Source organism: Helianthus annuus, chromosome 14 (genome assembly GCF_002127325.2).
Source record: "Helianthus annuus cultivar XRQ/B chromosome 14, HanXRQr2.0-SUNRISE, whole genome shotgun sequence".
In the NCBI taxonomy this organism is placed as follows: domain Eukaryota; kingdom Viridiplantae; phylum Streptophyta; class Magnoliopsida; order Asterales; family Asteraceae; genus Helianthus; species Helianthus annuus.
In genome coordinates, this window is record NC_035446.2 from 20,543,841 (window position 1) to 20,615,929 (window position 72,089).

General features: G+C 38.6%; 2 protein-coding genes across 2 annotated transcripts; one reads left to right on the forward strand and one right to left on the reverse strand.

Moving 5' to 3' along the window:
• The first annotated feature begins 16,364 nt into the window (after positions 1–16,364).
• On the forward strand, positions 16,365–19,017 carry LOC110908183 (WEB family protein At1g75720). The gene is made up of 2 exons (XM_022153082.2): positions 16,365–16,714; positions 18,451–19,017. Exons 1-2 carry the CDS (start codon positions 16,601–16,603, stop codon positions 18,865–18,867), a joined length of 531 nt encoding a protein of 176 aa, XP_022008774.1. The 5' UTR covers positions 16,365–16,600; the 3' UTR covers positions 18,868–19,017.
• A 26,738-nt stretch (positions 19,018–45,755) lies between these two features.
• On the reverse strand, positions 45,756–55,608 carry LOC110908182. The gene is made up of 3 exons (XM_022153081.2): positions 55,469–55,608; positions 54,655–54,987; positions 45,756–46,065 (listed from the first exon to the last, which is right to left on the reverse strand). The coding sequence occupies exons 1-3, from the start codon at positions 55,583–55,585 to the stop codon at positions 45,997–45,999; spliced, it is 519 nt and encodes a 172-aa protein (XP_022008773.1). The 5' UTR covers positions 55,586–55,608; the 3' UTR covers positions 45,756–45,996.
• Positions 55,609–72,089: the final 16,481 nt, after the last annotated feature.

Here is a 72,089-nt window from a genome sequence, read left to right on the forward strand (position 1 = left end):
AAACTGTTTAAGTCATTTAACAGTTTAACATTCTCAGATTTCAACTTCTCACAATTTCCCTGTAAATTTAGAATATGTTTTTCATCAATTTGTTTCTCATTGTTCAACTTCCTGACTTCAGATGTCAAACTTTCTGCATCTTTCAAGAGTTTGTCAAACTTTCTGCATCTTTCAAGAGTTTGTCATTCTTCACAGATTCTTCAGCCTTTAAAGCTCCTTCTTCCGATGAATGATCAAAGATAGGTGCGTTTTCTGCAATCTCTTTCTTTAACTCTGATTCAGGATTCACAGATACAGGTTTTTCAGATTCTACTTTCTCAATCTTGACCGATGGAACTTGTTCAATCTTCTCAGCTCTGATTTTTTCTTTAACAATGACTGCCTTTTGAATCTTTCTTTTTGCATCTTGTTTTTCTTTCAATTTTTCAATTTTATCGGCATAAAATAGCTTTCCACTACGTTGATCAGATGGAAGTTGTTGTTTAAGATATTCAAGCTTCCGGATTTTCTCTTCATAATTGTCACTTTCTTCATCAGACGAATGATCAAAAATCGGAACTTTTTCAACAACTTCTTTTGCTGAGACTGTTTCTTCTTCTTGCTTTATCGGAAAATACTGTTGAGATTCATGATACACATATGCCAACAATTCCTCAAACTCCATGTTTTGATCTTCAAAGTTTCTCAAATTCACTTGCACTCTAATATTTGACCAAATTGATCACCCCTCAACAACACATGCACCACTAAGTCGACAAAACACTTTCTTGGGCCGACAAACTATTTGTCTTTTGGGCCGCCCACCTTCACTAATAAACGACAAACTGAATCCGACAAATTCACTTAAAATGACAAAAGATTAGGCCGTTTAAAACAACCAATCACATGACTGCACTATGATTTCTTTTTATTGGGCCTCTCTTCATACTTATGACAATCACATGTAATGTCTAAAAATAGCCGACATTACTTATCACAGTTACATGCTCATTTGACCTTACAATCCACTTTTCAAAACGGTTCACACACTTCAAATAACAAAAGCAACTCATACACTTCTATTAAAGTATCACACAATTCGATGTAATTTTCAGGTGTTGAACTTTTCAAACGATGTTTTAAACGGATCAGATTTCAAGCGGTGAACTTTTCAAGCAGTCAGGATCAGATTTCAAACGGTGAACTTTTCAAGCGGTCAGGATCAAATTTCAAACGATGTTTCAAACGGATGTCACATTTTCAAACGATAGGACACATTTTCAAACGATAAACATCAAATTCAAATGGTCAGTCATTGTGCTCGTTCAAACGGACATCAATTTTCAGACCATTTTGACCAGTTTTACGTTGAGTTTTAAGCTGAAACTTCCAAGGGTTTGTCAAATGTCAAATCCGAACACTGTGTAAAATTTTGAGCCAATTTTAACCGTGAAAACTATCAATTTTAAGAAAGAAGGTGTAGAAAATCAGATTTTCAAGCTGAATATGGCAAGAACTCCTCGTCCTGAGCTCTGATACCACTTGTAGGATCGGTTTCGACCTGAATGAGTCGTTCGGAAGAGCTCTAGTCCGTTTCAGAGGCGGAAACTAAGAAACGAACTTGTAAACAGCTAGAAAATCACTTTAATCCTCTTTTATATTCAATTGACAATGTTTACAGTGAGAGGAAATACCGGCAGCACTTCGGTATCAACTGACCTTTTTGTTACAAATGACAACAATATGAATCCTATTTATAGTACAAGACCCATCGTTTGAAACCTCTCAAACGGACAACTAATCTCAAACGGTGACTCTCAAACGGTCAGCCTTTTTCAAACGGTTACATGCACAAACAATCGTATATTACATTCAAACGGTTATGCATGCTTTCAAACGGTCAACATGCATTCTCATTGGACCTCCTCATGACAACCTCCTATTGGACCTTTATCATTTTGTCTTCATGTGATGACACAAGGATGATGTCATCAATATGATGTCACATGATGATGTCATATTGATGATGTCACACACGTTCAGTTCCGCATCGTAACTGAGACTCGACATAAGACGAAGACGACAGATGACTGCACCAACAAATAGTTCAAAAGTATTTTTCCAAAAGTTGGCAGTTTGTCCTTGTCCCTCCTTGGGACGCATGCTTTTAGTGTGTGAACTCACCTTGGGTTGCTCGGCAGATTGGGTTACTTGTCAAACTCGTTGGTCACCACGTCCGGTTGATGAAAAGGCACCGAGTCAAGGAAGAAGGTGAGAAAATGAAGTATCCGAGTGATGATGATGAGCTTGACCGAGTTCCTTGTTGTTGCCGATTGAATCCGAGGGAGGGAGAGGGAGGTGATGCTTGATTGTTAGGGTTTAAGGTTTTCTAGAGAGAGAGGGAGTGAGGATGAAGTGAGAGAGAGTGTAGAGGAGAGTGTGAGGGTTTTCGGGTTTATATATAATGTGGTGTACCCTAAGTGGGTTTCCGAGTGGGCTAAGGGAGGTTGCGGCCCAACCGGCCCAACCGTTTACTGTTTACTCGAGACCGAGAGTGGTCTCGAGTCGGGTTCGTGGTCTAGGTTCACTATTATACACATACATATATATATATATATATATAATTCACATACTTAATACAAGAATCACATAACTCATCAAGGTAATTCACGAACTTTCATATAATATTATATATACACCAAAGGCTAATACAAGAAGGTTGCTTGGGAAAACCTAGAGTGTCACATTATCCCCAAGTTTTAAGAACTTTCGTCCCGAAAGTTAAGGCATCCACTGACAAGCTAGTACGAGTGCGAACGTTTCAACGGGGTGTCACATCATCCCCCCGTTAGTTTGGAATTTCGTCCCGAAATTCGGTTGTAGCTTCAGTGCTGGGGGTTTCGTTTGGGAACAACTGGGGATATTTGCACTTCATCTGGTCTTCCCGCTCCCAGGTAAACTCTGGGCCACGTCGCGAGTTCCAACGAACTCGCACGAGAGGTATCTGGCTACGTTTGAGGGTTTTGATTTCTTGATCCATGATCTCAATCGGTTCCTCAGTAAAGTGTAGCTGTTCGTCGATAGTGAGTTCCTTGAAGGGGATTATGAGTGTTTCATCCGACAGACACTTCTTCAGGTTAGACACGTGAAAAACATTGTGCACCGCACTCAGCTCTTCAGGCAGATTCAATCTATAAGCAACCTTACCGATTTTCTCGGTAATTTCGAATGGTCCAACATATCGCGGATTCAGCTTGCCTCGTTTACCAAAACGAACCACACCCTTCCAGGGTGAGACCTTAAGTAGAACCCGGTCCCCGACCTGGAATTCTAGCGGTTTCCTACGCTTATCAGCGTAGCTTTTCTGACGGTCACGAGCTGCCGCCATGCGTTGTCTGATCTGGGCAATCTTCTCCGTCGTGTCTACCACCAGTTCCGGGCCTGTGACCTGGCTGTCACCAACTTCCGCCCAGCAAAGAGGTGATCGCATTTACGACCGTACAATGCCTCGAAGGGTGCTGCCTGAATGCTGGTGTGGTAGCTGTTATTATAGGAGAACTCCACTAGCGGTAGATGCTTCTCCCAATTCTTGCCAAAATCGATCACACATGCTCTAAGCATGTCTTCCAGGGTTTGGATGGTGCGTTCAGACTGCCCATCCGTTTGTGGGTGATAAGCGGTGCTCATGTCCAAACGTGAGCCAAAGGATTTGTGCATAGCTTGCCACAACTCCGAAGTAAAACGAGCGTCTCGGTCGGAAATAATGGAGGTTGGCACCCCGTGCCTCGAAACTACTTTCTTTAAATAAACCTCCACCAAAGTAGAAAACTTGTCTGTTTCCTTAATGGCCAAAAAGTGTGCGGACTTGGTCAATCGATCTACTATCACCCAAATAGTATTATTCCCGCGTTGGGATCTAGGTAGGCCAGTGACGAAATCCATGGAAATTTGCTCCCATTTCCATTTCGGGATTTCGGGTTGTTGGAGTAGGCCCGCTGGTTTCTGATACTCAGTCTTGACTCTCGCGCAGGTCAAACATTTGCTGACATATGTTGCTGTGTGGGCTTTCATGCCAGGCCACCAATAGGTGGTCCTTAAGTCGTGGTACATCTTATCCGAACCAGGATGTACTGAATAACGGGACTTATGGGCTTCGTCCATCACAAGTTCACGTAGCTCTCCGTAGAGTGGAACCCAAATGCGCCCTGTCACGTAGTACGCGCCATCTTCTTTTTGTTCTAATCGTTGCCTCGATCCTCGCAGGGACTCAGCCCTGATGTTCTCCGGTTTCAGGGCTTTGACCTGAGCATTTCGAATCAGAGTAGGGAGGTTAGACTGGATGGTAAGTTGTAGCGCTCGCACGCGCTTGGGCGCAGTGTCTTTCCGGCTGAGGGCGTCTGCCACGACATTGGCCTTGCCCGGATGATACTTGATTGCGCATTCATAATCATTCAAGAGTTCGACCCATCGACGTTGTCGCATGTTTAATTCCTTTTGCTTGAAGATATGCTCGAGACTCATGTGGTCAGTGTAAATGGTGCACTTGGTACCGTACAGGTAATGTCTCCATATCTTAAGCGCAAAAACCATTGCTCCCAGTTCCAAGTCGTGCGTAGTGTAGTTCCTTTCATGAGTCTTAAGTTGTTGAGAGGCGTAGGAAATAACTTTCTCGCGTTGCATCAGCACGCAACCAAGCCCATGAATGGACGCATCGCAGTAAACCACAAAGTCGTCGGTACCTTCAGGTAACGATAGAATAGGAGCACTACAGAGGTTATCCTTTAGCTTCTGAAATGCGAATTCCTGAGCTCCATTCCATTTATAAGCCATACCCTTCTGAGTGAGAGCCGTGAGAGGCTGAGCGATCTTTGAGAACCCCTTGATAAATCTACGATAGTATCCTGCCAATCCTAAGAATTGACGAACTTCGGTCGGAGTCTTAGGGGTAGGCCAATTCTTTATAGAGTCGATCTTAGCTGGGTCGACGTGAATCCCGTCCTTATTGACCACGTGCCCAAGGAAATGGACTTCTCGAAGCCAGAAGTCGCATTTCGAGAACTTGGCGTACAGTTGCTCATTGCGAAGGAGTTCGAGGATAAGGCGTAGGTGCTGTTCATGCTCTTCTTGGCCTTTCGAGTAGATCAGGATGTCGTCGATAAACACAATCACGAATTTGTCGAGGTAAGGCTTGCACACTCGGTTCATGAGGTCCATGAAAACCGCAGGCGCGTTAGTCATTCCAAAGGGCATGACAAGGAATTCGTAATGACCATAACGGGTTCTGAATGCAGTTTTGGAGATGTCTTCATTACGGACTCTTAGCTGATGATAGCCTGATCGCAGATCAATCTTAGAGTAGTAGCTCGATCCCTGCAACTGATCGAATAGGTCGTCGATACGCGGGAGAGGGTAGCGATTCTTGATGGTAACTTTGTTCAGCTCGCGATAGTCGATGCACATTCAGAAAGTGCCATCCTTCTTCTTAACAAAGAGCACTGGTGCTCCCCAGGGTGACGAACTAGGACGGATAAATCCTTTATCCAATAGTTCTTGCAGTTGCGTAGAGAGTTCCTTCCGTTCTGCGGGGGCTAGTCGATAAGGCGCACGAGCTATAGGCGCTGCTCCGGGAGCTAGCTCGATTTGGAATTCGACCTGACGGTGGGGAGGGAGTCCAGGTAGTTCTTCAGGGAACACCTTGGGGTAGTCGCGTACTACTGGAAAATCTTCAATCCTCTTTTCCTTTTCCTGTGTGTTAGTGACAAGTGCTAAGATAGCGGTGTGCCCCTTTCGTAAACACTTCTGGGCCTTCAAGAACGAGATGATGCCTGTGACTTCTCCGCCTTTGTCACCTTGCACGATGAGGGGTTTGCCAGAACGGCGGGGAATGCGGACCATTTTCTCTTGACAGAGGATTTCCGCGCGATGTTTGGACAACCAATCCATACCGATGACGACGTCGAAGCTTCCAAGAACGATAGGGAAAAGATCGATGCTGTAGGTCTGACCAAACAGTACTAGTTTGCAGCCTTTGATAACATGTGAGGCCTCGATGTTTCTACCATTAGCTAATTCGACGATATGATTAGAACTTAGTAACGAAGGTGAGCGCTTAAGCTTCTTACTAATACGTAGGGACACATAACTAGCATCGGCTCCAGAATCAAATAATACAGAAACATAACGATCATCGAGTAGGAACTTACCCGCCACGACGTTGGGGTCATTCCTCGCTTCTCCGGCTCCAATCACAAAAGCCCTTCCCCTTGCACCATTCCCAGCATTGTTGTTCTGATCGTTGTTTCCAGCTCCCTGATTGTTGTTGTGGTTCTGGTTCAGTTCAGGGCAATTCTTCTTAAAGTGTCCCTCAGCTCCACATTGGAAACAACCCTTGACGTTCCCATGATGTTGCTGCTGCTGCTGCTGGTTCTGCCCGACGGGACGTGGACTCCTACAGTCCTTGGCCTCATGCCCCATCTTGTTACATCGTTGACACTGACTTTTCCCACAAGGCCCACTGTGATGTCGATTGCACTTGTTGCACTTGGGGTGGTTCCCGCGATAGCCACCCTGTTGTTGAGGGCCCTTGTTGTTGTCAGTTTTCCTTTGCTGGGTTGGGGCCTGAGTGGGGTTAGCATCCTTGCTTTGATTTCCTTCCCACTTACGCTTGTTGTCACCAGAAGTTCCAGCAGTAGCACTGATCCTTTTGGGCAGCTTGCCCTGTTCCACGGCCTGATCAGTGAGTTTGTGAGCAAGACGAACGACTGGCTGAATGGTATTGAGGTTGGCTGCGGTCACATGGCTTCGGATTTCTGGAGCCAAACCCTTGATGTACAATTCGATTCTTCGATACATAGGTCGAGACATGTTTGGGCAAAGAGCAGCATAGTCGTTGGACTGTTTGGTGTATGCCTCGATCTCCGATCCAACCATCTTGAGCTCATAGTACTCGTTTTCGAGCTTGTGGATGTCATCCGATGACAGTACTCCTCCTTAATCATGTCCTTGAAATCCTCCCACGCAGTAGCATTAGCAGTTTCCAAACCAAACATCTGAATTTGCGCCTTCCACCAGGAAAGCGCGTTTCCTTCGAGCGTACCAGTAGCAAACTTTACCCAATTCGCAGGGGGACAGTCACAGACAGCAAAGACGGCTTCGACTTTCTCAATCCAGTGCAGAAGACCTATGGCACCCTCAGTGCCGTTGAAAGGGAGAGGCTTGCAGTCCATGAAAGTTTTGAAAGTACACACATGTGGTTGCGCAGGTGCATGCTGACCTGTTGTGAGAAGCGAAGCGTATAGGTTTAGGGGTAAAAAGACGATGCGGCGGTAGGATCTAAACATCCCAAGATAACGAGTTTACCTCCAGGGTGAGCAGCGAAAGCTGCAGCCACCGTGTTAAGCAGGTTAGTAAATTGAGCCTGAGTCATGTTAATGTTTCCTCTTCCGCGTCCACTCATTGTCTTCATAATCAGAAAACATAGTATGAGTGTGGTGTCGTAATGTAGCGAGAATGAGATAGAAGAGGGAGGTGTATCTATCTAACTAGGCACACTAGTACGTATAGCAAAACAGAAAACATAAAGCAAGCAAGCAAGTAAACACTAGTCCGAGCTATGAGGTCTATGTGTTGAGTCTTGCACTTGGAGTGTAGTGTCGTCACGAGTCACGGGTTATAGTCTAGTTTTTCTAAAAAATATTTCCCCTTTTTAAAACCAAGTTCACTATAACCAATGGCTCTGATACCAATCTGTCACACCCCCAAAATCCACATGCAGAACACCACCGCTTGGAGGCGTGACTGACCAGGATCCAGCCACCAATTATACTGAGCAATTTAATTAATAACATAAGTAATACTCACCAACCACAAGCTTAGCAAATATCATAATCAAAGTTCAAAAGTATTCAAGTTTAAGTAATAGTTCAGGTAAGTAGCGGAAGCATAGACAAAATAGTTTAAAACAAGATTCTTAGTTCAAGTTTGTTAAAAACCCAACACACGGGTTAGACGACCACTACACATCCGCAAGCTGCAAGATCCTGAATCACTGGGTACCTGCAAAGCATGCAGTAGGGTATCAACATAATGTTGGCGAGTCCACGAGGTGTCAAGTTTTAGTTTTCGAAAACGTAAGTTGTTTAGATAAAGCATTTATAATCACGTGGTGGGGAGCTACCCCATCTATAAGCTCACTAAACTGTAGATACCGAAACTGTTGACGGAAATTTGTTGTGCCCCGAGTCAATGTCTATCGTTATTGACCAAGATGCAAGGTCTACTAGTTCACGCTCGATCTCCCCCGGTCACGGTGTGAGGTTGTCAAACCTAATAGCGCTATCAACTAATAACCCGTTCGCCCCCGGCGATTAATCGGTACTGTAAGCAGGGACTTAAGGTGATAGAGTTTCGTTTAGCTTGGCTAGTTGTGATTTATAAATAATATCCAAACGTATCTCCCCCGGAGATAGTAAATACCCATTCAGATTTCCCCCGGAAATAATAGTTCAAAAGTATTTTTCCAAAAGTTGGCAGTTTGTCCGTGTCCCTCCTTGGGACGCATGCTTTTAGTGTGTGAACTCACCTTGGGTTGCTCGGCAGATTGGGTTACTTGTCAAACACGCTGGTCACCACGTCCGGTTGATGAAAAGGCACTGAGTCAAGGAAGAAGGTGAGAAAATGAAGTATCCGAGTGATGATGATGAGCTTGACCGAGTTCCTTGTTGTTGCAGATTGAATCCGAGGGAGGGAGAGGGAGGTGATGCTTGATTGTTAGGGTTTAAGGTTTTCTAGAGAGAGAGGGAGTGAGGATGAAGTGAGAGAGAGTGTAGAGGAGAGTGTGAGGGTTTTCGGGTTTATATATAAGGTGGTGTACCCTAAGTGGGTTTTCGAGTGGGCTAAGGGAGGTTGCGGCCCAACCGTTTACTGTTTACTCGAGACCGAGAGTGGTCTCGAGTCGGGTTCGTGGTCTCGGTTCACTATTATACACATACATATATATATATATATATATATATATATATATATATATATATATATATAATTCACATACTTAATACAAGAATCACATAACTCGTCAAGGTAATTCACGAACTTTCATATAATATTATATGTACACCAAAGGCTAATACAAGAAGGTTGCTCGGGAAAACCTAGAGTGTCACAAAACTACTGCTTATGATAAATCCACTGTTGTGAACCAGTTTTTGCTTTAATTATCTGTTCCTCTAATAGGGTTCAATCCCAATACTCTTTAGATTATTTTTCAGTACTATAAAACTTATCAAAGTTTGAATTTTCTTCATTCATTCAATAATAAACCATAGTATTACAAAATTATGATTTTGAAAAATAATAAAAATTAAAAATTAAACATTACAATTAACACTTCCTAGAATATCTCGTTCTCTCGCCTTCTTCCATCCAATTTCATTTTTTGTTTTAATTTGCAGACCAGCTAGCATATCACAGGTCTTCTGATCCTGTTTCAGCAAATTTGTGATAAACTCTTCCGCTTTTTCTTTAAATTATGTTGGAGTAGAAGAGGCAACTTCATCCAGCAGTGCAATGCTACTCCAGGTTTGCTTATAATATTTATCACTAACCATACCAACTTTTTTGTTGAGTTCTTCAGCGTTTCTCTGTTCTTGGAGTGACCATGTTGAAAATTCGATTTTAAGATCAGTAGTATCCGACCAGTGGTAGAAGGTTTTCCTTGCCATTTACGAAGAATGTGAGTGTTTTTGGACGGTTTGCTTTAGGATGAACATTTTTTTTTTAAATTGAAGTGTTGATGTTTTCAAATAAACTAATAATGATCCTTTATAGTGTTTAAAATGTTTGATAGGATAACTGAAGAGACGTCTCCTAATTATGATAACCTTTTTTTTTGAAGGTTTCAATTTTGTTCTTTGGTTTTCTAGATATTTAATTTTACTTGTTTTCCCATGAAAACTCATTTTTCAAAGGTTTTGCATTAAAATGTTTGATAGGGTGACTGAACAAGCATCCCCCATATACACGTTTTTTACTGTTAAATCATTAAATGTACATGGTTTTTAAGTATAAATGTTTATTTAATGATGGCATTTAAATCTGACCTTTGGCCTGTTTACATATATTCTATATAATAGCATTGCTAATAAAAAGTTTTTTCATCAAAACAGATTCATTCAGTGAAACAGAAGAACAACTATTATTATTTTGCCTTAATTCTTATAAATATACTAAAATGGAGTCATATACTTCTGCAAAATATGACGATTTCAAGCAACGTTTTATTAAACAAATCGAAGACCAAGTTTTGGCTGATAGGTATACTCTTCAAGAGTTGAAGAGGTGTTTTAACGATCTGGAAGTTGGTCTGCTGACAAGAGACCAGGTTTCGAGGGACTTGAGGGCGATGCCGACTACTTCCGTTCGTGACCTGTGTGTTGTGAGTAATATAGAATGTGGAGAAAGAGACCTGGAGTTCATGAGAAAGATCAATGAGATACATCGAGAGGTTCAGCGCTCCATGGAGTTGAAGTTAAAGTTTCTTGATTCTTGTTATTAGAGTTAAACGTGTCTAATTAGTTTTATTTTTTTGTATGTAATTGCTACTTTCTTAATACTTCATATTTTAATCGTATTAATTTGTCAGCAGTTTTTACATTCCACTGCTTCATTCCAAGCAGGGCTTGCTCTTTAGCAGCACTTGAGTTAGGACAATAGATTAAGTAGCAGCACCTTGTCTTCAGCAGTTGTTGTACACAAGCAGTACTTAATGGACAGTAGTTGTAGTATACAAACAATGGATGAGGGCCATCAGATGTTATAATCACTTTCAAGGGGATAGTCTAATGCAAACAACTGCTTATGATGAATCCACTGATGTGAACCAGTTTTGGCTCTTATTATCTGTTCCTCTGATAGGGTTCAATCCAAACAAAAGAGGCGTGTACAAAAGAGGCGCATCAAATTCAGATTATAATATATCATTTAAATTGTGGTCTTTAGTTCTATATCTTTATAAAACAATGTTAAATACAGTATGTATTAGTATTATAATAACCATAATGATAAAATGTTTTGTCTATGTAAACTATCATGTGAACAAATATTTGATGAATTGACATTCGCACAAACTTTCATTAAAAGCAGACTTATTTGGCCCAAACAAAACTTATTCTTAGTTAAGTGTAACAAACGGATTTCCTTTAATGGATAAGATTAAAATACATCTAACATTCTATAAAAAAAACACATTAACAACACTATCTCGATGGTTAATAAAAATATTATGATATTGAAAAATAAGATGGTGGTACCTCTTCTTCTAATTTGAAAACTTTAATATTGAAATGCTGATGAAATTGTTCTTTTGCATAATTAATATAAAACTGCTATATTAGCCATAACATAAGAGCAAATACACCCCAAATAGAACAAAAGCAACAAACAAACTACACAGAAGCCTATACAAAATCCAAGTTTTACAAAATTGTTCCAGCTATCTAAGGTGAGCTCCGCAATTTTTCTCCTTTTAACCATCCACCTGTATGATTTCATTCTGCCTTTATACTTTCCAGGAGATGTGTTGATGTATCCATATACTTTAGTTCAAAAACCCTCTCGTCTTAGTTCTTCCAAATATTAACACCATGATGATGATAGCATACGCATGATTTTTCTTTGCGTTGTGGCATTTATCAAATATTCACACCTTGATAATATCCAACGTTAAGAATCTATGCCTCAATGCATTCCTTAAAATGTCAGGGGTCATGACCAATAGCTGTAAGAATGATGTATAACATATACGTGTGTTCAGTTTAAATTGAAAAATAAAAACTACATGATACAACAAAGGTAAAGAGTAACACAATAAAAGTTTATTACTCAAGACTGCATTTGTCTGCCTCAGAGGTACTTTACGTATTTGATCATTTGTCAAATTCTGATGAGATTGTATGCGGTCCACAAAAAAGTCAAATGTTGACTTGTCATACCTGATTCTGATATCGTTGTTTCTTCCAATCAGCAGCATTCCAAAAATCAACACCTATTTCACCCCAATACTCCTCCACTTTCAAATCAAGGTGCTTTCTCACATACTCCGCTTGCTAATAAGACAGACAAAGCTTCCATTAGTATGCTTTAACCACATGTTGAAAATATGTTCAAGAAACAACTAAGTCAACCGACATACCTGTTTGACCAATACAACAGTGGGTACCAACTACCAAGAACACATCAATACACATGGAGGGTTTTTTCAGCAGATAAGCGTAGTGACATAAAAGCATAATCGCGATCAACGTCTTGCCTGATCCCGTCTCCAAGAACACTATAGTGTTCTCCTTAATTGCCTGAGCTAATGTTTCTATCTGATAACTGCTATATTAGCCATAACATAAAAACAAATACACCCCAAATAGAACAAAAACAACAAACAAACTACAGAGAAGCCTATACAAAATCCAAGTTTTACAAAATTGTTCCAGCTCTCTAAGGTGAGATCCGCAATTTTTCTCCTTTTAACCATCCACCGGTATGATTTCATTCTGGCTTTATACTTTGCATGAGATGTGTTGATGTATCCATATACTTTAGTTCAAAAACCCTCTCGTCTCGGTTCTTCCAAAAAAGCTCTAAAAACATTTCATAAATTCAGCCAATTTCACTACATACAAATAGAAAAAAACGTAAATGGAAAGAACTACATTGATATGAAACCACCAAATCACAAAACCACTTTATTACCCTTCGCTTCCACACTTTCAACACATCCAAACACTTTCAACACACATCCAAACAGTGGTTCCAACCACTGTTTTAACCCAACAATGGTTTCAAACCTCCGTTTTAATCGAGCAGTATTTCAAGCAGGGGTTGGAACAAAATAGTGGTTTGAACCACCGTTTTAACCCCAACAGTGGTTTCAACCACTGTTTTAACCCAACAGTGGTTTCAACCACTATTTTCTACACAAAACACTGTTTAACTCAACAGTCGTTTGAAACATCTGTTTTATATTCTAACATCTGTTTTATATTCTAACATCTGTTCACAACAAACAGAGGTTTCAAACATAAAACAGACCTTTGCCAAATACATGTTTCACAACAAACTTAATTTATACTATCTATTACCTAAACCGCTTTTCTGAACCACAAGTGATGATTGCATAAGGATCCAACATTCCATTCAGATTAGCACCAATAAGATTCTTCGCTGCTAACAGTTCCATTGAGATTAGCATAAGGATCAGTCTTAAATTAACTGAACCTCACAAATTCAATCTTCATTTAATTTACCTAAACCGCTTTTCTCAACAACTGCTGCTGCTGAACCTCACAAATTCAATCTTCATATTCCTGAACCTCACAAATTCAATCATTTTGGTTTAACAATGGTGAATACAATAAATAATATAATTTCAATCAGTCGATTATTAACTGAACCTCACAAATTCAATCTTCATATTCATGCATCAACAACTACTGCTGCTGAATTTGCCGTTGATTCGGCTGCAACACAACTGGAGGTAGAAACCCAACTGTCTCTTTCTTCTCTATTCATGGTGAAGTTGCAAAACATTTATATTTTCAGAGGGTCACGCTCAGATTAGGAGGTCGGTGACATTGTCGAGGGTTGTCAGGAAATGCTATCACTCTGCATTTCCTGACAACCTCGACAACGTCACCGACCCCTCCAAGTTTTCCACCAAAACACTCTCACTGGTTGCTTCTTCAACAAAGTTACATACAGCCTCAAAAACTTGGATTTCTTACAGTTACATCGCTTGCAAGCCTCCACCTCTCCAGCAGTTTCCGCTCTACGCCTATAAAATTCAAACAAAACGTTAATAACCACTACGTTCTACGCCTATACACCGACACTATAATGATCTATATATCTATATATAAAACTGAAACTCATACCTGAAAGTCTTTCTTCTTGCCACCAGACCTTTCTCCGATAACGTTGTCATCAATTCTAACTTCACCTTTATAAGCAAGAACATATCTTCCTTTATAATAACTAATAACTAATAACTCTTAAGTTGGTTCTCATACCTGAAACTCTTTCTTCTTCTGCCACAGATACATACTGATGACACGGAAATCCCCATAACCTAAATTAACAATCAACTTGTTACTCACAACCATAGTAATTAGTAATTTCAATAAAAAACTCGTTCACCAAAGAGATGGAATTGTACCTTTGTGATGAAGATTTCGTAAGGCTGAAGGACGGCAGACAGAATTAGGGCAGAAGATTTCGATATGAAGAAGAAATTGAAATAATTCCAGATTCTTGCCAAAGAAGAAAGATTTATCTTTCAAAAGAGGGGCCTGCTACTGTAAACCGAATGATTTATCTTTCAAAAGACTGTGAATTTTAGAGAGAGAGAGTTGAGAGAGAAATTGATTAGAGAGGGTAATTGATTGAAGAAGATGATAAGTTATATATCTGGAGCCATAATTTTGAATTTTGAATTTGAAGCCATAATTTTGATTTTGAATCATTAGTGGTTGATTTTGAATAATCATTCGTGACTTTTGGAAAGATTTATACATACATATCTAAATATTGAAAAAGGAATTATGACATCAGCGATTACATGTGGCGTACTTTAGAAATTGACACATAAGCATTATTACATCAGCTCAAAATCTCTTATTATAGATAGTATAGATTTATTATAGTATCTATTTCATTTATTCCAAATATTATTAGCCTATGGCAAATCTAGCCTTGTTATTTTAATATTTTCTAGCTCAAAGTAACACACAATTCATTTACTTTATTTCCCTCTATTTTCCTTTTTAGTAACGATTCTTAGCTACATGAGATCTGAGTTGAATTGAGTAGTTAAGCTGTTAAGGTTCGTAAGAATGACAAACTAGAGAAGTTGATGGAAATGATTAGATTTCAAAGCTTTCCTTCGACTTTTCGAACTCCTTTCGCGTTCGATTTCTTTGGAGGAGTATTAGTCCTCATATAGATTTTGCGTTAATGTTGAAGTTTTTTCTTAATCATATTACAATAGGTGTAGCCAGGGCCGGCTCTGAGAATTCATGTACCCTGTTCGAGCTCGAAAAAACGTGTCCTTAGGGCCGCCCAAAATTCTTTTTTTTTATTAGTTTTTAGAAAATATTTGGGTATTGGGCTCAATAACCTAATGGGCTAAATAGTTTAAACAATATGATTTTTTTAAATGGGCCTATGTTAATATTTTTTTGGTTATACCCTATTAATTTTTTTTTACATGTATAATATTGGATTTTTTTTTAAATTACGTACCCTACGAAATCACGGGCCCTATTCGGTTGTCCTCCCCGCCCTCCTTCAGGGCCGGCTCTGGGTGTGTGTAAATAGTACTTCGGCGACAGATTCATCAAACCAAATTGTACAGCTTCTTCACTGGCTTTCTGGATTCATTGACGATAACAATGACCACGCAAGCTGTGAGAATAGCGGCCAAGAACATGAAAGAGGAATTAGAGTAAATACGTGTTTCACTTAAAGCCATTTTAGTTGTTTTAGTTACACAAATAGTCACTAAAAGGTTTTAGAACTAAGTGCGACATCCCTTATGTGTGTGCATGCACATGACTTGATTAAACATATATGTTTAACGATTATCTATTTAAACGACAAAAGTTTGACAAGTCAACAAACATAAAAAATGTGTAGCATAATTTTTAATAGAATAAGAGTAATTACCTATAGCTTAGAATTGTAATATACTTTATGTAGTTATTTCGAGCGAAAAATGGAAAAGTAAATGAGAGTTGGTCATGGCATTTTTTTAATCATGGATATGTTGTTTAATTATAATTATGAAGTAGGAAAGTATACAAATTTTAAAAGAATGTCTATTAATATTTAACACCAAAGGAATTAGAAAATATTGTTGATTTTTGAGTAAAACATAATTTGCATCTTTGTGATTGATATGAAATGGCATCTTGAGCTCCTGACTTGTTTTTTATATCATCTCATCTGAGTTCCCATTGTTTCAATTTCTGAATTCTTTGTTTACCGTTACAAAACTGATGAAATATTGAAATGTCTAAATTGTCTTTGGAGACTAAATGTGTAAATTGCTTACTTCTTCTTCCTTATATCTCTTACTTCTAGGTTTGCCTCAACCAAATAGTCATAGTAGATATTATTATTTTTACAATTATTATTATTATTATTATTATTATTTACTCTCGATTAATACATAATTTATTATTATCATTATTTAGTCTCGATTTTTTTAATACATAGGTTAGGTCGTCAAATGGGCCAAAAAATAAAATAAATAAAAAGCGAGGCCCATCCATGAACACAACTCAACACCGGAATAGCTTCTCCTTCACCTTCAAAAAAAATAATATTAAATAAACAAAAAGCGAGGCCCATTCATGTACACCAACTCAACACCTACACCAACTCAACACCGGTAGCTTCACCAAAACAACAAGCATAATAAACATAAATAATAACAAATAAAGAAGTGTCCTCCTCCAGCCACATGTAACTGTAGCAGAAGAAGTGGCCTCGAAGAAACGAAGCTGCTTCTCTTCACCATATCATATCTTCCATTCCAACTCTCTTCCCCGCACATTCCACTTAGTCATCAGTCATGAGCCGATCCGAGATCGACACCAGCGCCCCATTCAAGTCCGTGAAAGAGGCGGTTGCCCTCTTCGGTGAGAAGGTTCTCGCTGGCGAACTTTCTGCCAACAAACGCAAAGAGGTAAGTCGATACAAATCAAAGTCTTAATATGTTTTGGATGAAGATGATTATGTTGATGATAGCAGGAGTGAATTAATATGTTTTAATGGCATACATCATATGGTTTAGAAAGCAAATTTGAATCTTCTTTTACTCGTGAGAAATCAAAGTCTTAATAAGTTTTTATGATAAAGATGATGACAGGAGGAAGGAGTTACTTTGTTTTTGCAGTAACTAGAAAAATTAAAAATATAAACTGTTTGGAAATTTTTTTTGAATATTTTAAGAGGATTTGGCTATTCTTTTACTCATGGTTATATTTGAAACTGACATGGAATTTAGTAAGTTATTTTGATGGTAAGTTGATCAAAATAATATACAAGTTACGGTTATATATAAACAAATGTACTTTTTTTCTTATTTTTCAGTTAATAAGGGTCATCTTATTCACACACTTTTATATGTTATATTCACACCTTTTTTACTCTAAATCTATATATATCCATGTATATCTTGAGAGTAAAGAAAAGAGAGGTGTGTAAATATTAAAAAAGTTAATAGGGACTTTCATTATTTCCACACAAAAGTAGTTATTTTATGGAGTTTAATGACCTTATTTCTTTATTGTATGGACTATAATAAACATGGATAACTTTTAAATTTTTTTGAAGTAAATGCATCATAACTTATGGAATGAAAATGTTTAAAAAGCAGGATCTAACCCTATTATACCTTTTTCGACATCTTCATGTCACTTACTAGGTTGCGTAATTTTAAAACAAATTCTTACAGGTCATGTAATACCAATAGCTATTACATTGAATAATATCCGATAAGCTGCACTCTTTCTATTTTTTTTTTTTTTCACGAAAAAAATCACTCAACATAATTTTCACATATAAATCTGTCTAAATGTAAAAAAAAAAAAAAAAAAAAAAAAAAATACACGAAAAGTCTGTCAATATAATTTTCAACATACTAAAGTCTTTACACTGTCTAGATTACATTACTTGTAAAAAAATCTTCAAAATAAAAACTCATTACGTCTTATATTCATCAAAACAAAGTTGACAGCAAAAAAGGCTAAATGTCATATTCATCAGAATTTGATAAATTTGAATTATTATTTAAGATATTTTTTAACAGATACATAGAATTTGGAAAATAATGTATGAACTTTAGCATAAAAATATATTGGGTTGAGAGAAATTAATTAGATAAAATTATCTTGAGAGGCTTCTTCGATAAAATGAGTAACTAATGTTGGTTTTATATAATATTATCCCATTAAACATTATTATTTTTCATCTTTATATTGGTACATAGAGGGGTCCTTTACGAATATAAAGTTATAATATGTGTCATTGCTAAAAAAAAAAGTCAATTATTTGACGAAGGATTAACTAAAAGTTAAGTAACGCATCCATTCTGACCGATCCATCACGCACTTGCCCCACTCACGGGAAAGGAATTGTGCTCTAAAATATTATAATTTATAAATTTCTTGTTTTTAACATCAACCAATATAAAAATTTATGATCTGCGTCATTTACATTATACTTCAGACTTTTGTTTAGCAAACATAATTAATAATCACTTTTTTGCACCTTATTCATCAATTTAATAGTCGATATTCTTTTATATATGTCTATAACTAAGGGCAACTATAACTTATACATTGTATATATGCCCAAAGTTAACTTTTAATGATATTTTTGTCGTAACATAGCTTTGTGCATTTGATTTATCTAATTCAGAAAAATGAAGAGAAAGTTCCTGGCCCGGTCATCATAGAATTAGAGGAAACCAAGCAAAGACTCGAGCAGGCTCAAGAAGATCGAATGCTAATGGCAACATGTCTCTCTTCTCTACAACAAGAGCTCGAACGCACCAAATGTGAGTTGCAACAACTTAAAGAGAGCTCAAATATCGTTGAGGAGGATGTTAAGTTCATACAAGACGTTGAAGTGAATACAAGTCATTCTGGGGTCGAGTTTCAGAAGAAGAGGTACGTGACATTTGCAAAGCCGCCTTCAGTTGAACAAGTTATGATCCAGTCTTGTGATGCAACGGTGTTGGAAAGGCAACCCTCTTTGAAGAAGAAGAAAAAGAAGCCATTGATCCCGATGATAGGTGGGATTTTTACCCGAAAGAAAAATATAATCCAAGTTTAAGACTTAAGTTCAATGATAAACGAAAAATATAGTAGAGCAATTTTACTGTGAGGTGAGATTTTCTTAAATTTGAGTGGACGCACCTTGAGAAAGTTTTCTTGTAATAAAGCACAGTACGAACAAAATAATAACAAACTTCTTTTTTCTAAAGTTTTCATTGTAACTAGTAACTAGACCCGCGCGCGTTGTTGCGCAGGTACATTGTAAACATCGAACGAATTAGTCCAGTCGTTATGTGACGCGTTAAGCATATGAAAACACACGTTTTTAAGTATCCTATTTAGATCAATAGCATTGCATTTCAATTAAAATGCAAAGTAATAGAATTTATATTGTACAATCATAACGTGTTTACATGTGACCAGACATATACATAGGAAACGTATAAAAAAAAGCATAATCAAGTTTTGAAACTTTACCCCTAGCGCGTTGTGGTGGGGTTGAAACATTAAGTAACTCGAATTTATACAAAATGTATTATATCTGATCCCATTCGATTCAGAGCTAAAATTATGGCGACACGTTGACGAATCTGAAAGGTACATAAAATAAGCACGAAAATGTATTACGTTGATGCATAGACCAAAATTTGAAAGAGCTGTAAAATGGAGTAATAATGTAGAGGTTAAAACTGCATTTCTTAAAAGTTAAGGGTGTATAACTAGTGAAAAAAGAAAGGACTATTTGTGTAACATCTACAAAAAGAAAGGAACACTTATGTAAGGGACAATTTATGTGAAAGTTATAAAAAAGGGACACTTAAGCAAAAAGCACCGACATTGTCCTTTAAGTTATATAATAATAATATGGGAAATGATACAGGGTGTAGAAGTAAGGTACTTGATCCGGCTTAAACGGTTAGACATTACTTATCGTCTTTTATGTTAATATTTATTATTATTGAGTACTAACCCGCGAAGCTCAGCGCATTGTAGTTTACACTACACTAGGTTATGGGCTTGTAGAAACATCCCCTAACTGGGCCTGACCCATTGAGATTAGGGTTGCCCATGTATCCTATATAAGGAGGTCTTAACCTCATTATTAGGGCAAGAGACATGTGACAAACCATGGGCGCAGGATTTAAGGTGCGAGGGGGGGCGCCCGACCCCCCGAACTTTTCGGTCAGTAGTGTTATATATGTACGTTTCGTATAGGATTTTGTAGGTATATACGTTTTCGACCCCCCCCCCCCCCAGTTTTATAAATAAATTACGTACATACATTTCCGACCCCCCAGTTTTAATTTTTTTATTTATATAGCCCAAATAAAATTTTTAATTAGCCCACATCATTATATTTGGTAGAATACAAGAATGTATATTATATAACCCAAATCAAATCATTATATAACCCAACTTAAAAGCCCAACCTATCCAAAAAAACCCAAATTCGTTTACATTGGGACATCGACCAGAAGAACAGAAGCCACAATTCAGAACTGCAGAATGGGGGAAAACGCAGGTTCCAGTCTTCCAGAACTGTTCGACTTAATCATATTTTGATTTGATTTAGATAGAAATTAGAGTTTGAAATTTAGGGTGATTTGTTAATTTGTTTTGTTATCAGATTATGCTATGGGGAAGAAAAAAAATGATAACTTATTTTATCAAAAGAAAGAATGAAGAACAAGTAGAGGGAATTGTTGATGGAGACAATGAGATTAAACGTCAAAAAGTTTCAACAAGCGAACCGGTTAATGAAGCGAATAATGAACCGGTTATATCACAACCCAACCGATAGCGGAAACATTGGGGCGCGGCACTAGGCGAACCAGATTGCTCAAGAGAATCGATAACAACTACTAAATGGCAATATTTAAAAGGTTCATTGTCCCATACCAATAAACAAACATTCCACAAACAGTTATCACAGAGTCACATCTCTTAAACAAAACAAGTCCGACAACCTAGATTTCTATCAGATGAGTTTCTAGACTACCTATCTTGATTTCAGCATAACATTCCATCAACCTGCCACATACGTAAAAATAAAAGTCAGTACATAAAGTAAAGGTGAGTACACAAGTTTGCATAAATAATAGTATGAAAAACGTTTACGCATAACCAGCATGTAACACGTAACGGGCGAAGCATGTAACTACCAACAATGATACAACCTAACCACGAGACTGCGTTGTAGAGTATGCGCGACGCATGTTCACCGAAGCGAACACGTGAAGTAAGTAATGTGATCCCTAGCAACCCCTGTCGCACAGGTGCTGAGTCCAAACTATAGTACTATCGTTGCTAGAGGCGGTCTAGTGTAACACTGTATAAGCATAGTAACAAGCATTCTACAAATCATGTATAGCATGCGTGGGGCGATTAGCATTTATAAAGTGTTTGCGTTGTGTGTTGTGTTTTGATATAGAACGTAAGTAACTCCCAAAAGTGCATTAAACGAAAATGGGTTCGAGTATACTCACTGTGTGTTTAACAAGTAAACACAAGCTAGATTGGATTGAAGGGAGCACGTCGGGTTAGCCTGTACACAGGAACAAAAGCATAAGTCTTCCACAGGGCTGAATGGTTGTAAACAAAATGTCGAACGGGTTAAGTGTTCGACAGGTGATCTGAACGGATGGGTTCCATCCGGGCGGATGGCCATTCGAACAGTGTGTGGGTGTTTGTGAATCGTTACAATTTGAAGTTTAGTTAAAAGCGTTTAAACAACGGATGTTTATAAAGGTCAGGTCATCCGAGCGGATGGTCATCCGGACGGATCGCCATTCGGGCGAATATTCTGCATTTGAAGTTTTTGTAAAATTTTCTAAGTAAAAGTTTTAAGTTAACGGAGACGGCATGACAACGTGTCAAACAACGGAATATACCAAATCCATTTCATTCTGACGGATGGGACCCGCCTATTCGGACGAACACGTTGTTCTTGATGATGATTCATGTTTGACCTGTTAATCGGTCCATCTCTTTGGTGGAAATCCGTTTTCAAGCCGGCTTTCGACTAAGGAACGAGTCGAGAGTCTGATTGAGTTCAGATTCCATCGATATCGTGTAAGAACCGAAAGAAAGTTCAAAATGAGTTGAAAAAGTGTTGAAATCTTTCATAACTTAGTTGAAAAGTGTGGGAATCCTTTAGATCTGGAACCAATCTTGATTAAATGGTGTTCCACAACAGTTTGCATAAGCAAATGAGGGGAAACCACCTTTGAAAGGCCCAAATCAGATGATTTCGAGAAAAAGTTGAAATGAGTGTGTGATTTTGATGAAGAAGATGGTGTAGAAGTGATTAGAGATGAAGATTAACGAAGATTTGAGGGAAAAAGCTTACAAATTGGCCTTGAATCGTGATAGAGTCTTGGGGACCGGATGAGAGTGTCAAAGTCTAAGAATGAGGGTGTACGGCTAGTATTTATAGGGGAAGGCGAAGGGTTAAGTCGGTGGCGAGTGGCAGCGTTCGGATGGCTCCATCCGGTCGGATGGTCATCTGGACGGATGGTCATCCGGGCGGATGTCCATTCGGACGGAAGGCCATTCGGACGGCCGAGTTTGCGCGAGTTAGTTTTCCAACTTTGGTTCGCTTGTTAAGCGTTGCGTTGCGTTTAATCGAGTTGCGAGTGAGCGTTTGTGCGTATAAGCGTTGCGTTGATAACCACATTACATTCTAAACAAGTAATTACACAATTAACACACATAATATAATAAATTCTGTGTTTCGAGTCTGCGTTGAGTTTGCGTTGCGATAAGCATTTAGTCTAAAATGCGATAAAATGCGTTTTAGTAGTAAGCGCTATAATAAGCGTTTAAATGTGATGACTGCGATTTGAATAAGTGTTGTAATATGCGTTTAAAATATGCGTTGAAAATATAGTTTAACCCATTGCGTTAATCGAATCCCTAGAGTACATGTGTTTACGAAAGAAAAGACAGCGATTGTTGGTGCACTACATCTGTCGACTACGTCTTCTATCAAGTCTTACATTGTATTGAATAGATTAGGGCACGTTTTACGAGAAAACTGGGAAATGTATGTGTTTTAGTTAGAGGTTTCGCTCATAGGGACATTAGCTTGTAGTTTCGCTTATATGTACATGATAGGTTTCGCTTATATGGACATGTGTCCATTGGAGCGAAACTACCATGCCTATATATAGTGGTTCATTTGAGCGAAACCATATCGATTCTCTTGTATTCCATGCCGAAGTGCTGCCGGTGTGAAGTTTGAGCTGTAAACGTTGTCAGATCAATACAATCAGCATATTTAGTGAAGATTCAGCTGTTTCTACCTCCTTTTCTTGTTATTCCACACCTGAAACGTAGTTGAACGCCTCTGAACGATTCAATCGGTTCGATACACGATCCTACAGCGATAGGTAACGATTTGAAAAATCGGGTTGTTACAGCCTCCTCTACTATAGAAAATTTCGTCCCGAAATTAAGGAACAGGTGTAACAAAGAGTTGCGGATATTTAGCTTTCATCTCACTTTCGAGTTCCCAAGTGAACTCGGCGCCGCGTTTGCCTTCCCAGCGAACCTTCACTATAGGAATGCGAGAGCGTCGAAGTTTCTTGGTCTCTCGATCCATGATTTCTACTGGGTTTTCCACAAAGTGTAGAGTTTCGTTTACTTGCAAATCTTCAAGTGGTACATGAAGATTTTCCTCAGCTAGGCACTTCTTGAGGTTCGAGACGTGGAAAGTCGGATGTACGTTGCTAAGTTCCCCTGGTAATTCAAGTCGGTAAGCCACTTTGCCAATTCTTTCCAGAATCTTAAAGGGACCCACGTATCGTGGCGCTAGCTTTCCTTTCTTGCCAAATCGGATCACCTCCTTCCAAGGTGAAACCTTTAGGAGTACGTGAACACCAACTTCAAACTCAAGGGGCTTGTGGCGTTTATCGGCGTAACTCTTTTGACGACTCCGAGCTTTCAAGAGATTGTCTCGTATCTGGAGGATCTTGTCAGTCGTTTCTTGTAATAACTCAGGATCGGTGATTTGAGCGTCTCTGATCTCATGACATACAATAGGTGATCGACATTTTCTACCATATAATGCCTCGAAGGGTGCCATTTGAATACTAGTGTGATAACTATTATTGTACGAGAATTCTACTAAAGGTAAATGCGAATCACAATTACCACCAAAATCTATAACGCACGAACGAAGCATGTCTTCAAGGGTGCGGATCGTGCGTTCAGTCTGACCGTCGGTCTGGGGATGGAATGCTGTACTGAGATTGAGAGTTGTACCGAGAGCGACGTGGAATGTCTCCCAGAGATGCGAGGTAAAACAACCATCGCGGTCAAAGATGATGTCACGAGGTGTCCCATGTCAACAAATGACTTCGTCGGCATAAATTCGTGGTAATTGTTCTACCTTGAAGTCTTCTCGTATCGGTATGAAGTGTGCGGATTTCGTAAGACGATCCACGATAACCCAAATGCTATCGTGACCTGATGGCGTGCGAGGGATTTTTGTAATGAAGTCCATAGCAATACTCTCCCATTTCCACATCGGGATTTCGGGTTGTTCGAGTAAGCCAGTGGGTCGTTGATGTTCGGCCTTAACTTTCGAGCAAGTTAGGCACTTTGAAACATATAGAGGGATATCCCTCTTCATTTTCGGCCACCAGTACCTGGCACGGAGGTCCTGATACATCTTATCGGCACTGGGGTGAATAGAGTAACGTCTTTTTCGCGTGCACTCCCTGGGGAGTGTAGACGTTGAGGATGTTGTAGATCTGATCGAACCCTTTCGTAGCCGAAATCCTTGTGTCCTGATGTGTGTAAAATGCAACATATAAAACACATCAATTAAGGCATAAAACTAACCCTTTTTAAGTACTAATGTTGGAAAAAGAGTGTTTTTGTCTTCCTTTTGTATTTTCAGGATGAAATGAGCTCAAAATCACAAAAGAAGCAAAAAGACCACTAATTCTACCATAAATACAAGAAAAGGAACAAAAGTAGACTGCCCGGACCCTCAACGGCACCTCCCAAAGCAAAAAGGAAGAAACAGAGCCTGAACACGCCCCGTGTCCAGCGAACACGGGGGCGTGCCCAGGAAGCAGCAGAAAAGACAAACCAGTAGAAGCTTCCATTGCCCACCACGGGGCCGTGTCCAGCGAGCACGGGGGCGTGGTGAAAGTACAGCAGGCGCATTAATTGTAATTCGCAATTACAATTAATGAAGAGAGAGAGTGTCAGGCGGGCACGGGGCCGTGTCCAGCGGACACGGGGCCGTGTCCAGCCTTCTGTTCAGCCTATAAATAGAGGAGCTTGGCTTCATTCTCTCTCATCCCTTGGCACACCACCTCTCTCACACTTCATCCACCACCCACCACCACCATAACACCATCATCCACCACCATCATCCAATGTCCATCATAGAGTGTGTGAGTCGTCTCGGGATCCAAGATTGATCGTAAGAGTTCTTGACAATCAAGGCCATGTTTGCCTAAGTCTCTTACATCACTTGGTGAAGACAAGTGTTTAGTATAATACTTTTTATTTTTAATCTTTTGCACTTTTTATTTGGTTTTGTATTAATGACTTTAATAACTAGTTACTTATGTTGAAGGTGATCTTTCCTTATCGTTTGTCCGTGGTGTCTTGGCGTTATTTTACTGTCTATATAAAATAAAAGATTTTCACCATTCATATCTCCACGGTCTATATGGAGGTATGTTGGCTACCTGGTCGGGGGTTAAGGGAACGGTTTGGTAAGGGTCTTGCCCTTGTTCAGCGTTTAGAGGTCCTGCTTGGGACCTGGGTCAAATTTAGTAGGATCTCCTTCAATGCCCATAGGTATTGGATGGCGGGGATCCAAACTCTTTGACCCCCTCATAAGTTAACTACTATTAATACTATAACCCGGCTATTTAGGACTGTATCCCTGCTGACTCAGACTACTTAGCCGAGGGTAACGTCGCCGCCAAAAGCGGGGCCTACCATAATTTGCATTAATAACTTAATTCATTATCTTTCAATAATCCGACCCTTTAGGATTGTATCCTTGCTGACTCAAACTACTGGGTTGAGGGTAACGTCGCCTTCAAAAGAGGGGCCTACTACAATAACTAAGATAATCTCTTAAACAAGTGCAAAAGTGCGAAAATAATCAAAGGTTATACTAATACACGTGTCGGATCCAAGTGATTCATCTTGTCTATCTGTTTTTATTTTATTTTTATTTTCAGCATTTAGTTAGTTTTTATTTTTTAGTTTAAAACATTTTTCTAACCTTTTTGATTTGATTAGACGTTGAGGATAAACCGGTATTAAAAGCTCTTGTGTCCTTGGACGACCTCGGTATCTTACCAACACTATACTACGTCCACGATGGGTGCACTTGCCCATATGTGTGTTTAGTGTTAGTAAATATCGTGTTTTATAAATTTAAAACTTGGCTAAAAGTGTAAAAAGGGCTTAAATATATATCTAAAAACATATATACACTAACACGCATCAAGTTTTTGGCGCCGTTGCCGGGGACACAAGGATTTTAAGAAAGCTTAAAATCGACGGCCTAATCAGTTTTTCAAAACCTTTTTTAAACGCGCGCATTTTTTCTGCATTTTAGTTTAGTTTTTGCATTTACAGTAGCCTGAACACGGGGCCGTGCTCACTGAACACGCCCCCGTGCTGCATATTTTTAGAGTAGATACCCAGATACAGAGTCTGAACACGGGGCCGTGCTCACTGAACACGCCCCCGTGCTCAACGTGACCAGTAACTTTAATTAAAACGCCCAGATACAGTCCCTGAACACGGGGCCGTGTTCACTCAACACGGGGCCGTGTCCAGCTTCTGTTTCCGTCTTATTTTTGTTTTCTGGTCCTGAGACTCAGTTGTGATCTGTTGAGTTATTCTTATGGATCAATACTCAAGAGGTTACAACTACACCTATGATGAGGATGATTATAGGGGTAATTATTGCACTAATTGTCGTAACGCACGCTCGGTTCAATATAATACTTCATATCAACCATCTAATTCATACAACCATTATGAGGAGCCCAGGTACGAGCCATCAACTTCATACACATCCTATGAAGACCAAAGGTATGAACCTACTCCCTCATACTCATATTTTGATGAACCAAGGTATGAGCCATCATACTCATACTTTGAAGATTCAACATATGAGTCACCACCTTCATACTCTTATTATGAGGAACCATGGCGTGAACAACCCACCTCATATGAGTACTATGAAGAACAAAGTTTCGACCCTTATCCATCATATACTTACAATGAAGAACAATGGTGTGAACCATCTACTTCATATGAGTATTATGAGGAACCAAGGATCGAACAACCGGATTCAAGCTTTGAGGATCCGAATTCTTTCAATCTCACCGAAGTGACCAATAGGATATTAGAACACATTAAAACTATCGAACGTTGCATAAAAGAATCTCGCGCAAGGGAAGAGGAATCCTGCGCAAGAGAAGAGCTAAAAAATGATAATAACGTAGAGATAGTTGAAAGTGTAAAAATGGAAGAACAAGAAAGTGAAAAACCGACACATGAGTTAAACAACGAAAATGGTGAGTCCGATAACGTTAAAATTCAAGAAGAGTCTAATTTTGAAAAAATTAACCTCTTGTCACCTACTTTCGAAAACCATTGTTTAATAACCCCTCATGCTAAGTTTTTAAAAGAGTTAAACACTAGTGCTAAAATCAAAGACTTTGTAAGCGTTAAGTTAACTAATGATCAAACCTCGCTAATAAAAGAAGACCCTTTTGAAATTAACATTACACCGGTTCCATGTTTCTTTCAAAATTCATTTATTAGTAATATAACCATCGATAAGGATCTTTGCGTTAACATAATGCCTAACTATATTTTTGAAAAATTAAGTATTAGTGATTTTACTCCACTTCAAATACCCATTTTTCTATCCGATCGGAAAGTAATAAAATCAATCGGTGTAGTTGAGGATATTTTGGTTCAAACAAATCAAATGGTAATCCCAACCGACTTTGTCATCCTAGATGACGCTCCTTTAGTCTTGGGAAAACCTTTTGTACAAACTCATAAAGCTTTGAAGAACCGGAAATTCAACAATCTACCTCTTCAATTAGGGGCATTCAAAAGGAGCATAGATCTTGAGCGCTCAATGAAATATCCTTTTGGCAACAATGACCCCCTAATTGAAGATGAAGCTGAACCACCCGATACAACCAACGAAGAAGACCACTTTGTCGAAGAAGAGATAGCCATAGAACAAACTTTTAAGGTTCTTGATCTAGATGAGCCACAAAATAAGGTGTCTTCTAAAGACCCACCCATTGAGCTCAAAGAACTTCCTAAAGGTTTGGAATATGCTTTTCTAGGCAAAGATGGTAGTTTACCCGTAATTATTTCATCTAAATTAAGTAATATAGAAAAAGAGAAATTAGTTAACTTACTTAAAAAACACAAAAACGCGATCGCTTGGAAGCTTGTAGATATTAAAGGAATAAGCCCTTCCATGTGTACGCACAAAATTTTAATGAATGATGACTACAAGACGGTAATTCAACCACAACGAAGAGTGAACCCCAATGTTCAAGAAGTGGTTAAAAATGAAGTCATCAAACTACTCGACGCCGGACTAATCTACCCTATCTCCGATAGCCCGTGGGTAAGTCCAGTCCAAGTAGTCCCAAAGAAAGGAGGTATGACGGTAATAACTAACGAGAAAAATGAATTAATACCAACGAGAACCGTCACAGGATGGAGAGTCTGTATAGATTATAGGAGATTAAATGAAGCAACTAGGAAAGACCACTTTCCATTACCCTTCATTGATCAAATGTTAGAAAGATTATCCGGTCATAAATTTTATTGTTTCTTAGATGGTTTTTCAGGTTACTTTCAAATACCGATAGCACCAGAAGACCAAGAGAAAACAACTTTCACATGTCCCTACGGAACTTTTGCATATCGACGCATGCCATTCGGTCTATGTAATGCGCCTGCAACATTCCAACGTTGTATGGTCGCCATTTTCCATGTTATGATCGAAAAGACAATGGAAGTCTTCATGGATGACTTTTCCATCTTTGGAGACTCATATGACCAATGCCTCGATAATCTTGAACGAATGCTATCCCGATGTGAGGAAACTAACCTCGCCCTTAACTGGGAAAAATGCCATTTCATGGTAACAGAGGGAATAGTACTCGGTCACAAGATCTCAAGCGAAGGAATGGAAGTTGATCGAGCAAAAATAGAGACTATTTCTCGATTACCTCCTCCATCCTCCGTGCGAGCAATCAGAAGTTTCCTAGGGCATGCCGGATTCTATAGAAGGTTTATCAAGGACTTTTCAAAAATTTCAAGACCTCTAACAAAATTGCTTGAAAAAGATGCACCCTTCATCTTTGACAAGGAATGCAATCAAGCATTTCTAACCCTTAAAGAAATGCTAGTCAACGCACCTATCATGATAGCGCCAAATTGGAAATTTCCTTTCGAAATCATGTGCGATGCAAGCGACTTTGCTGTTGGAGCAGTCTTAGGACAAAGAAAAGAAAAACATTTCCACCCAATTTATTATGCTAGTAAAACTCTTAATGATGCACAAGAAAATTATACAACTACAGAAAAAGAATTACTAGCGGTGGTATTTGCTTTTGATAAATTTCGTTCTTATCTTGTTCTTTCTAAAACTGTAGTTTATACAGACCATGCAGCCATCAGGTACCTCTTCAAGAAGCAAGACGCAAAACCCCGTTTGATAAGGTGGATTCTACTCCTCCAAGAATTCGACATTGAAATCAAGGACAAAAGAGGAGCGGAAAACACTGCTGCAGATCATCTCTCACGCTTAGAAGACCCAGCTTTGGAGACAACCAGGGACGAGCAAATCAACGAAAAATTTCCCACGGAGTCCCTGGAAATGATGGAAAGTAGACAAGAACCGTGGTATGCCGACTACGCTAATTTCTTAGCTAGCGGTATAGTCACCAAAGGATGGCCACATCATCAAAGAAAAAAATTCTTTGCCGATGTAAAGCATTACTTTTGGGAAGACCCCTATCTTTTCAAAATGTGTGCCGACCAGCTCATCCGAAGGTGTGTCCATGGTAATGAAGCGCGAAGAATACTCCGTCATTGTCATGAAGGTCCATACGGAGGACATCATGGTGCCGCAAGTACCGCACGAAAGGTATTTGACTCAGGATTTTACTGGCCAACCATTTACAAGGATGCACAAAACCTTGTAAAGACATGTGATGCCTGCCAAAGATCAGGTAATATTTCTTCCAAAAACGAAATGCCTCAAAATGGCATTCTCGTTTGTGAAATCTTTGATGTGTGGGGACTCGATTTCATGGGACCCTTCCCACCTTCAAAGGGAAACAAATATATACTTGTGGCGGTCGATTACTTGTCTAAATGGGCAGAGGCCTAGGCTCTTCCAACAAACGATGGAAGGGTAGTGGTAAAATTTCTGAAAAAGTTGTTCTCTCGTTTCGGGACACCAAAGGCTTTAATAAGTGATAGAGGTACCCATTTTTGCAATCATCAACTCGAAAAAATATTAACAAGGTATGGGGTCTATCACCGGGTCTCGACAGCATATCATCCTCAAACAAATGGGCAAGCCGAAGTGACTAATCGAGGTTTAAAACGAATACTTGAGAAAACCGTAGGAATAAATAAAAAAGAATGGGCCGACAAATTAGACGACGCTTTATGGGCTTTTCGAACTGCTTATAAAACCACTGTAGGCACAACCCCATATAAACTCGTCTATGGAAAAAGTTGCCACTTGCCAGTAGAAATCGCTCACAAAGCCTACTGGGCAATAAAAAACGTAAACTTAGATTTAGAAGTTGCCGGTAAAAATCGATTTTGTCAAATAAACGAATTAGACGAACTTAGGAATTATGCATATTCTAACTCCGAAATTTATAAAGAAAGAATGAAGAATTTGCATGATAAATATATTAAATCTAATGAATTTTGGGTTGGAGACCAAGTTCTATTGTTTAATTCACGACTTCGATTATTTCCTGGTAAGTTAAAATATAGGTGGTCAGGACCTTTTTCCGTCACCCATGTTTTTCCACACGGTGCAGTAGAAATTAAAACTCGAAATGGGGCACCATTTAAAGTCAATGGCCAACGGCTGAAACTCTACAGAGGATCCATTGAGGATGAAGAAGAGGAAATCGCACTTCAAACGGTCAACGAATAAACTCATACCCGACATGTTACAGGTAAGTGTACGTTCAAAACCAGTGAATCATCTAACCATTTTTCGGAAATAAGGGGCATGCACACGAACACATAAAAAAAAAAATTTTTCAAAAACTTCGCCCGGCACGGGGCCGTATCCGCTGGACACGGGGCCGTGTCGAGGCGACTGTCGGGATAAATCCCTCTTTTCTTATCAGTTACACCATTCCACACGCCCCGTTTCACCGAAAACTCTCTGGTTAGAGGCGATTTTCTGCAGATTTCGAACGTCACCACCGAATCTAACAACGTCAAGGTATGATTCTATCCTTCTTAGTAGTTAGATTAGTTACTTGCATGTAGTTAAAACATCAAAAATTGGGGGAAAATCTAGGGTTCTTCATGTTCATCCGGATCGAACTCAAAATTTTTGATGAAAATTGTTAGTAGTAGTTTAGAATAGAGTAGTAGGAAGTAAATAGACATGTATTGTTGATAGATTCGTCCGATTTCCAACTAAAAACCCAAACCCTTGTTCTTGAACCGAAAAACACGAAATTGAAAGGGTAAATGGTTTGTTTTTGGAAAAATGACACTTAGGGTTTCATTTTCGGGGGAAACCGCTACTATTGGGCTAAAAATTTTCAGGTTTTCGAAACCGGGACGAAAAATGGAATTTTTGGGTTACAGATGCCTGGACACGGGGCCGTGTCCGCTGAACACGGAGCCGTGTCCAGCCCACTGTTTGCAGTTTCCAATCCGATTTTCCTAGTTTCGTACTAACTTTTTATGTATTCTTTTCAGATGTCGAAATTCACAAGGTTTGGCGCAAATGAACTAGACGCAAGGGCACGCTACGAGGTCCTACAAACAAGACCCGAAGAGTACCCAAGACGGGCGTGTACCGATTTGCTAACCATGGTGAACCAACTGGACCGCTTCAACAACATTGTGAGGGGTCCACTGCACGTCGCATTGACTGCCCGACTTCGGTCGGTCCACCAATGCACAATGGAGTTCTATAGCACCTTCATCTTCAACTCAAGGCGCGAACCGTTTGATCATGACGCGGTTGAATTTCGATGTGGAGGGACCACCTATAGAACCTCCATGGCGCAGTTTGGAGCCATTATTGGGCTATACAATGATGAAGAAGCGGGAAATGAAGAGAATACAGGGGGGTTAAGAGACTTGGATGCAACCGAACGCCAAGCCGCATGGGCTCAAATAGGTGAAGGAATCTACAACCCGAGCAGCACAAAGAGCACCAAACTGAGGGACCCGTTATACCGCTACATCCACAGGCTCCTCACGTACTCGCTGAACCAACGCCATGACAGTAGTGGCGTTGTTGGGTTGAAAGATTTAGTTGTCCTTCGCTGCATCCACAACCAGAAGCCTCTCGATGTTCCTTACTTCCTACTGCGAAACATGCACTTGAACCGCCTTGCCTCTGCTCCTACACCAATCTTCTTCGGGGGATGGGTGTACCGTCTTTTCAAGCACTTCACGAATATCCCAAGGTCCTTCGAAAGGAGTCCATGGTCGGGACGGGTCGATTATCATATTTGCCGAGCCATGAACTTGCTTTATGAAGCGGAGGACGGGACGGTGAGCTTTCAAAGGACGCAAGGCTACGCATGGAACCCGCAGGAGGCCCTAGTTCTTCATGCACCACCTCCACATTTCCAATACCCACCCCAAGGCGATCCGGGTCAATCCTCCTCTCAAGGAGGCGGTTTTCCTAATTTTCAAAGTTTACATGATCTTTTGCAGGAAAACCTTATGTGCACCAGGAACACCTACAACCTCGCCAACAACACATACCACCGGGTTGGAGCTATCGAGCGCAGCGTCAACGATATACAAGATGATATCGGTAGCATCCGGGAGTACATGGCGAGGCAAGGGGGTGGAGGTGATGGTAGTGATGAAGACATGGAGTAGGAGGCTAAGGGGCTGGCTGGTGATGAGCCCACAGGTTTGATTGCCCTTCTTATCCATCAAACAATTCATGGCCTGCGTGCCAGTTGTCGAACAATTTACTTTCCTTAACTACTTTTTATCTTTATTTTGTTTTTAGTTTATGTTTGGATAATGTTTAACAATGGTAATTTAGGATGATTTGTGCTTGGTTGGTTGGTATTAAGTGATTAAACAGGTGCAATGCAAGGGTTAGAGTGCTAAACATTAGCACTTGCAGCCCTAGGATGGAGAAACCGGGAGAAAACCTTATTTTTCAGGCTAACAGACTGTCCACACGGGGACGTGTCCAGCCGACACGCCCCCGTGTCCATCTCCCAGATCTGCTGTTTGGCTACTGACCTGCAATTTTTTGCCCGACACGTGGCCGTGTTCACCCAACACGCCCCCGTGTCCACCTTCTGTAAGTTTTCGTTACTGGCAGTTAACCACGGGGCCGTGTCCGTTGAACACGGGGCCGTGTCCAGAATGCCAGTAACATATATCTTTGCTTTTTAACATACTTTTATACATTCTAATCAACCAAAAATATTATTTTTGGACACATTGAGGACAATGTGTAATTTAAGTATGGGGGGGATGCTAAAACCTTGAAATTTTGCAAAATCCTAAACACAAGCCTTACACAAAACTCTATTGGAACCGCTAAACACCCCAAATTTTTTCAAAAAAAAAAAAAAAAAAAAAAAAACTTTTTCTTTTTTTTTATTTACTTGTCTTAGTTTAAGTTGGGAAGAACAAGTTCTAAAAAGGTTATATTTTTACAAGTTTACAACCGATAGCGTCGTGATAAAAAAGGAACCAACATAAGAAAAGTATGAAACGGCATAACAAGTCTAGTTTAAAATTCGATTATATATACTTGGTCACATTAAAAACCCATTCCCACAAAAGTGAGTTTGAGCCTTTATTGAGCATAAAAATACACATATTTAGATTAAATGCTCATTTTTCGTTTCTTGTGTGAATAGCCGCTCGGTCCTTACAAATATAGAACTTGCCACGACGATACATTCCCGGTCCTTACCAACTTAAACCCAAGTAAGTAAATGATGGAGGCATTAGGACTAACTATTTTTCTTTCAAAACCATTATTTTTCATTTTTTTTAACCTACCCAAAATCCCCCTAGATAGCCCCTTTGAGCCTAAACCTTTCATTTCATTACCCCAAAAACCATTTTTACCCACCAAAAAAAAAAAAAAAAAAAAAAAAAAAAAAAAAAAACCTTTTTCATTTTTTTTCCCTTTATTTTAGTAACAAGCTCGGTTTTTCGTCAACTTGCCCTTTCAAGTGACAAAAAAAAAAAAAAAAAAAAAAAACCTAGATGATGAAGTCAAAAACAAACAAAAGCTTGTTTGGAGAAATACTTCAAAAATAATAAGTCACTAAAAACAAGGTATTTTACGAAAAACGACACTTGTTACGATTTTCGCCCTTTTTACTAACCACTAACCAACCACCCACCTTTAAACCCAAGCCTTCACCCCAAAAGTCCTCTTGATATTTACAAAGGTAAAAAGTTAAAAAGGAGGATGATTGATTGCTTGGCAAGCCTATGGAAATACGTAAGTTCCGTGCCGCTCTCGAGTGATTCACTAAAATATACACCTTCGGCCGAGTGTTGAGTGATCTCCCGTGAGGTATGTGAACTTGTATATAAATGGAATTTTAATAAAACATGTTATGCCCAAATAAGTAATTTATCTTGTGAAAAGTTCAAAATAAATCATAACGAATAGGATTGTAAATAAATAAAAATAAAGCCTATAAAAACCTTGGATTCCCGACACTCTAGGACAAGCTAAAAAACTTCTCTTCTACCTATTCCATTTGGGAGTGTAAGCCACATTTAAAGAGTTTTGCTTGAGGACAAGCAAAAGTTCAAGTGTGGGGGTATTTGATGTATGTAAAATGCAACATATAAAACACATCAATTAAGGCATAAAACTAACCCTTTTTAAGTACTAATGTTGGAAAAAGAGTGTTTTTGTCTTCCTTTTGTATTTTCAGGATGAAATGAGCTCAAAATCACAAAAGAAGCAAAAAGACCACTAATTCTACCATAAATACAAGAAAAGGAACAAAAGTAGACTGCCCGGACCCTCAACGGCACCTCCCAAAGCAAAAAGGAAGAAACAGAGCCTGAACACGCCCCGTGTCCAGCGAACACGGGGGCGTGCCCAGGAAGCAGCAGAAAAGACAAACCAGTAGAAGCTTCCATTGCCCACCACGGGGCCGTGTCCAGCGAGCACGGGGGCGTGGTGAAAGTACAGCAGGCGCATTAATTGTAATTCGCAATTACAATTAATGAAGAGAGAGAGTGTCAGGCGGGCACGGGGCCGTGTCCAGCGGACACGGGGCCGTGTCCAGCCTTCTGTTCAGCCTATAAATAGAGGAGCTTGGCTTCATTCTCTCTCATCCCTTGGCACACCACCTCTCTCACACTTCATCCACCACCCACCACCACCATAACACCATCATCCACCACCATCATCCATTGTCCATCATAGAGTGTGTGAGTCGTCTCGGGATCCAAGATTGATCGTAAGAGTTCTTGACAATCAAGGCCATGTTTGCCTAAGTCTCTTACATCACTTGGTGAAGACAAGTGTTTAGTATAATACTTTTTATTTTTAATCTTTTGCACTTTTTATTTGGTTTTGTATTAATGACTTTAATAACTAGTTACTTATGTTGAAGGTGATCTTTCCTTATCGTTTGTCCGTGGTGTCTTGGCGTTATTTTACTGTCTATATAAAATAAAAGATTTTCACCATTCATATCTCCACGGTCTATATGGAGGTATGTTGGCTACCTGGTCGGGGGTTAAGGGAACGGTTTGGTAAGGGTCTTGCCCTTGTTCAGCGTTTAGAGGTCCTGCTTGGGACCTGGGTCAAATTTAGTAGGATCTCCTTCAATGCCCATAGGTATTGGATGGCGGGGATCCAAACTCTTTGACCCCCTCATAAGTTAACTACTATTAATACTATAACCCGGCTATTTAGGACTGTATCCCTGCTGACTCAGACTACTTAGCCGAGGGTAACGTCGCCGCCAAAAGCGGGGCCTACCATAATTTGCATTAATAACTTAATTCATTATCTTTCAATAATCCGACCCTTTAGGATTGTATCCTTGCTGACTCAAACTACTAGGTTGAGGGTAACGTCGCCTTCAAAAGAGGGGCCTACTACAATAACTAAGATAATCTCTTAAACAAGTGCAAAAGTGCGAAAATAATCAAAGGTTATACTAATACACGTGTCGGATCCAAGTGATTCATCTTGTCTATCTGTTTTTATTTTATTTTTATTTTCAGCATTTAGTTAGTTTTTATTTTTTAGTTTAAAACATTTTTCTAACCTTTTTGATTTGATTAGACGTTGAGGATAAACCGGTATTAAAAGCTCTTGTGTCCTTGGACGACCTCGGTATCTTACCAACACTATACTACGTCCACGATGGGTGCACTTGCCCATATGTGTGTTTAGTGTTAGTAAATATCGTGTTTTATAAATTTAAAACTTGGCTAAAAGTGTAAAAAGGGCTTAAATATATATCTAAAAACATATATACACTAACACGCATCATGTCCCAGTACCTGAGAAGCTCAGCAGATGATACCGACTCCTTTTTGGACTCCTGTAACGCAATGAAATTAATCCGGTACTTATCTTTCACATTCTTATCCCAGATATGCTTATCATCTCCCCCAAACCTCTAACGTTCAAAGACAACAGATTCATTGGTGAACCGCATTAAAACCTTCAGCCACTACCGATTCCTTAACCAGAGAAGAGTGCTTGTGGAGAGCTGCACCGACCAAGGAACCAACTGAAATCATGTTGCCAGCCTCTTTGTCAATTCTATTAGCCTCCTTCGCTCTACAACAAATTTCGTCATTAACTCCGGATCAAAGAGAGGGAAATCGACCACCTTGGTCGAAGACTCAGGATCGCCCTAACATTTAGATCGAGACCCCCTTAGCCAAAACCTCCACCCTCCCCTACATGTATATTCCCACCTTTATAAGAATGCACCACTTTAGACAGATCAAAAAGCATGGGAGGAGCCTCTATCTGCTGCCTTGATCGTTTGGTAGGCCTTTGAGTATTAGGAGACACATCAAGACTACAGTGGGTCGGCCCTTTAATATTGGGGTGTAAAAGATTAGGCTTTTTGGGTGCCCTCTTCTTGCTTTCACTAGACTTAACGAAAAAAACCTTATCGTGGGTCCCACTAGCATCAACAGGAAACTAGGTAAAATTGGAATTTTCCAATGGTAAAATGGGGGAATCCCCAGACACATTGTGATCCGCCCCTCAAAAGATGAACCGACAATCTCACAGTTCCCATGCAACGCCTATGTGTCTTCATGCAGAGACTGTTCGTTTACCTCCTTCGTATCTACTTCCGGCGAATCGTTATCGGAAACATCCTCCCAGTCCTAGATCGAATTAACAACATCGTCCGGCTCCCACAAACAATCTTGCACCCAGTCAACTTCCTCTTCACAGATCCAAACTTTGTATTGCCTACGATTCCAAACCAGGGTGATGTCACCGGAGATACTACTACCATTGTCTACCAGGACGCCAACACGCTTAACAGAAAGGTCTCCAACATCTGAACACAGGTCCGAATAGTGGATGACCGAACCAAAACTCTCCCCAATTCTCGAGAACACATCCTCAAGGTGTAAGGGAACACCAGTAATCTTGAGCCAGGCAACACGTTCGAACGGCATCGAGTGCCCTACCCATAGGTCATGTTTGAGAAACCAGTCCTTCCAGACTTCTCCCTCTTCCCGGAACCGTTCCGCCTTGACTAAGCTATCGAAGTGAAGCAACACTGACAACCCACCCAGATATTGAATAGAAACAAAGTCAACTAAGGAATCACGAAGACGCTTCCTTAACCCTACCAGAGAATCCAAATTCACTTACCTTCCAACCAGAGCACTTCCGTGGCAACCAGAAAATGCGTTAGTCTCGTCAGGCACCTCAGGAGCCACTGGCTTCTTCTCCCTAGACTGGCTCGATGTGATGTCGGTTCCTGTTGTCACACCCCAACCAATGGCGGAAACATCGGGATGAGACGAAGTGTGAAGATTGCTAGAGACATCATAACGCTATTTGTGACAATATTTAGAAAATCCAAATTTCATTTCATTTCATAACTTCAAATAGTCAACATTACAAGAAATTCAAATACAACAAGTTTAACGAAACAACATGATAACATAACAAAATTTGATACAACATATTAAACCCTAACGTCTATATGTGTATCTAGGCATCAACGCTATTTCTTTTCTTAGCATCGTCCTCATCAACCTGTAACATGTTTAAAATAATTCAATGCAAAAGCAAAGGCGAGTATACAAGTTTGGTACATACATAGCATAAGATAAATGTGTGAACAATTCCTCATAGCAAGCATGCGATTCAAGATAAACATTAAATATGGCATGTGTATAACATATCAAACCAAGAAAACGCAACTTGCTCATGACATAACCAAAGTTTCAGTAGAGGCGGGTCGTTAATCCTATAGCGCTACATATGTCAAGGTTTGGCTCGTACGAAGTTAATGATAAGTTCAACACATAAGAATCACCCAAATTTAAAGTATCAAGCCATCACATATACAAGCATTGTTATAGGAATGTTCGTGTGTTTAGACAAAAGTTCATGTGTAAGTTTCAATAGGTAAACATGTTACACCCCAAAAGTGGTAAAAGTAAAAGGGGAAAAGTACGAGTATACTCACAAAGTTTGCATATGTTTTCCGATTATCCAATTGTTGACGAGTTGATGAGGTTAGAAGGTTGAATGTGTAGGGTTAAAGTTCATGTATGCTTAGAGTCGAGATTCGGTATTTAAAAACAACATAAAAGTAAGATATGAGAATAGCATGTGAAAGTAATCATCTTCAACCCATAACACTTGTATGACACTTGGTAACCACAAGGGTTATGATAATATTTTCATGAGTTGAACACCCATAAGAATCACAACAAGGTTTAGGTCTTAGGTGATGTTCTACTACTTTAACATATAAACATGAGTTCAACCTTAAAGGTTCGAATGAGTGTATATATATATCTAGGTTAAGTACTACATATTATTTGGTCCAATAATTCAAGTAGGAGGTAGAAGATTAGAATCTTCATTTAGGCACCTCGTGTTATCATAGATGTCATGTATGGGGTAGGAAGGACATGCTTCCATTTAGGAACCCCTTGAATGTTCACCACTTCACTTGGTGTAACAACAACCAAGGAGGGTCACGAACTAGGATTTGCACAATAACATAAACAACCTAACTATTGAGAAATCATCAAATCATGTGAGGATTGTATGTAGGACAACCCAAGTTGTTCCATAATCACTCATGTATCAAAGGCTATGTTTGACATGATTTGTGGGTTGAAACCCTAGACAAAACACCAAGTTTATGAGGTTTAATCCTCTGATTTTAAATGTCTCAACCTTGTTTTTAAGCTTAACCAACCATGGGATAAGTTGTAAGCATTAGGACATAGGTATGGGATGTGTTGGACACAAGTTGCATAGGTTTAAACAAGTTTTTGATGAACATAAAAACAAACAGAAAGTTTATGGACTATTTCGGGGCATTTCCAGGTCTGATTTCTCCAAGGAGAAGTCTAGGAATCGAACCCCATGATTATACAAGCAAGTAGGAAAAAGAATCGAGTGAATCGGATAAGAATTGAGTGAGTTATGCTCATTTTCGTGAAGGGGTGTCAATCTACTCGAACCCTTGCTTTCAGCTACGGTTTGGTGGATGTTTTGTGAGTTTTTAGGGTTGCAAAAGTGGTAGGGAGGCTGGTTATAAGTGGTATTTATAGGGGGAAGGATTAGGGTTTCAATGGGTTGGGCTTTGGAAGTGTTTAGAAGGGGTTACACCTTGAAACTAGCCCACAAAACCCAACTATATGGGGCTGAATTTTGTTGAATTGGGGCTGCCATATTTCTTTATTTTTTTTATTTTTAAAACATTATAATGAGTAATTTTGTTAATTAAGTTGTGTAATAATATGCAACAATGTTTCCCTAACTTGTAACAAGGTGAAATATGAAATAAAACATGATTTAACTAGGTAAAAAGTGTAATGTACAAGTTTTATTTACGAAGCAAGTTCCGTATTTTACAACGATTACGATGAAAGAATGGTTATAAGAACACAAGATTTCCAAAGATAGAATTTCACGTAAGGTTTCTAAATGTAGGAAGTTTGAAAACGCAGGGCGTTACACCTGTCACATACATACATACATACATACATACATACATACATACATACATACGTACGTACGTACGTACGTACGTACGTACATACATACATACATACATACATACATACATACATACATACATACATGCATGCATGCATGCACGCACGCACGCACGCACGCACGCACGCACGCACGCACGCATACATACATACATACATACATGATAGAAAGAAAAAAAACTCACTTTGGTTAAGATATCTCAAGAAAACCTTACGTCAAATCTTTTTTTTCCTAAAAAAGCTTAAGAAAACCCAAGAAATCTTATTTAACAATTTTTTTTTCTAAAAACATAGGGAATATAAATTAAATAATCGAAAGTTTTGAGCTAAAAAAACAAAAAGTGTCTAGTGGGTTTTTTATAAAAAAAATGAAAATCTAGTTTTTAGCATATATATAAAAACACTAAATTTTTTTAAAAAATTATAGAAAATACTCTCGGCACTTTTTGGGTTTTTATTGCTCAAAACGTTCGATAACTTGTAACTTACATTCTCTAATGTTTTTTTAGAATTTCTTTTACATAAGTTTTCTTGAGTTTTCTTAACTCAAGTTAGTTTTCTTTTTATAATTCCCTAACATATATTGTTTTGGTGGTTACGGTGGAGGTTCATTGTTTGTGTTTTATTTATTTATTATTGTTTTGGTTTTATTTTCTGTGTTCATACTAGTTTTTAAATTCTCTCATTAAAAAAAGCTAGTTTTCGCATGAATCATACCCTTTATATATTAAAAAGTAAATTAGGAAAGGGTGTTCTAATAACATTTTTGGTTGTACCAATAGAGTTTTTCCCCAAACTAGTGTAGATACAAAAATTATTTACCTATTTGGGTACTTTGAAAAATATTTACCTATTTGGGTACTTTTCTATATCCCTTTATTTTTTTTTACCTAATTTATACATTTCTTTTTATTTTTCTACCCAAAGTAAAATTAGATTACTCACAGAATTAGAATCAGCAAAAATATGAGCATTTGTATCCATGAACAAAAATATGAGTAATTATTTTTTGTAAAAAAATAAAAAATTCTGCAAATATTCAAATTCTGTGAGTAATCTAATTTTACTTTGGGTATAAAAATAAAAAGAAATATATAAATTAGGTAAAAATTAAAGTGATATAGAAAAGTACCCAAATAGATAAATATTTCTTAAAGTGCTCAAATAGGTAAATACTTTTTGTATCTACACTAGTTTGGTAAAAAACTCTGTACCAATATGATAAACCTAATTTAATTTTTAAAAGTCTAGTAGAGCAAATAATATATAAATAAATAAATAAATAAAGATCCAGCTATAGAAAATAGAAAACTCGATCAATCTTATGTCGAAGCACGAAATTGAAATTAAACAAACCCAACTTTGTTCGTGTGAACTACATAAAGGGTGTTGTGAGTTTTGGAGTATAATTTATAAAAAAGACATGTGAAGGTCGTTAAGACTTTCATCCAACCGTAACGAATGAAATATGTTGAAACTAATAATGCACCACCAGTTTAAGCACGTGGAAATCAACGGTCGTTAGACGAAAAAAAATTTGGCCAGCCGTTAGACAATTGCCATGTGCATATATTACCAAGTCAAAGATATTTCTTCTTTTGTTAGGTGAATTTAAAATTATTATTTTCTCTCTCTATAAATAATATTATTGATACCCAAAAGTTTTTCTCGTTACTAATAATTAAAAGAGTTAATTACTGTTTTCGTACTTATGGTATGTCAAAAATCACTATTTCAGTTCATTAGTTTAAAATTTGCGATTTCAGTCCCTGTGGTTTCACTTTCGTAACCATTTCAGTTCAGTCTCCTAATACCTTCTATTTTACCGTTAAGTTTTTAATGAAATACCTAAATTACCCTTGTGTTAATTAAATAAAAAACCATGGAAATTTAAAAGATTGTATTCTTGGACCCACTTGTTAAAACACAAACCCACGCTACCCCACCCCACTCCATCCTTGCTCTCATTTTCGGCAAAAGTTTCCGGTCATCTTCTCCGGCATCACAACCCCACCCTCTTATGTCCGGCGACCCATTACCCCATCCCAATTAATATCTTCCTATTTAACATAATAACTTTGAAAAATAATGCTTACCTGGACATTTTCTCATTTTAAAATCGAAAATTAAAATTTTGGAACCATATATGTAAAAATAGTGCCAGACTTCTACTTCTACCGAAGCCATGGTGGGTCGAACCCTACAATCCAATTTAAGTCCATATGTCATACAACAATAAAATCATATAAATCCAATAATAAAATCATATAAGTCCATATTTAATTAACACAAGGGTAATTTAGGTATTTTATTAAAAACTTAACGGTAAAATAGACGGTATTAGGAGACTGGACTGAAATGGTTACGAAAGTGAATCACAACTGAAATCGCAAATTTTAAACTAATGGACTGAAATAGTGATTTTTGACAAACCACAGGGACGAAAACAGTAATTAACTCATTTAGATATCTTTTTGTTTTTTATTAATAAGGGCATTATGGTCAATTCACGTGTACTTAACATAATAAATGGATGGTGTTAACGGAGGTGCACTGAAATGGTTACGAAAGTGAAAACACAGGGACTGAAATCGCAATTTTTAAACTAATGGACTGAAATAGTGATTTTTGACAAACCATAGGGACGAAAATAGTAATTAACTCTAGTTAAAAAAATACAAAATGATATGATAATGGTACGCTTTTTTTTTGAGAAATTTTATTTTTCTTGATCTCTATTTTCAAAAGAAAAACTAGCAAACTTTTATGTTACTAAAAATAGAAAATAGAGTAAAATCTTAGGATAATTTGAAATCTCATTTTTCTTAATCTCTATTTTTCAAAAGAAAAACTAGGAAGTTTTTAAGTCTAGAAAAGTACTAAAAACAGATAATATAGAGTAAAATCTTAGGATAATCTCTGTAGTTTGTCAATATTTAATCTTTAGTTCTCAACTCTCAATTAATCTTTTAAAACTAAAAAAAAACAATAATCTCTTAGTTTATTTGTGAAACCTACCCACAAACTAGTTATCTTTAACCTTCACTCATCACATCGTCACCTACTTCGTCTTTAACCTCCACCGTCCACCATCAACATCCTCCACCCTTATCAACAACCTCCACCCTTAATTCAAATCACTCTTGATATTTCGTATACTAAATAGTGTTTAAGGATAGAGGTAATTGATGGTGGTGAAAGATGACGATAGTGGTGGGTGGAGGTTAAAGATAAGTAGGTAGTGAGTAGGTCCCACAAATAACCTAAAATAAAATAACATAAAATATATTTAGATATTAGGCAGACAATTTTGTAGTTATCCAAACACTAATACAAGATAAATACGGTTACATTGGGAAAACACTGTCTAAGATCTGTTTGGCTATACAGATGTTTGGTCTTTTTCACCAGACCTTTGATTTCATCAGTGCTTTGTCCTTTAACAGTCTTTAGCTTTCAATAGATGTTGTATCTTCTTGAACAGCGGTTTCAAGTCTTTATCAGATGTTTGCCATGTTCTTGAACAGATGTTCTGAATAAGTGCTCAAGATTCACTATCTTTACGGAGAGAATTGCTTCATCAACTAGATCTTTGAGTCATGTCTTGGCTTTTGGATATCATCTTTTCATTTATAGGTCCAACAATTTTTAATAATCCCAACAAGACCACCACAAACAACCACCACCATCCGCCTCCCCAACCATTGTAGGCAACCACCTCATGCACCACTCCCTACGACCACCAGCTTCCACCACCACAGCCGCCCCATCTAACACCACAACCACCGCCTCCACCTACCCTAAACCTAGCCATCATCTCCTTCTATCGCACCACCGTCTCCACCATCAACACCTTACCGAAAACCATAAGCAAACATTGTTCACCACAACTACACCCAAATCATTACATTCATTGTTAACCCACCACCTCCACTCCAACACCAGAAACCCGCACCACCACTGTTACGAACAATACTACCATCTGCAACGCCTAACCCCTTTCTCTAACCATCATCGAACGAAACCCGAACCCCCACCTTCCATTTTCGCACTCTGCAACCCTCCCCTTAATGAACACCGTAACCCATTTCTAACAATTACTACCGCCCTTTTTAAGATATAAGCAAACCCTAATTCTCTAGTTCAACGGTAAAATGGGAGATAGATAGATATGTAAGAGAGAGAGGGGTGGTCGACTGAGGGTGGTGATGGTCAGATGGTGGTGAACGACCGCTGGCAGTGGTGGATAGATAGTAATGAACAACTAGTAGCAAGTTATTTCTAATTCATGTTTCATCATCCAAATCATATGTCCACGTCAACTAAAGTAAATTTTTCTAATGGAGGTCCAGTAAAAATAGTATTAAAGTTGGGATTGATGGCAAGAATATTCTCTGGTAGGAGTATAATTGGTCAACTTCAAAAGGATAGGATTATGAAAATCCAATTTGCTTTTTTATTTTTACAATATATTAATTAACATTATAACTAGAGTAAAATGTCATTTTCATCCCTAAGGTATGACCACTTTTGTGACTTTTGTCTTTAAGGTGCGATTTTCATTTAAAAAGTTTGAAATCTTGTTATTTTCATCCATGAAAGTCACAATAAATTGTTAAACTTAAGGATGAAAATGACAATAAAAGAAAAAGATAAAAGACTCGAATAAAAAAAAGTTAATTTGAATGAAAAAAAAGCAAAAAATAACTAAACTCTTAGCATTTTACTTTATGAACTATATTTATTAGGAGATTTTTTATATTGTAAATGAGTGGCTGACACTACACAATCTCAAATTAAAACAGGTCACTAGTCACTTTGAATCAAGCTTGAACATAATAATAGTACACTCAGTTTGACTAAATTCTTTGACGATCTTAATGATTTTATTAGTTATACGGATTTAAAAAAGAATAATTCTTTTTTTCTAACAGAGAATTTCTTTTAAAACTCTATTGTTGTGCAATATGAACCCAAAATCTCTCTTTTTCAAACCTAGGTGTTTAAAGATTTATTTATTTATTTATTTTTTTTTTTTTTTGCAAATGGACCTCCACTTTTTTAACATGATAAAATATTATTCAATAGGATAAATAAATAAATCCATTCATTATGCAACTATAAACAAAATTAATAGATATATATAAGATATATGATTATAACAAAAAAGTTATGTACTTAAATGAATAAAATAATCAAATAATTAGTTAACATTAAATGAGGAGAGCAAATAGTAAAACCTATTTATGATTACTTTAAACATGCAGCTTAAAAGAACTCAAGTTTGAGTTCAAGCTCAAGATCATTTACGTTAAATTGGCCTAATTAGCCGATTAGGAGCTCACCTTGATTGGTTTAGGCTCTGAACTAACACAAGACTCAACAAAAATAACTTAATATACAATATTTTTCTTCAATGGCTCAAATTCGTTCAGGATACTTGCCTCAAACACCCCAACAAATGTCTGATGTCTCACGAATTACTTACATATTAAAACGCATAAATACTTAACAAAAGTAGAAAATAATCACAATCATACCAGAAACTACTTGTAGAGTAAATTTTGTACAACATTTCTGATAATCAACATCACAGTAAATCAGTCAAATTAATGACTGTCTACTTCACTATCAAATGAAAAAACTTTTAAGTAAATATGGCTAAATCCAAGTCCGAACGTCTGAGCTAATAAACCAGTTCCATCAATCGCGATTCAATTAGTTTGGCGTCGAACCCTAAACGTGCTTGAAAAGCCTACACAAGTTAAAAAAAAGATTAAAATCATTGAGCATGATTTTCTTTATTGATAAGCATTTTGTTTTTAGAATTTTGCATGCATACATAATGTATAATGCATATACATATACTAATAGGCATATATACAGGGTTGAGACTTGAGTATGTTAATTTCCAAACCAACATAATACACCTATACATATAGATTATACAAGTAAGATGATAATTGTAAGAACCGTTCGCGTAATTGAATAAAATAAAACAAATTTTATTATAACTGATTACAATACAGAAATTGGAAAGCTAAAAATCTAATACGAATACAACTGAAATAAACCAAAATACAAGAAATGGAGTAGAAGCAGAGTGGCTGAGGCACGTGAACACACGCTTCCCTTAAAACAAATTCCGAGTCTCCCAGGAGTACTCGTTTTGTTTCCCAGGGTACAACAGCCGGAGCAGTGGTACTGCCGGAGTAGACCTACAACCCGAAGGTTACCTTGAAGAATGCTGGAGAAGATCTGAATATTGTAGAGAGAGAGTTGTTTTTGTTGTTGTTGTTGCTGGTGTACTTCTGAAGTGGGTATGGAGCTGTATTTATACAGCTCCTAGGTTGAAACAGTCAAAATGAATTAAATGAGAGGTTTAAATTGCATTAAACGTCTTCAATGCAATTTAATACGTCATTTAATTCTCAGTCAAAGCCTATTAACTCGTCAGTTACGAAGCTGGACTGAAACTGCCCTGTCATTCAATGCTGGAAGCTTCTGCGCGCGCGCGCGCCCATGCGCGGTGCGGCCTCTTGGCTCACTGCCGTGAGGCGTGCGGCCTCTTGGCTCACTGCCGTGCGGCGTGCGGCCTCTTGGCTCACTGCCATGCGGCGTGCGGCCTCTTGGCTCACTGCCATGCGGCGTGCGGCCTCTTGGCTCACTGTCGTGTCGTGCGCGGTGCGGCTCAAGTCCGTCCATGCGCCGTGCGGCGGTGCGGCGTGCGCCACGTCACCTGTGAGTCTATACGTGCGCGCCACACAGTCGCGCCGTATTGGCTCACTCTGGTGCCCCGCACACGGCACAGTAGGACCCATGCACCATGCGCCCAACCGCGCGCCTCGTGTACCCGCGCGCGCATGACTGCCACGTCATGCGCCGCATCACCTACCACTTGGTCCTTGCAACCCTTGTGCTTCACCACGCGCGCGCGGTCAAAAATACAAAGGCGGCTCTCAAGCGGCTCGCGGCGATGCGAGCGTGCGAAGTGCAAAGTGCGCCATCAAAGCGCCACATTGCGCCTCATCGCCCACGCCACGCGCGCGAGCGTGTGCGTGTGCGAGTGCGAGTGCGAGTGCGAGTTAGGGTGCTCCGCACCCTTCGCGAGGACACTAGTGAGTGCTTCCATGAAACAATAAGGATGGAGAGTTCCACCTTAAATACCCATTTAAGTTCCATCTCTCCTCCTATGTGGGACAAGGTGCTACTTTCCCTTTAGTTTCAACATTGAATGTTCCAAACACCCAACTTTGAGCATCGATATCTCATTCATCTTAGCTCGGTTTTGGACGTGGTTTAGTTCGTTGCGAAGCTCTTCCAACATAGAACACAAACCCATAAATAAATACATAAAACCCGCTCATTTTATTATATTTATTTCTAGTCCAAAATAGGAAAAAATCATTTTCCTATATTTGTGAAAAATGCTATTTTCACTTATTTTCCAACAATCCCCCACATGAAAAATGCTATTTTCATCAAATTTCCAACAATCCCCCACATGTATGGAAATGGATCTTTTCCTTACACTTTTCAACGATAAACTTCGACAGTTGAGTATTGCAAGATAGGTAGGTTGAAGCCTTTGAACCTTCTTTTGTGAAGCGCACTTAGCTTACTAGCGGTGTGTAGACGCGATGTCCTTGAACATACCCCCATTTGTGTAAACGACAATACACTTCACACAATACTCTCCCTGGTTTGGCCAACTCCTCATTGTCGTGTCCTATTATGGTCCTGGAACACTAGCCTGGTTCTGCGAGAGCTCTAGGATTTGCGCACCCCACAAATCCATTTGAAGCGACCCCACTTCTCTCTAACATAGGTGATTCCCATGAATCATTAAAAGCATCATGGTTATTTGATTTCCCGAAATCATTAACCTTAATATGCTTAACCTCACTTCATGTCACTGATTGGAATGAACTAGGAAGTATATGTAACTCCCTTTTATTTAGTTTGGGGTACTCCCCCACAGTGACTCCGTTTTGGTAATATGATTAAGTTGTCCTATTGAACTTAGATCTTGGGATCTCCAGTCAACTAAGTTAGGTTTCCCTCATATTCCCATTTACCACGGGCTTTAGTCCCATTCCTCTTGACGACGTTTCTACTAACTCTCTGCTTAAGCCTTTTGTAAACGGGTCCGCAATGTTATCCGCTGATCTCACATAATCAATTGTGATAACACCCGTTGAGAGTAGTTGTCGTATCGTGTTATGTCTACGTCGCATATGCCTTGATCTGCCATTGTACATCAAGCTTTGAGCTCTACCAATCGCTGATTGGCTATCACAATGTACACATATGGCTGGCAAAGGCTTTGGCCATCTTGGAATATCTTCCACGAATTGACGTAGCCATTCCGCCTCCTCGCCTGACTTATCCAAGGCGATAAATTCAGATTCCATTGTGGATCTCGCTATGACCGTTTGCTTAGAAGACTTCCAAGCAATAGCAGCTCCTCCAAGTGTAAACACGTAACCACTTGTTGATTTGGAATCTTTATTATCCGATATCCAGTTTGCATCAGTGTATCCTTCGATCACTGCTGGTTGTCGGGTATAATGCAGTCCATAGTCTCTTGTGTATCGTATGTATCTAAGCACCCTCGTGATAGCCTTCCAATGATCCGCGCACGGATTGCTGGTGTATCTACTTAGCCTACTCACCGCGTAAGCCAAGTCGGGTCTAGTACATGTCATTAGATACATTAGACTGCCAATAATTCTTGAATACTCTAATTGAGCAACTCCATCTCCTTTATTCTTCTTGAGATGTTGGGAGGTATCAACTGGAGTTCGAGCTACACTCGTATCTCCCGAGTTGAATTTTTCAAGAATTTTATCCACATAGTGAGATTGACTTAACACAAGACCATCTTGGGTTCTTATGATCTTTACTCCAAGAATCACATCCGCTAAACCCATGTCTTTCATGTCAAATCTCGCTTTCAACATGCTTTTAGTAGCTTTGATAATTTTATCATTACTCCCAATGATAAGCATATCGTCTACATAAAGGCATAAGATGACATAACCTTCCTTTGTGTCTTTGAAATAAACACATTTGTCGCACTCATTTATTTTGAAACCATTGTCAATCATGACATGATCAAACTTTTGGTGCCATTGTTTTGGTGCTTGCTTCAAGCCATACAAAGACTTGACGAGTTTACATACTTTACCCTCTTGACCTGGGGCGGAGAAACCTTCAGGTTGCTCCATGTAAATTTCTTCTTCTAAATCGCCATTTAGAAATGCGGTTTTAACGTCCATTTGGTGAACTTCCAAATTTCTTAAAGCCGCTATAGCAAGAACCAATCTAATCGAGGTTATGCGCGTCACAGGCGAGTAGGTATCAAAGTAATCTAGACCTTCCTTTTGTCTAAATCCTTTAATCACCAACCTAGCCTTGTACTTATCAATACTTCCATCAGTTTTCATCTTCCTTTTGAATATCCAACGATATCCAAGTGGTTTGCAACCAGGTGGAAGATCTACTAACTCCCAAGTATGATTTTGCAATATAGAATCTATTTCATTTCTTATTGCTTCTTTCCATTGAGGTCCTTCTGAAGAGGAAACCGCTTCGCGATATGTATTGGGCTCGCCCTCAACCATATAGCTAACGAAGTCTGGACCGAAGGATTTTTCAACCCTTGGCCTTTTACTTCGCCTACGATCACTTTCTTCAACCTCAGGTTGTTCATGTGTGTTATCATGAACCACCTCATCAACTGGTGTAGATGAACTTTCACCTACTTCAAAATTAGGTGTTGATGACGTTGCATGTGTTTGTCTTCTCAAAGGAAACACATTTTCAAAGTAAGACACAACGTTAGAATTCACCTCCATAATAGTGTTTACGTGTACATCAGGATTCTTGGACTCATGTACAAGAAAGCGATGTGCACTACTTTGATGTGCATACCCAATAAATATGCAATCAACAGTTTTGGGTCCTATCCTAAGAGCCTTAGGAGGTGGTACAGTCACCTTTGCTAGGCACCCCCACACTTTCAAGTATTTGTATGAAGGTTTCTTCCTTTTCCATAACTCATATGGAGTTTCGTCTCTCTTTTTGAGTGGTATCCTGTTCAAAAGATAATTAGCCGAGAGAATGGCTTCCCCCCACAGTTCGTGGCTCACCCCAGAACTTATCAACATGGCGTTCATCATTTCTTTCAATGTGCGGTTCTTTCGTTCCGCCACGCCATTTGATTGTGGAGAGTAAGGAGGTGTACACTCATGTACAATGCCACTTTTTGCGCATAACTCGGCAAAAGGTGCAACATATTCGCCTCCTCGATCGCTTCGCAAAGCTTTTATTTTCTTTTGAAGTTGATTCTCAACTTCATTTTTATACAAGATAAATTTACTTATTGCTTCATCTTTACTTTTTAGTAAATATACATAGCAATATTTAGTACTATCGTCAATAAACGTGATGAAGTACTTATTTCCACCTGTTGTGGGTACCGCTTTTAAATCACAAATATCAGTGTGAATTAAATCAAGGGGTTCGGTTATTCGTTCAACCGATTTTGATGATGTTCTTGTAAGTTTGGATTCAACGCATGTTTCACATTTATAGTGTGAATCAATATGGAATGTTGGTATACAATTTAAATTGATTAAACGGCGTATTGAATTAAAATTTACGTGACCTAATCTACCATGCCATTTATTCGATTCAGAAAACTCAAGCATATAAGTAGAAGTAGTAGCAATTTTATTCATGTTCTTGACAGCCATTACATTCAATTTGAACATTCCATTTTGGGCATAACCCTTGCCTACATACGTTCCTCGTTTAGTTAGTACAAATTGATCGCTCTCAAAAACTAAACGAAATCCAAACTTGTTAAGCAACCATCCCGAGACTAGATTCTTTCGCAAGTCTGGGACATACAACACGTTGCTTAGAGTGAGCTCCTTCCCCGAAGTCCACTTCAAGATCACCGTTCCTTCACCCATGATGTCAGCGGTGGCTGCATTTCCCATATACAGCTTCTCTTCTCCCGAAAGCGCCTTGAAGGTGGTAAAGAGACTTTTGTCTGCACAAACGTGACGGGTCGCGCCCGTATCAACCCACCAACCTTTTGGAGTGTTGGTCACAGTATTGACCTCATCCATCATTGCGCTTTTGTCGGAAATCATTGCCACCAAAGGCATTCCGTCTTCATCCACCATGTGCGCACGCTCACGCTTTGGTTTCTTGCATTGGTTAGCCCGATGCCCCGGCTCGTCACAGTTGTAACAAGTCCCTTGGAACGTTTGAGGTTTCTTTTTCACAACCCCTTTCTTCGGTCCAAGGTTGCTAGCCTTTGCTTTCCCTTTTCCTTTGTCCTTTTTCCCCTTGCTCTTCGCGCCCTTTGAGGATTGCCCATGCTCAACCAGATTTGCGCTAGCACTAGGCTGCACAAGGCTGTTTTTTAGGGCGATCCTATTCTCCTCTTCTATACGAAGACGAAGAACAAGGTCCTCCACCGACATTTCCTTCCGCTTGTGTTTAAGATAATTCTTAAAATCCAACCAAGCAGGAGGTAATTTCTCAATCATGGCTGCCACTTGAAATGTCTCGCTAAGTATCATTCCCTCGGCATGGATGTCATTTAGTATAATTTGCAACTCTTGGACTTGATTCATAACCGGCTTGTTATCAACCATTTTGAAGTCCAAGAAACGGGCGACAACAAATTTCTTTGTTCCCGCATCCTCCGTTTTGTACTTTTTCTCCAAGGACTCCCATAATTCTTTGGAAGTCTTGATATTATAGTACACATTATACAAAGCATCCGAGAGACCGTTGAGTACATAGCCTCGACATATGAAATCCGAATGCTTCCACGCATCTACCGCGCTCAGAGCCTGAGCGTCGGTCTCCCCTTCCGCAGGTTGGGGAGCGGTTTCCGTCAAGAACCTCGCAAGGTTCATGGTGGTCAAGTAGAAGAACATCTTCTGTTGCCACCGCTTGAAGTGTAGACCCGAGAACTTCTCAGGTCTTTCAGCATGATTTGCCACTGTGGACGCTCCCACAGTGTTGGCAGGGGTTCCAACTACAACATTCGTATTGTTGTTGTTTGAGGTCGACATTCTGAAAAAATTAAAATTAAAATTTTTAGTCAAAAAATTCTGATTTACGCACAAACCAGAAGGAAACTACTAAATTTTAATTTTACCACAATTTACTGTTTTGGCTTCTAAGTCCAACTTTGAAGACCAAAAAACAGAAATTTTATAAATTTTAGAACTTACTGATTGGCTTCTAAGTCCAACTTTGAAGACCAAATCAGAAAGTTTTAGCAAATTTAGGACAAGTTTAAATGTAACCAAAAATAGTTTTCAACCAAAGTCGCTCCTTTGAAGATGAAAACTAAAAAAAATCTGTTTTTAAAACACAAACTGAGTGAAATCAAAACTGGTTTGAATCACAAACAGAAAGGTTTTGATTACACGAACGGTTTTAAAAATTTGTTTTAAGATTGTAAGAACCGTTCGCGTAATTGAATAAAATAAAACAAATTTTATTATAACTGATTACAATACAGAAATTGGAAAGCTAAAAATCTAATACGAATACAACTGAAATAAACCAAAATACAAGAAATGGAGTAGAAGCAGAGTGGCTGAGGCACGTGAACACACGCTTCCCTTAAAACAAATTCCGAGTCTCCCAGGAGTACTCGTTTTGTTTCCCAGGGTACAACAGCCGGAGCAGTGGTACTGCCGGAGTAGACCTACAACCCGAAGGTTACCTTGAAGAATGCTGGAGAAGATCTGAATATTGTAGAGAGAGAGTTGTTTTTGTTGTTGTTGTTGCTGGTGTACTTCTGAAGTGGGTATGGAGCTGTATTTATACAGCTCCTAGGTTGAAACAGTCAAAATGAATTAAATGAGAGGTTTAAATTGCATTAAACGTCTTCAATGCAATTTAATACGTCATTTAATTCTCAGTCAAAGCCTATTAACTCGTCAGTTACGAAGCTGGACTGAAACTGCCCTGTCATTCAATGCTGGAAGCTTCTGCGCGCGCGCGCGCCCATGCGCGGTGCGGCCTCTTGGCTCACTGCCGTGAGGCGTGCGGCCTCTTGGCTCACTGCCGTGCGGCGTGCGGCCTCTTGGCTCACTGCCATGCGGCGTGCGGCCTCTTGGCTCACTGCCATGCGGCGTGCGGCCTCTTGGCTCACTGTCGTGTCGTGCGCGGTGCGGCTCAAGTCCGTCCATGCGCCGTGCGGCGGTGCGGCGTGCGCCACGTCACCTGTGAGTCTATACGTGCGCGCCACACAGTCGCGCCGTATTGGCTCACTCTGGTGCCCCGCACACGGCACAGTAGGACCCATGCACCATGCGCCCAACCGCGCGCCTCGTGTACCCGCGCGCGCATGACTGCCACGTCATGCGCCGCATCACCTACCACTTGGTCCTTGCAACCCTTGTGCTTCACCACGCGCGCGCGGTCAAAAATACAAAGGCGGCTCTCAAGCGGCTCGCGGCGATGCGAGCGTGCGAAGTGCAAAGTGCGCCATCAAAGCGCCACATTGCGCCTCATCGCCCACGCCACGCGCGCGAGCGTGTGCGTGTGCGAGTGCGAGTGCGAGTGCGAGTTAGGGTGCTCCGCACCCTTCGCGAGGACACTAGTGAGTGCTTCCATGAAACAATAAGGATGGAGAGTTCCACCTTAAATACCCATTTAAGTTCCATCTCTCCTCCTATGTGGGACAAGGTGCTACTTTCCCTTTAGTTTCAACATTGAATGTTCCAAACACCCAACTTTGAGCATCGATATCTCATTCATCTTAGCTCGGTTTTGGACGTGGTTTAGTTCGTTGCGAAGCTCTTCCAACATAGAACACAAACCCATAAATAAATACATAAAACCCGCTCATTTTATTATATTTATTTCTAGTCCAAAATAGGAAAAAATCATTTTCCTATATTTGTGAAAAATGCTATTTTCACTTATTTTCCAACAATAATCTCGTATTCTTTAATATATTGTTGATTCCACAGGGCCGTTCCAAATTTTTTGAAGACGAAAAGCAAAATGAAATTTTGGGGCCAAGTGCAAAAATATAACACAACGATAACTAAGAGTGGTTTGCTTGTTTAAGAATTCAAACAAATATAAAACAATAAACCATTTAATTTTCTTTTGAATGGGGCTCTATTCTTTTAAAGCCCCTAGACCCAAGCCTAGGTTACTTGTCCTATAGGTCCGGCCGTGTGATCGGAAATAAGCGTCTCTTCTACCTATACATTAGATATGCATATAGATATGCATATGAACATGCAAATAACAAAAGGGTTTTAGAAAGTGATAGAAAGATGATATGTACCTGAGCATGAACGGTACAGTAGATGCGATCACCGATAGTACAAAAACTAGAACTCGTAATATCAGCACCACCTTCCTCTATGACTCTCAAAACTTCAAATGGCACCACCCTCTTGTTATTCACCATCAATATCATGTTAACCTCTAATTTCAGATCCACTGATTCCGTCACTCGAACCACCTGCAACCTTGGTTCCTTATTGCTCGACTCCCCTTTCACATTAATTTCCTTTTGTAGCTCTTCTTTTTTAACCTTCAATCTCTCTACTCTCTCTTTCCACCGTTTCAGTGATGTCGTCGCTTGATCCAAGAACTCAGGCAACGACTTTCTCTCCTGTAATCACCCCTCATTTCAGTTTATCAGTTTATGCATGCTTGGGTGTGATTGTCATTTTTTTTCTAGGTGGTTTAAGTATTTATAGGTGGTTTTTGAAACATGTTTGCTTTGTAGCGGATTCGGATTCATCTTATATTCTTCTTTTCATTCAATATTTCATGTAACATATAATATAATTTGATTTTCCTCAAATCTAAATAGTTTTTCTTTTCCTCAAATCTAATAAGCGTTGTTTTTTTAATCTAAATACACAAATCTTTTTAGTTTTTCTTTTGCCAACAATCCGATATAAGATCTATCAAAAACCGAATAATATTCAAATAAAGTTGTAATTTTTTCCATAATCTGCTACCCTGTGTAGCGGACTACCTACAAACAAAACATGTTGCAAAAACCACCTATAAACAAATGGCTGTGTTTATAGGGTTATTCATAATATTCTTTATATAAATCCATAGATATAGAGATTTGTACATACATATGGTTGAAGATGAAGAAGAGTAGCAAGTGTGGAGTAGAGGTCCTTCATACGATCTCTGCGTAGCTTCTCTTTGGTTGCCGGTGGTGTGTGAGAAGATGAGCGACCACTCCTCATATTGATTTGTGTTACAGTGGATACTGGTGGACTGTGTATTGTCTTTTTATAAGCCGATGGCGACTTAGAAAACTAGACCATGGACCATGCTATTCGAACAAAAGTCTCAATTATCAACGCAACGCAGTGTTATAAGAATTGAATTTAAAGGGAAGATTGAACCGTAATATTTTTGGATAGTAAACTCAGATCTATTTTGTCGAAGAAAAATAAATATTTTTTGAATATGTAAAAACCCTCTTTTCTAATAGGTATACACTAGATTAGAACCTCATGTATTACATGGGTTAAATAATATAATTTTATATATTAAACAATAAAAAAGTTATATCTTTATTAACCCCGTATATTATAGGGGTTAAATAAATATAATTTTATATATCAAATAATAAAAAAAGTTATATCTTTAAAAACCATGTGTATTACACGGATTAAATAAATGTAATTTTGTATACTAAATACTAAAAACATCGTATCATTAAAAAACCCGTGTATAATCGGGTTGAATAAATCTACCAAATAATAAAAAAAATTACATCCTTAAAAACCCGTATATTACACGTGTTGAATAGATCTTAAAAAGAGTTATATCTTTAAAAACCATGTGTATTACATAGATTAAATAAATTTAACTTATATATTAAATACTAAAAACGCCGTATCTTTAAAAACCGTGTATAGTCGGGTTGAAAAATCTACCAAATAATAAAAAAATTAGAGTAAACTGCCATTTTGGTCCCTGTGGTTTGGGCACTTTTGCCATTTTAGTCCAAATCTCAAACTTTTTAAATCTGGGTCCCTGTGGTTTTGTTTTTGTTGCCATTTTGGTCCAAAATTCAAAAACCCCAATTTTTCACTGTTACAACCTGCCTATTTTGTCTTTTTATCCAGGGGTAAATTGGTCATTTCATAAATATAATGTGATGAACTGATTTTAAAAGGTAAATGGATATTTAAGAAAAACCCAAATAAGAACTCCAAGCTTGCTAACAAAACCAGATCTACCTCATATCCTTTCATCTCTGTGATCCACCTTCAACCAAAACCATCATCCACCCGATCTTTTACCTCCTCTCTCTGTAATCCATCTTCAACCACAACCATCATCCACTTCCGATCTTCTACCTCCTCTCTCTGTAATCCACCTTCAACCACAACCATCATCTACTTCCGATCGTCACAACTGGTGGGAGAGAGAGAGAAGAGAGAGAGAGAGAGAGAGAGACGGAGCGGTGTCAGAGCAAACCACAAACACCCAAAAACACACACTTCCGTTGCAAGCGGTTTCGGAGCAAACCACCTTCAACCACAACCATCATCCACTTCCGATCTGCAATTCCGCTATTGATTCATCTTCTTGAAAATGCTATTTCGATTTTGCTTTCGTTTTGTAAAAGATATGATGAGAATCTTGGAGTTATAAGCAGGCTCGGGGTGTTGAGGCCGTTAATGGAGCTTGCTAACAATGGCACAGAACGGGCTAAATGAAAGGCTGTATTATTACTGGGGCATCTTCAAAGGTCTCAACAACAACTTCAACATGTTGATGGCTAACTTTTGATGGTGATTGGTTGGTATTTATACTTGATTTAGAGTCCTTGATTTATTTATACTTATTTTTTTCGGTTCGTGAGTCCTCCAGATCTGGATCTTTGTGTTTTCATATTGGTCACTGCAGATTCATTTGATTTGATTTTTTATTGTGTGATTCGAGATCGGACGGGTCATTTGATTTCATTTGATGTGTGATTCGAGATCGGACGGGTCAAATGTGAAGGCGAAGGTGGTGATGTCGGTGGAGGTCTGGGATAATTTCTCTGTCCAAGATGATGTTTGATCTGGGTTTTATTGCAAAAAATGATGTTTATTCTGGGTTTTGATGATGGTGATGTTTGATCTGGGTTTTATTGCAAAAAAAATGAAATTTAAAAATGACCAAAATGCCCTTACACTAAAGGACAAAATAATCAGTTTTTAACAGTCAAAATAGAGGGTTTTTGGATTTTGGATTAAAATGGCAACAAAATGCAAACCACAGGGACCCAGATGTAAAAAGTTTGAGATTTGGACTAAAATGGCAAAAGTGCCCAAACCACAGGGACCAAAATGGCAGTTTACTCAAAAAATTATATCCTTAAAAAACCACGTGTATTACATGTGTTGAATAAATCTAATTTTACATAGCAAATGATAAAAAAGTTACTATAAAAACTTTGTGTATTACACGGGTTATATAAATGTAACTTTGTATAGTAAATAATAAAAAACTATATTTTTAAAAACCACGCGTTTTACACGAGTTGAATAAATATAATTTTGTATACCAAATAATAAAAAAAATTATATTTTTAATAAATTAGGATAACATCTAATATTAATTTATTATTTATATATTTAATATAAGATAAATAGGAAATAGAGGTATTTGTTTTAAAAAATATTAAATTAATAATTTAGATTTGAGGATAATATTTTATTAAAGTATGATAAGATTTAATATTAATTTACTATTTAGTTAATATAAGATAAGTATAGATTTGAGAATACCGTCAATGTATAACAGGTGTCCAAAAGTTGGTTTCTTTTATTATAATAGATAGATATACTGACAAATGATCAAATACAAATGATTTTAATGTACAAAACGTACAAACTGAAGGAAAGGACAAAAAAACGTGGTGAGTAACTATCAAAATTACACTACAAATGATCATGTAGAGTAATTTTGATCTTTTGTCGAGTAATTTTGTAAAATGTTCTTGTAGAGTAATTTTGTTCTTGTAGGGGAATTATCAAAATTACTATGCATCAAAATTACTTTACAAGTGAATCAAAATAACCCTGCAAGTTTATCAAAAAACATACAATTCAAAATTACTATACAAATACTCATTTAGAGTAATTTTGATCTTGTAGGGTAATTTTGTAAAATGATATTGTAGTATAATTTTGATCTTATAGAGTAATTTTTTTAGCATTTAATTATGGAGTTTAGTTTTATGGTTTAGTTTTTAGCTTTTAGTTTGGGTTGGGGGAGAGGGTGTTAGGTTTTTTTTAGGTTTAGGGGGGGGGGGGGTAGGAGGGTAGGGTTTTTTTTAGGTTTTGTGGGGGTGGGGTTAGGGGTGGGGTTAGGTTGGGTTTTTTTTTATTTTTATTTTTTATTTTATTTTTTGGGGTAGGGGGGGTTAGGTTTTTTGAGGGTTTTTTTGGTTAGGTATAGTTTTTTTTTTATCAAAATTACTTTATAAGAATATTTTACAAAATTACTCTATAGTATCATTTTGTAGAGTAATTTTGATAATTACCCTACAAGCAGATAATTACAAAAATACCACCGTGTGCGTTTTGCTTTTTCATGCTATTCATACGATTAGTATGTTAACTTTATTTGTATAGGAACTTTCCCCTATATATACTAGGTTATAACCCGGGAACCTCCCAGGCAGGAAAATTAAATTTTAAATAATCGACTTGTGTAATTATATTATAGAAAAATTATGTTTACAATTGTTTTATTGATTTGTCTTATTTTATAATTTAATTGACATGTGTAAACGATATAATTTGCAAGAAAAGACGGTATAAATGAAAAAAAAATCCATGATTTTATTAAAGATAAGTGATTTATGTTTTTTTTTAAATAAATGACATTTGTAGATGACATAATATGAAACGAATATTGCTATTGACAATAGAATAATAGACGGATTTAAGTAAATATAGTTTTAGATAATTTTGTTGCTTTCAATATTGTACATAAAGTTTGTGTGTATGCGGGTTTTTAACATTTTTATAACATGAGAATCTCCCAGGTAGGAAAACTTAATTTATATTAATTGAATTATGTCATTAAGTTGTTCATATGTTAGAGAATATTGAAACACATTCAGCTCAGTCCATAGATGAAATTACACATTACACAAGTTGAATAAATTTATATTATATAATAACAATTCTATAAATAAACAAAATATAATTAAAATAACATATTACATTAAATAACGAAAAAAATCAGTTCTATACATTTCAAAATGTTAAAAATCATTCATAAATCTCTAAAATTCAAGATAATCAATGAGTATTATATAAAACCTAGTAGCAACATCTTGATTAGCTAAATAACCAACAGGCACGACTACAAAGTAGGAATACCTCTATATTATCTCATCTTCTTTAAGCATTAATCTTTGTTTTGAAATTGCCCCAGCAAAAACCTTAGCAGCTACTAATAATTTTACCGTAATAGCTTTAGCCTGGAATTTAAACGAAACATACAACATGTGAGTAGTTAGAAATATAGAAATCTGAAGTAAGTAGCCATAGTTAGTTTAAAACTTTGAAGTTGGTATCTGTGAGCATGGGGAAAAATAAGAACTATATTGAAATCTGTAACTTTTATATAACAAAAAAAACACCTTATCTATGAAATCCGTAGCTTTTATATAACAACCAAAACTTTGTAACACTATCAAAACTCCATTTTGGATTGTTGACCAATTTCTAGCAAATTTTATGCAAGACCAAATCTTGTTAGATTTCAATATTAAACTCGCCTAAAAATATAATCATCCCCACTAAAAATGTAAAAATAATAACTTTAGGACCACGACCAAAAGGCCCATCTACTAATGGTTCTTTCAATTACACAAACCTCCGATATTTCTACCATCTGGGTTAAAGGCAAGCTTTCAAACTTAACAAAATATAATATTTTTCTAAAAAGGTTGTGTGTTTCCAAAATCTGTTCTCAATGTGTTTAAAAGCTTCAAAATTGATTTTTATTCAAACGCTTTTAATAAGCTACGATATAAAGATGGCATCGATTATGGATCAAACATAGAAATTAGATCACATTTTCAAACAGGTAGACTTGTGATGAGGTTTATCACAGATGGGTCAAATAAAATTCCTTTGCCAAAAGGGTTGTGAGTGCACAATGTCTATCACTTTCTTCAAACTACTATTTCAAGAACCTTCAATACGCTTCTATCATTTACCTTACAGTTTTCAAGAACCTTCGATACGCTTCTATAATTTACGTTACGATACCCTACAGTTGCTTAATTTGTATTCATCCCTTGACTTGTAGAATTTAAGGTGACTGTTGCAATTTCCTTGCTTTTGTCTTTCTACCCAATGTTTGGTCTTTCTATATTATCAACCATATCTACTATTCCCACTTCATATTATTAACGTTCATACTTATGTCTATTTGACTTGAGTTTTGGATAACCATCTTGCTCCGACAAATAATCCGCCATAGGTCGAGGTGTGATAGAAACACCTAATGATGAGGAAAGGGTCTTTAGTGAGGAAGTTGACACCGATCAGCAGCCTAGTATCCACCATCAAAGTTGTTAGTGCACGATATCTAACGCCTACGTCTTAGTCTAGGTCATGCTTGTATAGGGTCTAGGGGTCTAATATGTCAATTATGTATTGTATAGGGGCTGAAATGTAAAAGTTATGGTTCTGGCATGTGATTCCGCTTGAAATGACATGTTGTCATTTCAAGCGAAATCAGAGTCATGTAATTCCGCTCGAAATGACAACGTGTCATTTCAAGCGGAATTAGAGCCCTATATATATTTGTTTGTGTTTCTCATTTGGCACGGAATCACGAAGTTGTAACCGAACTGCTGCCGGATTTTCAAGTGAATGTTAATGAGAAACAAGTGTTAAAAGTGATATTCTTCTGTTTTCTACTCAATTCTCTCTGATTCAACACTGTTTGTTTGTTTCCACCACTCAAACAGTGGTATATTGACTTTGATTGACGCACTAGATCGTCAAATCGGTCCTACAATTGGTATCAGAGCCAGTTATGAGCCAATATACCTGAATCAGAGCATTTTTCCTTACACTTTTTGGATTTCTGGACATTTGGACGGACAAAATGGACTGAGTTTTTGATATATTGTGTAAAAGTGTGTTGTAACAAACCCTTGAAAGTATCAGCTTAAAATTCAGCCTAAAACTGGTTAAAATGGACTGAGAACCTGATTCTGCTTGAACGAAGCTTTTCTGATTCCGCTTGAAATTCGAGCGAAATCAAGTATTCCGCTTGAAAAATTTGTTATTTCCGCTTGAACTTTTGAAGCGAAATCAGTGATTTCGCTTGAGTCTGTGATTCCGCTTGAGGGATTATCTGATTCCGCTTGAGTCTTTGATTCCGCTTGAGGAATTCTTTGATTCCGCTTCAGGTCACTGATTCCGCTTGAAAATTAAAAATTGTGATTTCGCTTGTAAACCTAATTCAGCTTGAAATTAGTGTTTGATTGTGAAAGTCCATTTCGTTCGTGACATTTCGTTCGTAGTTCAGTTTGTGTAGAAAGTGTTTTCAAGTAAAGTCACCAGTTTTGCAAAATTTAACATTTTTCGGTAATCAAAAGTCTAAAATGGACAACCAAGATTTTTACAACATGTTTTCCAGCAGTGGTATGACCGCAGGACAGAATCTAGCTAGTATTGTTCAGAACGTCAATATGGAGAACGAATTGGGAACAATGCAAAAGCGTCCCAAGCTGATGAACCTAGACGAATATGCAGGCTGGTCAGGGAGATTTAAGAACTAGGTTCAAGTTAATCATTTCAAATGCTGGATGAAGATTGAGAAGAAGTACGTTCCACCGGTTGATAGTTTAGGTTTAGAGAAGGGTATTGGAAGTCTGACAGAGACAGAACAAAATGACTTCAAAGCTGAGAAAAAGATGATTAGTATCCTCCAGCAGGCTATCAAAGAGGATATTTTGGTATTGTTGCAACATGATGATAATGCACAATCTATGTGGCAGTCGTTGAAGTTAAAGTTTCAAGGTAGTGTGTCCATGATCAAGAGCAAGAAGGCTTTGATCAAGAAAGAGTTTGATATTTTTACTGGCATGAAGGGCGAAACTACAAAGCAACTGATCGAAAGATATTGCCATTTAGTAGTTGAGATGAAGAGATTGGAAATCACAAAGACCAATGAGGAGTGGATTGATAAGTTGTCTAATGCATTGCCATATGACGAGTGGGGCACTTACCTGATGATGTTGAAGAACAATTCAGATTTTGTCAATCTGAATCTCAGCTCGTTCATAGAGAAAATTGAAGCTCATGAGTTAGAGTTGCTGAAGATCAAAAAGATGAACTCAGCGAATGTTCAACAGGATGTGTCTCTTTATTACGAAGGCAGCAGTCCAGCAACTACAAGTTTGAGTCTGAAGATACAAACTGGTTTCAGTGTAGACACAACATCAAGTGCTTCGTCGAATACTCCACAAACAAACAAGCCTTCGCCATTTGCTAGCTACGAGCCAAACTTCAAAGCTCCAGAACAGACATCACCTCAAAGCTCGTCTAGTTCAAACAATCAGGCGTATGTTTCTGGGATCCAATGCAACATTGCAGTCACTATCTAGAACGGGAATGAGTTTACTGAATCAGCTGCGAAACAACATATTGCATTGTTGGCTTCCGTATTAGAGTCGTATGAGTCTTTGGTAGCTGGAAAGATCGGGAATCCGGACATGACCAAAGAGGATTACGATCAGATAGATCCGGAAGAGCTTGAGCTGATAGACATTAAGTGGGGTATGGCTAGTCTGGTGCAGAGAGCATAGCGCTTTATGGAAATTACTGGTAGAAACAGTCTTTCTGGACCAGATCAGAAGCTTGGTTTCGACAAGTCCAAAGTAACTTGTTTCAAGTGCAAAGAGAGAGGCCACTTCAAAAGAGAATGCCCGAACAGAGAAGTGAATAATCATCAGAATCCGTTCACGAATGATTACTACAGACAGGCAATCTACCACAGACCAAATCAACAACCTGTAGTTCAAAGACCACAAATCGAGAACAAACCAGAGAAAGCTCTCATTGTGAACCAGGATGACGAGAAAGTTGCTGAGGGATTCAACTGGGATAAATACATCCCTGGAAGTGATGGACAGGCTATGATGGCTGAGATAGTAGAAGAGCCAGATATTGTTATGGAGCCTGAAGTGGTTGTTGAAGATGTTTCTGTGGATAGCATGGCTAGTATTGAGGAGTTAGCTGCAGAAGTTTATTATTACCAATCTGGACAGGAGGTATTGTGTAAGACCCAGTTTAAAATACTCGTTCTTAACAGCAAATAAGCTTTACATAATATGCTAAAAGTAGTCTTTACAAAAACTTTCAATATTCGAAGGTCATTAACAAAACATATACTTGTTTAACCTACTAACAATGTTCCAAATTAAACTACTAGTGTTTACAATATAACAAAACATGGATCAAGTGCGGAAGCGTAACGTTAGGTGTTCGGTTCGAATCGATTGCTTGATCTTCATCCTTTACTTGGGTACCTGAGAACTAACATTTTAAACAAGCATTAGCATTATCATTCTTGGAAATTTACGTGTTCGAATCGGGTCCGAACACTGGTTCTAGAAAATGTTCAAAACAATCTCATCAAACAGGGCTCCACCGTAATTTACGGTGTCACCGTAAATTACGGTGGCTTCTGGACATTGGGGGCCTACCGTAACTCAGTAGGAATCCACCGTAACAAGATTGCAGGTCACCGTAAATTACGGTATTACCGTAATTTACGGTAGACTCTGCACATAACTCCTTTATTTAAAAATGCAGTTTTTGCTGGTTCATTATGAGTCGAAACAGCATACTTTCGTATGAATCGTTAAACGACTGGGCTAGTTCTTCGTATTTGTACATCGGTTATCACATTACTCAACTATAACTTAATTGGGCATGTTACGGAAATTAACATTCACGCTAATTGCAAGACTTCTAGTTTATCTTTCGTACTATGATCATGCATCCAAACCAAAACTTAGCATCTATAAAAAGAACAAGGCTTATAAGTTTGAGTATAGTGTTCGTTACACGGCATACCCATCATGTAATTCGCACATTATATAATAGTGTCATGCTTCATGCTTATCACTAAAACTTGTTTAACCCGTTTGGGTGTTAAACTTACACACCATTACGGATATGTAAGATTTCATGCATTTTCACTTGTTTTGACCCATTTACTTGTTTAAGTCACTAGTCGTATTCGTGACGTATTGGTAAATCTTGGTTGTCGTGTTTCAAAATTGACTACATAAAACTAACAATAAGGTATAATGTAACGAAACAATAAATTTCGTACCTTTAGAGCGCGCCTTTTCCTCGTGAATTCCCCTCGGCTTGTCCGCTAGATGAACCGGACTCTTTGCCTAGAAAATTCAGTTTTCACAACATGTTTAGAACTCTTTTCATGACCATAACCACATCATTATGGACCATTATCAAATCTGCGTTTTTATCCAAATTTTAACATTTAAGTCCTCACTTAGGCATTTCAACAAACACCTAGCGGGTCAGATTTTCCTACAATCGTTACCAAGTTCGTGGCATGAATTTTAACATCTAATTTCACTTTATTTAACAAGTTTTTACATACATGTCATCTATATTTCTGAATCATTTCACAAATTCAGATTTTGTTAAAACAAGAGTCAAATCTCTAGTATTCACCAAGTTTCCCTCAAGTCCATTTGTTCCCCACATGTAAATCCCCAAACCTTACAAACATGATGCAAAGTTTTGACAAGAAATCACATAGGGTTTAATCCTAGACATCAAATTACTTCAAGATTCATCCATGCATTACATATCTAGGCTAAATTTCAGTTTTTCAAAGTTAACCTAGAATTGTGATGGATCAAAATGCCAAGATTTTACATACCTCTTTGATCCTTACAACAAGGGGTTTGCTAATTCGTGTTTAGAACTTGATTTGGAACGAGATTGAGGCTTCAATTTGCAGATTTTAGTTGTGAAATTAGGGTTTGGAGAGCTCCTGTTCGCCCCCCTCCTCTCTTGATCGACCAGACTCCCTAATTTGGGAGGTTTGGTTAATTTTGTTACTATTAGTAACGCATCTTTGAGTTTTGACAAGTTTAGCCCCTTTAATTATGATTTTCTCTAGTTTTAAATTATTTTAACCATAACATGCATTAGTTCAAGACTTGGAATTTAACTAGGTTAAATTCCTGGTTGGTAAACTCTTGTTTATCTATTCTTTGAACTTTATAATATACGGGTTTATGTTTTTGGGGTGTTACAAGTCCACCCCCCTTAAAAGGGTTTCGTCCCCGAAACCGCATTACGTACCAAATAATGTAGGGTAGAGACGCCGCATCTCCTCTTCGGTTTCCCATGTAGTGTCTGACCCCTTTCTGTGGTCCCACTTAACCTTGACTTGATTTATCACTTTGTTCCTCAAGCTTTTCTCTTTACGATCTAAAATCGCAATCGGTTTCACTGCATAGTTGAGACTGTTATCCACCTCGATATCATCGTAGTGGACATGAGCGGTCTCGTCGGCCAAACATTTCCGGAGATGTGATACGTGAAATGTGTTATGAATCCCACTCAACTCTTCGGGTAATTCAAGTCGATAAGCTACCTTACCAACTCGTTCAATGATTCTAAATGGCCCAATGAATCTCGGGCTTAACTTCCCCCTTTTTCTGAATCTGATAATACCCTTCCATGGGGAAACCTTTAGCATGACCATATCGCCAACCTGAAACTCAATTGGCCTATTTCCTTTATCTGCGTATGCCTTTTGCCGGTCTTGAGCCGCTTTCAAGTGCGTCCGAACTATGTCGATTTTCGCATTTGTAGCTCGGATTATATCAGTTGGTGCTAGCCCTCGCGGACCCACTTCTCCCCAACATACCGGAGTCCGACACTTTCTGCCATATAATAGCTCATATGGGGCCATTTTAATGCTCGTGTGATAGCTATTGTTATATGCGAATTCGACCAAGGGTAAATGGACATCCCAACTACCCCCAAGGTCAATAATGCAAGCCCGCAGCATATCACCCAATGTTTGTATTGTTCTTTCGCTCTGCCCATCCGTTTGTGGATGATAAGCAGTGCTAAGGAACAATTTAGTTCCCATCTGTTCTTGGAATTCACGCCAGAATTTCGAAGTAAACCGGGTATCTCTGTCTGACACAATGGATATCGGTACCCCATGCCTTGCTATGATTTCATTGGTGTAAACCTCCGACATTTTCTCAGATGTATAAGTCTCACGAATGGGAATAAAGTGAGCGCTTTTGGTTAACCTATCCACAACTACCCAAATAGCATCAAAACCACGACTTGTTTTAGGCAGTTTGGTCAATAGGTCCATCGTGATTTGCTCCCATTTCCAAACCGGAATTTCTAACGGTTGGAGTTTACCATACGGCTTTTGGTGTTCCGCCTTGACTTGTAGGCATGTCAAGCATTTTTCCACGTATTTCACAGTGTCTCGCTTCATTCCGGGCCACCAATAGTTTTGCTTCAAGTCATGATACATTTTGGTCGCTCCCGGGTGAATGGAATAACGGGATTTATGAGCTTCATCAAGTAGAAGCTTCTTAACCCCACATGTGTTAGGAACCCAGATTCTATTAAAACGAGTTTTTAGGCCGTGACTGCCCACCTCAAGGTCCTTAACTTGGCCAATAATCCTTTCCTTTTTCCAGTTTTCCGCCTTTACAGCTTCCTTCTGTGCTTCTCGAATTCGTTCTAGTAAACTTGAAGTCACGACCAGTTGCATTGATCGTACCCGTATCGGGGTATAATCTGTTTTGCGACTCAGCGCATCGGCAACTACATTGGCCTTACCGGGGTGGTAATGTATTTCGCAATCAAAGTCCTTGACGGTTTCTAACCACCGCCTTTGCCGCATGTTTAATTCCTTCTGGTCGAAGAAATATTTCAAGCTTTTATGGTCGGTAAAGATTGTAAACTTTACTCCGTACAAGTAATGTCTCCATATCTTTAAGGCAAACACCACCGCTGCCAATTCTAAGTCGTGAACCGGATATTTATTTTCATGAATCTTCAATTGCCTCGAGGCGTAGGCGATGACCTTGCCTCGTTGCATTAACACGCATCCGAGCCCCAATTGAGAAGCGTCCGAGTAAACCACCATGTCTTCAGTCCCTTCCGGTAAGGTCAGTATCGGAGCGTGGGTCAACTTTTCCTTGAGTGTTTGGAAAGCTTCCTCTTGCTTAATGCCCCACACAAATTTTTCCTCCTTACGAGTTAATTTGGTCAATGGTAAGGCAATTTTGGAGAAATCCTGTATGAATCTCCGATAATATCCCGCAAGCCCTAAAAAGCTTCGGATTTCCGAGGGATTTCTTGGAGGGCTCCATTTCGTCACAGCTTCTATCTTTGACGGATCTACTAGTACTCCATCAGCAGTAATAAGATGCCCAAGAAACTGTACTTCCCGTAACCAGAAAGCACACTTCGTGAATTTTGCATACAGCTTCTCTCGTCTGAGTGTGTCTAATATTTCTCGCAAATGACACACGTGCTCGGCTTCACTCTTTGAATATACCAGAATGTTGTCGATAAATACAATTACCGACTTATCTAGCATGGGTTTGCAAACCCGGTTCATGAGGTCCATGAAAGCCGCGGGCGCATTGGTTAATCCGAAAGGCATTACGAGGAATTCATAATGCCCGTACCTCGTACGGAAAGCCGTTTTGGGTACGTCCTCCTCCTTGACTTTCAATTGGTGATAACCGGATCGGAGATCAATTTTGGAAAACCAACTTGCTCCTTGCAGTTGGTCGAATAAATCGTCAATTCTTGGAAGTGGGTATCGATTCTTCACCGTGAGTTTGTTTAACTCCCGGTAATCGATACACATGCGCATACTGCCATCTTTCTTTTTCACGAATAAGACTGGTGCGCCCCACGGAGACACACTCGGTCGGATAAATCCCTTGTCAAGAAATTCTTGAATTTGAGACATCAATTCTTGTAACTCCGACGGTGCAAGTCGGTATGGCGCCTTGGCACGGGTTTCGCGCCCGGAATCAACTCGATTCCGAACTCTACCTCCCGTTCTGGCGGTATCCCCGGTAGTTCTTCCGGAAACACGTCTTCATAATTTCGCACGACCGGTACATCCCCAATTTTGAGGAGTTCCTTTTCCGTTTCGCTCGCATATACCATAAAGGCCTTGCATCCATGTTTCATGAGTTTGCAAGCTTCTAGCATTGTGCATATCACCGGGTTACCTCCCTTTTCTCCATATATCGTAACTTGCTTTCCGCTAGGAGACGTTAGTTTTATTTCCTTTCGGAAACAAACCACTTTTGCGTGGTAACGGGATAGCCAATCCATTCCCACTACCACTTGGAATTCTCCCATCGACATCGGGATCAAGTCTATTGCATATTCCTCGTCATCAATATTCATCGTGCAGTTTTCACATACATCACAGACAATAAAGCTTTTATTATTACCTATCTCTACCTCTAAAGGCATAGGTAATTTTGTTAGAACAAATGAAGGGTGTCGAATAAACCCATATGAAACAAAGGATTTATTCGCACCAGTATCAAATAACACACGTGCGGGAATTGAATTTATAGTGAATATACCTGAGACCACGTCAGGTTCGACCTTTGCTTCAGCAGCGGTCAATTGAAAGGATCTTGCTTTGGCTTTTGCGGCTTCACCTTTTGAGTCTTGCCCTTCTTTCTTTCCCGCCAATTCTGGGCACTCCGATCTTTTATGACCCGTTCGGTAACAGTTGTAACAAACGGTCACTTTTTCCGGGCATGATATAGCCATATGTCCCGTTTTTCGACATATAGGACAAGGCTTATCCTTGAAGCGACATTCACCCTTATGATTCTTGCCGCAGATTTCGCAACTTGATGTACCGCCCTTCGCATCTGATTTCTTCGTCGTTTCATTCGTTCTTGCTTTCTTGGTAGGGCTTGGATTTATATCCTGTGCCCTTCGTTCACCCCGCTCTATACTCTTTTTCAACTCAATCTCCCTTTCCCGAGCAGCATTGACAATCTCGGTAAGGGTCTCATACTTTGAAGGGGTTATGAACTCCCTATATTCTGCGCTCAGCATGTTATGGTAGTAATAAACTTTTTGTTCTTCGTTCGTTATCAGATCGTCACAGAATTTCATTTTGTCCATAAACACCCCCGTGATCTTGTCTATGGATTCACCCTTGTGTCTGAGTTGCATGAACTCTTCCTTGATCTTGTTTATAACCGCTTTGGGGCTATGGTGTTTAAGAAACGGTGTCTTAAACTCCTCCCACGTCATGGCCTTGGCCGCCTCGCTTCCAATTTCCTTCTTTTTATTATCCCACCAGTCTTTCGCTTGACCTCTTAACTGACCCGTGCCATAAGCTACGTAGTCATTCTCGTCACAGTGGGTTCTCTCGAATACTCCCTCGATAATGCCTATCCATCGCTGACACACGATTGGATCAACCTCCCCATTATATATAGGTGGTTTACAAGCTATGAATTCCTTGTATGAACAAGGTTTTCGTTCCCCAGATTTTTCTTTTGCTAGATTTGAATTATCTTCTAGCTTCTTGATTCTCTCTTCTACCACTGATAAAACCGTATTTTGGATTTTATCATTGAAGTTCGACAAACTGTTTTCGATCGCCTTTCCAACTTCTTCGGCAATCACTATTCTCATTTGTTCGATGACTCTTGGCACCGCATCACCATCACCTCCGCTTGCCATCTTTGACACTGAAATGTTTACATACATTGTTAAACATTTCATTTGTAATACATGTTTTACTTGTTTTGATTTGGTCAAGTTCGTAACTTGACTCAATCATTCTTGTTTCATGCCTTTCTTGTGTTTGAGTGTGCTTACACACTCTTGATTCTATTATTCTTGTTTCATGCTTTTCTTATGTTTGAGTGTGCTTACACACTCTTTTTCCATGCATATTTGTTCGTGAATTATTTCTATACTCCTTAAATTTTACTTAAGCAATTACTCTTACCGGATGTTAATCAAGCTCGAACCGAACACTTATTGGCAACCTTAAGCTCTGATTACCAACTTGTAAGACCCAGTTTAAAATACTCGTTCTTAACAGCAAATAAGCTTTACATAATATGCTAAAAGTAGTCTTTACAAAAACTTTCAATATTCGAAGGTCATTAACAAAACATATACTTGTTTAACCTACTAACAATGTTCCAAATTAAACTACTAGTGTTTACAATATAACAAAACATGGATCAAGTGCGGAAGCGTAACGTTAGGTGTTCGGTTCGAATTGATTGCTTGATCTTCATCCTTTACTTGGGTACCTGAGAACTAACATTTTAAACAAGCATTAGCGTTATCATTCTTGGAAATTTACGTGTTCGAATCGGGTCCGAACACTGGTTCTAGAAAATGTTCAAAACAATCTCATCAAACAGGGCTCCACCGTAATTTACGGTGTCACCGTAAATTACGGTGGCTTCTGGACATTGGGGGCCTACCGTAACTCAGTAGGAATCCACCGTAACAAGATTGCAGGTCACCGTAAATTACGGTATTACCGTAATTTACGGTAGACTCTGCACATAACTCCTTTGTTTAAAAATGCAGTTTTTGCTGGTTCATTATGAGTCGAAACAGCATACTTTCGTATGAATCGTTAAACGGCTGGGCTAGTTCTTCGTATTTGTACATCGGTTATCACATTACTCAACTATAACTTAATTGGGCATGTTACGGAAATTAACATTCACGCTAATTGCAAGACTTCTAGTTTATCTTTCGTACTATGATCATGCATCCAAACCAAAACTTAGCATCTATAAAAAGAACAAGGCTTATAAGTTTGAGTATGGTGTTCGTTACACGGCATACCCATCATGTAATTCGCACATTATATAATAGTGTCATGCTTCATGCTTATCACTAAAACTTGTTTAACCCGTTTGGGTGTTAAACTTACACACCATTAAGGATATGTAAGATTTCATGCATTTTCACTTGTTTTGACCCATTTACTTGTTTAAGTCACTAGTCGTATTCGTGACGTATTGGTAAATCTTGGTTGTCGTGTTTCAAAATTGACTACATAAAACTAACAATAAGGTATAATGTAACGAAACAATAAATTTCGTACCTTTAGAGCGCGCCTTTTCCTCGTGAATTCCCCTCGGCTTGTCCGCTAGATGAACCGGACTCTTTGCCTAGAAAATTCAGTTTTCACAACATGTTTAGAACTCTTTTCATGACCATAACCACATCATTATGGACCATTATCAAATCTGCGTTTTTATCCAAATTTTAACATTTAAGTCCTCACTTAGGCATTTCAACAAACACCTAGCGGGTCAGATTTTCCTACAATCGTTACCAAGTTCGTGGCATGAATTTTAACATCTAATTTCACTTTATTTAACAAGTTTTTACATACATCTTGTCATCTATATTTCTGAATCATTTCACAAATTCAGATTTTGTTAAAACAAGAGTCAAATCTCTAGTATTCACCAAGTTTCCCTTAAGTCCATTTGTTCCCCACATGTAAATCCCCAAACCTTACAAACATGATGCAAAGTTTTGACAAGAAATCACATAGGGTTTAATCCTAGACATCAAATTACTTCAAGATTCATCCATGCATTACATATCTAGGCTAAATTTCAGTTTTTCAAAGTTAACC

Excerpts from the sequence above, each read along its gene's own strand:
- LOC110908183 (XM_022153082.2), top strand. The coding sequence starts at position 16,601 with ATGAGCCGATCCGAGATCGACACCAGCGCCCCATTCAAGTCCGTGAAA. Across the intron at positions 16,715-18,450 it reads CTGCCAACAAACGCAAAGAG|AAAAATGAAGAGAAAGTTCC; the intron begins GTAAGTCGATAC and ends TATCTAATTCAG.
- LOC110908182 (XM_022153081.2), bottom strand. The coding sequence starts at position 55,585 with ATGAGGAGTGGTCGCTCATCTTCTCACACACCACCGGCAACCAAAGAG. Across the intron at positions 54,988-55,468 it reads TTCTTCATCTTCAACCATAT|GAGAGAAAGTCGTTGCCTGA; the intron begins GTATGTACAAAT and ends GGGTGATTACAG. Across the intron at positions 46,066-54,654 it reads ACTGTACCGTTCATGCTCAG|GCTTTTCAAGCACGTTTAGG; the intron begins GTACATATCATC and ends TAACTTGTGTAG.